At 35.2% G+C, this 72,089-nt stretch overlaps 2 protein-coding genes and 2 long non-coding RNA genes across 6 annotated transcripts; 2 read left to right on the plus strand and 2 right to left on the minus strand.

The window, feature by feature from the left end:
- Positions 1 to 6,743: 6,743 nt before the first annotated feature.
- Positions 6,744 to 7,848, plus strand: LOC103030954 (C-C motif chemokine 8-like). Its single transcript, XM_007241079.4, has 3 exons — positions 6,744 to 6,845; positions 7,037 to 7,154; positions 7,292 to 7,848. The coding sequence occupies exons 1-3, from the start codon at positions 6,770 to 6,772 to the stop codon at positions 7,497 to 7,499; spliced, it is 402 nt and encodes a 133-aa protein (XP_007241141.3). The 5' UTR covers positions 6,744 to 6,769; the 3' UTR covers positions 7,500 to 7,848.
- Positions 7,849 to 21,480: 13,632 nt separating this feature from the next.
- LOC103030729 (uncharacterized) lies at positions 21,481 to 26,360 on the minus strand. Of its 3 annotated transcripts, none has more exons than XR_453904.3 (3): positions 26,255 to 26,360; positions 21,889 to 22,009; positions 21,481 to 21,799 (listed from the first exon to the last, which is right to left on the minus strand). It is a non-coding gene; the product is annotated as an uncharacterized LOC103030729 (long non-coding RNA). The 3 variants fall into 3 exon arrangements; XR_007440163.1 differs by lacking the exon at positions 21,889 to 22,009 and adding an exon at positions 25,951 to 26,071; XR_007440162.1 differs by lacking the exon at positions 26,255 to 26,360 and adding an exon at positions 22,193 to 22,298.
- A 3,492-nt stretch (positions 26,361 to 29,852) lies between these two features.
- Positions 29,853 to 30,421, minus strand: LOC125803798 (uncharacterized). The gene is made up of 2 exons (XR_007440164.1): positions 30,307 to 30,421; positions 29,853 to 30,207 (listed from the first exon to the last, which is right to left on the minus strand). It is a non-coding gene; the product is annotated as an uncharacterized LOC125803798 (long non-coding RNA).
- An 11,776-nt stretch (positions 30,422 to 42,197) lies between these two features.
- On the plus strand, positions 42,198 to 57,065 carry LOC125804033 (uncharacterized). Its single transcript, XM_049483140.1, has 5 exons — positions 42,198 to 42,361; positions 51,161 to 51,286; positions 52,149 to 52,237; positions 55,245 to 55,353; positions 56,575 to 57,065. The coding sequence occupies exons 1-5, from the start codon at positions 42,198 to 42,200 to the stop codon at positions 56,900 to 56,902; spliced, it is 816 nt and encodes a 271-aa protein (XP_049339097.1). The 3' UTR covers positions 56,903 to 57,065.
- Positions 57,066 to 72,089: the final 15,024 nt, after the last annotated feature.

Raw genomic sequence — 72,089 nt, forward strand, 5'->3', positions numbered from 1 at the left:
AAGCTTGAGCAAATAGAAATGTTTTGAGTCTAGATTTAAAGATTGAGAGTGTGTCTGAGTCCCGTATATTAATAGGGAGGCTATTCCAAAGTTGGGGAGCTTTGTAAAAGAACGCTCTTCCTCCTGTATAGTTTTTTCTAATACGCGGGACTAATAACAGGCCAGCGTCTTGGGAGCGGAGTGAACGCGGCGGATTGTAAGGAGTAAGGAGTTCCTGTAGATAATGCGGGGCCAGACCATTAAGGGATTTATACGTCAGGAGAAGTATTTTATAATCTATACGAAATCTAACAGGTAGCCAATGTAGGGATGAAAGAATAGGTGTAATGTGATCGAACTTTCTAGCTCTGGTAAGCACTCTTGCGGCTGCATTCTGAACTAGCTGGAGTTTATGGAGTAATTTATGTGGACTTCCAGCCAACAACGCGTTGCAGTAGTCCAGCCTGGAGGTTATGAATGCATGTACCAGCTTCTCAGCATCTTCGAGAGAGAGTATACTGCGGATTTTAGCTATATTTCTTAAGTGGAAGAATGCAGTTTTGACTATGCTACATATGTGAGCATCAAACGAAAGAATTGGGTCAAAGATGACCCCAAGGTTTCTCACAGTTTTACCAGGTATAATTAAGTGACCGTCTATGTCTACAGTATTAACATTTATGTTTTTATCAATATTAGGACCTAATAGAAGGACCTCAGTTTTATCAGAATTAAGTAAGAGAAAACAATTAAACAATCTGCATGAATGTTAAAAAAAACATGTAAAAAGCAGATAAAGCACAGCAATGGCAAGTTAAAATATAACATGACCTGTAAAAAGAAAAAAAACTGGATCATAGAAACCTGTGCCACTTGTTCTTGAAAATGTTTTATGGGGTGGTCTGAACAGATACTGCCTGAAAGGTTCAAATTATTATGTGGAATAATAGTTAAAAACTCTAATTACATCAAACAATTAACAGTAACTATGTAACTTTTACTCAAAGTACATTTTAAATCGAGTACTTTTTTACTTTTACTCAAGTAGATTTTTAGATGGGTACTTGTACTTTTACTTGAGTAGAATTTTAGCAAAGTAAAGGTACTTTTACTTAATTATAATTTTTCGGTTCTTTTTCCACCTCTGGTTCAGGGTGATGAGCAGTAATACTTTTCAGCCATACAAAGCACTTTGTATTTATGCCAAAAAGCTCAACTCTGGTCTCATCTGACCACAGAACCTTCTTTCATATGTTTGCTGTACAAACAGCACTTCTTATGTCATGTCTTTCTTTCAACAGTGGTTTTCTTCTTGACACTCTTCCATAAAGGCCAGATTTGTGGAGTGCACGACTTGTCCTGCCTAGTTGTCCTGTCGACAGATTCTTCCACCTCAGCTGTAGATCTCTGCAGTTCATCCAGAGTGATTATGGGCCTCTTGGCTGCATCTCTGATCAATCTGACTCTCCTTACATTTCAGTATGATCGCTTGCACAGTGCTCCTTGAGATGTTTAAAGCTTGAGTTGATTCTTTACAAAAATGTACAATTTCATATCTTTATGTTTGAATGAGCCATCTACTGTACCTAAACACTGAATGCAATTACATGTAGAATTATGATTTCTGATATGATATCTGATTATTCATGTAACCATGTAAACAGAGTAAAAAAAAAAAAAAACTAAAAGACTGAAACTGAAAGAGTTAAATCTATTTAGATCTTTATGTTTTGGATCATTGTCTTGTTGGAAGATAAATCTTTGTCCCAGTCTCAGGTCTTTTGCAAACTCCAACAGGTTTTCTTCCAGAATGGTCCTGTTTTTGGCTCCATCCATCTTTCCCATCGATTTTAACCATCTTTCCCTAACCACGTCCGAAGTCTGAAATGTGACAAAAGGTTGAAAAGTTCAGGGGGGGGGGGGGGGCGTAGTTCAAGGCACTGTATGTTTAACTATGAGCTATATATGTTGTCCAGAGATGGTTTGGATGGTGCTAGCTGGAGTTTTCAAGAAGATATTCATTGTATATTATCAACTCAGCAATATGATAGGCACATTATTGTCTTATCAACTCAATTAATCCATTAGTTGTACAACACAGAAACCTATTATTATTTCTGACCTTCCTATTTGTGATGTTTACCTTTCATGTGGTTAATCATTAATTGACCATTAAAATACACCTAAATAAATCATTTAGGGAGAAAATAAAATCCCTTGTTGGAGAGATAAATGATTCGGAAGTTGTTTCACATCATATCCTTGTGTCGTTGCTCGGCTTTTCACATACACCACAATGGTGTGTTGTTTGTTCTTGACCTTAACGTTTTGTGCTTTAGAGTTGTTGGTTGTTTTACAGTTTGCTAGATGCTTTTTGGTTGATTTCCGCGATAAGAGCAGAGAGATGACTAGAGTTTGATTAGAAAGGTCTTGTGAAGATTCTCATACAGTGTTTGAAATGAGAACTCTCACTCAGGATGATTGTGGTAAAGCGCACCCTTCTGCAGTCACTGCAGGCTTTTAGTAGGCCATACTCACAAAAAAAACGCCACAGCTGTTCAGTTCTAGTCCTTATCTTTATTTGCCATCAACCCATGGGTCCCTATTTTAGTTATCTTTAGGTGAGCCATCAACCATCCAGCTTGTAGCATGATTTAGAACATGTAAGTGTGTCTTTGCTATCATAACGACGGGAAAAGTATGCTTTCCATGGCACAAAATGCTCAGAATTCATACGCTAGTTCTCTTAATTAAGAGAATCATGGGTGTGTTTTGGGCGGAATGTGAAATAAACCAATCAGCATGCCACTTGCCATTTTCTTTTTTTTTAAATAAATTGCCAGGTGCACTCTGACTTTTGTCAGATTGCTATTTTAATGGCGCAGTGTTTCTGCGCTTCTTAGCAGAGGAAACGGACCTGCTCGTTCGTGCTGTAAAGGTGTGCAAGCACATCATTTATGGGAACAGCAAAGAATTCTGTTTATCGTTGATGTAAAAGTTGGGCTTGTGCACTGCTGCTTCTTTATATTTTTTTTAGTTTTGAGACAAACTTGTGTTGCTCAACAATGGTTCAATCTATGTAAGTTACCAATATATAGTAGTAGGACACACGCACTGTGATATTACAACACATCAAATATATAGGTCAGTTGCTTTCATTAGGAAAACAAAAAAAACTTAACTCAACAAAAAGTATTTTCGTTTCCCGCAGTACGAAAAGTTTGCAAGACCCAAATAACGAAACACAATCACATAAGCGTTCTTAAATTTTGTGACTGTACTACTGAAGTGACGGGCGACCCGATTGCGTCAACACCATTAGAAGAATGTACTGTATGCTGATCTTGTACATTTATGTCAAGACAATGGCTTTACATAATGTTCATAAAGTCTGTCTGAGAACTCAACGTGTTGACAGATACCCAGATTCACAGATTGCTGTACTTTCCCCTTTGCTACTGAACATTTTAACCACCAAGAGGGTATTTTTACTCACTTACGGATAGCTATCAGGGTCTTCAGGCTTTTTAATCTGTGGTTAGAAAAGGAGAGCAAGCCACCATGACCTAGAAAATAAGGAAACTGGTGAGTTTTGAAGATGCTCTGAAGTTGCTAAAAGCTTTTTTTTTTTTTTGAAGATACTGATCATGACTGTACTGTAGAACTGTTTGCAGTTTGCATCACAGTACAGTACGCGAACAGTTGGGTGGTTTTGATGGTTCTGGTGATAAAGTGAACCTAGTGTTGTTATTCACCAACTACAGTATTTGGAGTTGCATGATTATGCTTATGTGCTTATGTGCTTATGTGTGATGAAACAACATTGTTTAAATATTCTTCTTGTAGCTGCTTCCTGAGTCCTGTTTACACTGGCTGGGTCTCTGCAGGGCCTTAAAGAAAGAGTAATCTGGTGTAAAATGGACTTGGGGTGTAGTGAAACATGATAATGAGTACAAACTTTTGTCAGAAAGCCCACCTCCACTTACCAACAGCATCCTGAAAAACAGTGCTTTTAGCTGATGCTCCCAATAGGATTATAATGCTAGTGATAGGGTCATAATGACTGAGGAAATCAAGACAAATAAAAAAAAACATCTTGGGTAATAGACAAGAGAGCAAAAAAAAAAAAAACGCTGTATGATAAGCACATATATAAAAGACACACAAAGGAAACGCAGAAAAACTGGGCTATAAATACACTAGGAGGTAAATGGAACAAATTGTTGGTGCACGTCTTGCTGGAGCATCTGTGACCAAGACAGCAAGTCTTTGTGATGCATAAAGAGCCACAGTATCCAGGGTAATGTCAGCATACCACCAAGAAGGACCAACCACATCCAACAGGATTAACTGTGGACTCTGTAAGAGGAAGCTGTAAGTCTGAAAGGGATGTTCGGGTGCTAACCCGGATTGTATCCAAAAAACATAAAACCACGGCTGATCAAATCACGGCAGAATTCAATGTGCACCTCAACTCTCCTGTTTCCACCAGAACTGTCTGTCGGGACAGTAAATTATTGTGGTCTAAAATCAGGTGTTTCTGTTTTATTGCTGTCCAACCCCTGTATTTAACAACAGATTTCTCCTTAAAAAAAGCCTGAAAATGTTTTACATTTGTTAATCTAAAAAAATGCCTTAATTTGTCTTAAAAGTTTGTTTTATTTTTATGCAATTCCTTATTCCTTCCATTCACTCTCTTTCAGTTTCATTCACACTGAAGTCACAGAGTTTCAGTCTCCTGATATCAATCAACAAATCAAACATCTTGTTCTCCCTCAGGGCAGGTTCCTCAGCTCTAATCCACAGCCAACCTCCCATTCAATCCGATTACCATGCGTAAACCACAGAGTTTCAGTTTCCTAACAGCAAAGAAACCTTATTTACTCCATCAGAGAAGGAATCTGATTTATAGTCTACAGCTATACTGGCCCACAATTATCTATTTGTTGTTTTTTCATTATATCAGTGTTCTTTTCTTCCAGCTCTAGCTGTGTTTCCAATGTTATAACAGTGTTATAACATCAGACTGAACTAAATAGAACCAATCACATTAATAATGGCTCAGATTGGCTTTATTTTACATACAGATACATTAATTTACCTGGTTTTAGTAGTACCTAGTTTATACTAGTAAGAATATAATAATAACTAGTAAGTCAACCTAATGTTGCTATTACAAAAGTGGTCTTAATTGTATCCTAATAAAAAGTTATATTTAATTTCTCCACAGATATTCTTCTTCTCTACCAATCAGCAGAGGTGTCCATTATAATTGCTGGCAGTAGTATGTACTTTCATTTCTCATATTGAAAATCAATCCATAAATGAGGATTAGTTTGGAAATTTTTTAAGGTAAGCATTTTATTTTCAGCGTATTATAGTCAAGAATTTTTTATGAAATACCATATGTCATTTTAGGCAACCTAAACTTTATAATTTAGCAATAATACATGAGAGGGAGTGCTATAATGTGTAATATTGGCACTTGTGCCGAAGATCAGCACAGCAGTGCCAATATTACACATTATAGCACGAACCTGCAGTTCCATTATCACTGTTTATTAAAAGATTTTGAGTTAAAGAAGACGAGAAAATACGATCTGTTTGGTTATAAAAACTCTGACAGTTAAAATAGTCCCATTACTGCTCTGCTTTATTGGCCATTATCGGCCATCAAAACTGTGGAAATCTAAGCATACTGTAAATAAACAATAGTGCTTTACTCACCCAAATAAATGTTTTTTTAAGAAAGTAATATGTGTAGGTTAAATTTCAGTGCTTGTTTGACTGAAAGAAAAGTTTTTTTTTTTTTTTAAGAATGAAAGTTTTTATTACTTCAGCTCCCCCTAGCGGTAAGATTTCTGATACTGGTGGCTGATAATGTGTGTAATAACGTGCATTTTTGAATCGCTAAGCTTGTTTTTTTATGGGACCGCGTCTTTGCCTCCACCGCTTATTGGAGACATGGAGTTTCCACAGCGGCTCCCAGTGGTGTATAATGACATCGCATTTGCTTTGTATTTGGCTTGTAAGCACTGCATTGTTGCTAGGTTGCCTCTTAATAAAGTGTTTGAGAGCATCAGTTGTAAAGTTGTGAAGAGGTACAGGTTACAGGTATACAGTGAATAGCTCAATTTGAGTAATGATCTAATCCATACTATGGCAAAAACTATTTAACAAAGTACTGAAGTACTGAGAAATGAAGGTCAGCCAGTCAGAAAAATGTCAAGAATTTTGAAAGACCATTGAAAAACTGTCTCTCATCAGGATGAAACTGGCTCTCTTCAGGACTGCCCTTGAAAGTGAAGACCAAGAGTTACCTCAGTTAATAAATTCCTCAGAGTTACCAGCATCAGAAATGTAAATACTTTACATTTTGACATTTTGGTTTGTTTTACTTGGTTTTAAGTTACTGCATGATTCCTTAAAAGATAAAAAACCCTACAAATATTAAAATATTCCATTGAAATGTACTGTATCTACAATCCAGTTTTATTCGCTCCACTTTGCCCTATTTAAACTGTTTCTAATACAGAATGGAACCCCAACACTCTTCCATCTGTGGTTTTGGAAGACCTTTCACACCTACAGTTCAACCGAACACTGTAATTAAATGTGGTAGCACGGCCACCACTGGGTACGTATTCACCAGTCCCACACCAGTGGGAGGAAACTTGACTTGTGTTTGTTCCGGTGAAGCTGGAGGGGTGGGCTTAAATAGGCCACATTTCAGTGTTAAAGAAGTGGAGACCACTAGAGCTAGAGCTAGAGTGAAGAGTAGGGTAAAAAGATGAAGATGCCACTCGTTCTTCACTGCTCAGCTGCTGTTCTGCTGTTAGTGATGTTTTATTCGCCTGAAAAACAAGGTAAGTTTGAGATCTCCTTAATTTTATTTTTAGAAGAATATTTTTAACTTCTTAAGTGTTTTTTTGTTTGTTTTTTTGGTTTTGCCAACCAAAAAATTTACATGTTTTTGAGACTATCAAGTCTGATGAATACCTGACTCTTCTTCTTTTATTTTTATGTATTTTTTTTTTTGTTGTTTTTTTTTTTGCAGGTAGCGAAGCTCGTGCCGTGACTTGCTGTCTGGAAACATCGAAAACCATGTTACGTCTTGATTTGCTGAAAGGATACAAGGAACAGAAGACCTTCTTATGTCCTGTGCATGCTATAATGTAAGAGTCATGGACATGGACGTGTCTTTTTAACCAATTTGAAGACATTCCAACAGTTAGGGACGTTCAACAAATGTATGCCACCAGATAAAACTGACCAAAAAATAATTTTGCTTGTATTTATTGGTTTCTTTTAGATTTACCACCAAGAAGAACATCAACATCTGCTCTGATCCCACCGCACCATGGACCATCAGAGCCAAGAAGTTCTTGGACAAGAAGAAACAGCCTCCAGTGAAGCCCAAAGATCTTCCACACCATAATCCCACCAGAGCTCTGAAACCTGAAGCACAGGCGCAGAGTAACAGCACGACCACCGTTAACGAAACATCAGTGTTTGTGTGATATGATTCGATTTGACTTGATATGAACATTGATTTTGAACCATTTTCTCTTTACATATTATATGACAAAAGGATTTGTAAATACGCTCTTTATTAAAGCAGATATTTGAGGTAATATTTTACTTTTAACTTTTAATTCAATTGTATTTAATAGACATGCAGTTGAACATTAGTTGAATGTCGGTTGAGCATTAATGTTGAAGCCAGCAAATGGACCTTTCAAGTAAAGTGTTGCCAATTTTTTGTGTTATTATTATTATAATGTATTTTTGTTAATTAACTTTTGTACAGTGAAAGGAATGAAATATTATTTTATCTAAAAACAAATAATAAAGGACACATTTTTTTTATATCTGGTTTCTTTCGTTATTTCTGGGAAGTAAAAAAAATAGAGTTTAATGAATGGAATCACAATTAATAAATGGTTAATAAATGATTTGTACATATTTATAAGTGTACAACAATTCAGTTCTTTAACTATAACAGGTGCAGGGATGAAAAAACGACCTAAAATTCCATATAGCCTAATACAAAATAGATTAACCTTACATTTATTCATATATTGCCTAGTGTGCTCTGAGGCAACAAAGACAATTTTGGGGTAATTACATATGTCCATGCTATACCCTATTTATTTATTTATTTATTTATTTAACTTAAAACACTTAAAAATGATGAGTTTCTTTGATTTTACTAAATTGGAAACCTCTGGAATATATTCAAGAGGAAGATGGATGATCACAAGCCATCAAACCAAGAGTGGACCAGGAGTGAAGCAGCGTAACGTTTTCCAAAAGCAGTGTGTAAGACTGGTGGAGGAGAAGAACATGATGCCAAGAAGCATGAAAACTGTGATGAAAAAACAATCAGGGTTATTCCACCAAATATTGATTTCTGAACTCTTAAAACTTTATGAATATGAACTTGTTTTCATTGCATTATTTGAGGTCTGAAAACTCTGAAACCATTTCTCATTTAAAATGTTTTAACATTTTCAATATTTTCTTATTTATAAATAAAAGAATGAATGTGAGAAATGTAAAATGCATTTATATTTATATCAGTGATGTCAATTAAAATACTAGTATTTACCCCCCTTATGTTTGTACAGTTAGACAACTTTTATTAGATAGATCATGATGAAGCTGTGACTTTTTTCTCTAGTTCTGGAGATTGTTCATCCCTCCCTGCATATTTTAGGGGCTTCGTTGCTCCAAAAATAAAAATAAAAAATACTTGATTTAAATTATCAGCTTGTTATCAAAATCAAAAATAATAAAAAAAAGTTTGAAAATATATAAATTTTTTTTATCATGCCTTTGATGGTTAATTAAAGTGTAAACATTCTACATAACATTAGTTTTCCAAAAGGGGTAGGCAACATGACCCTAAAATAATATTACAATATTTCAGTATATTTATTTTATTTTTTTTTTTTTGCATGAATTTAAGGCAATGTTTTTATTTTAAGAATATTCAACTGCAAAAGTCAGCAGGAATAAAAACATGCTAAAATTCTGCTGTATTATAAACAACAAAAAAAAAATACCAATAGTCTGACTGTGTATAAGTTAATAATAATGTAATTAATTAAACATTAGAAAGATTTTTTTTTTCTGTATGCTGTTTTGGAGGAACATGTTTTTTTTATTAGACAGAAACGAGATGCACTAGACTTGATAACATAATAAGAAGTGGGATAAGTTAATACACTATAAATATATGTATTTTGATTAATGAAAATGTTGATCACAGATGGCTGGGACACTCTGGACGTTGGCATTATGATAAGAGGTCATCCGTCAGTCTTCTAGGCCATTTATTTCCCTCCTGTGTTCTATTCAGTTTCTCTGGTAGCGGCAAACGTCCTATTTTCTCTCGTGTGGTTACACCGACATGACCAGCTTTTCTTTGTAACTGAGGGGGTGTACAGACTTGGAAATGTTGATGTAAGACTTTCAAGATGAACGACAGAGTTGAATAAATATCTGAATTTATTAAAGGAGAAATCTGGTGTGAAATGGACTTGGGTTGTAGTGAAACATGATGATGATGAGTTGATGATGTGTATCAACTTTTGTCAAATAGCCCAAATCCATTTACCCCTAGCATTCTTAAACAAGGCACTTTTAGCCGATGCTCCCAACAGGCTTACAATGGTAGTAATAGGGGCATAGAGTTGCCAATGCAAAGAAATCGCTATGTTTGCATCATTAACAGGCTTAAATTAGCTCAAAACTTCATTGGTATAATTCTGAGGGCTATTACCTTTAAAACAAGACACTAAGAACTTAGTTAGTTTATTAAAAACAGTTTTTATACACACAATAACTTCAGGTAGTTCTCTGATTAAAGTCACTGACTAGTAAATACTTTATTTTTGAGCTAAGTTTATACATTTATGCCATTTATGCCATTTTCATGAATTAATTGAGTTAATTTTCCAATGTGTTCCCTTATCCTACATACGCGTCAGATTTCTGTGACTTAATTTCAAGATGGCAGCACCCAGGGAACTCCCTGTATGTACTGAATATATAAACATTGTTTTTAATATAAACTATTTGTGCACTTTTGAAGTTCTTAGTGCCTCGTTTAAATGTGAAGACCCCCAGAATTCAACCAACGAAATCTAAAGCTACTTTGAGTTTGCTAATCATGTAAAAATAACGATTTCTTTGCATTTAGGCAGCACTATGCCCCTATCACTAGCATTGGAAGCCTGGTGGGAGCATCGGCTATAATCACTGTATTTTGGAAAGAAGGGAGTAAATGAAGGTTGGCTATTTGACAAAGGTTTGTACTCGTTATCATGTTTTACTACAACCCAAATTTATTTCACACAGGACTTCTCCTTTAACCTCCTGAGACCCAGATTTTAGCTTGGAACGTATTTTTAATTTTTAAATAGAATTATTTAGACATAAACTTCTTTGGACGTCTTACAGGAAATCGTTTTTTTTTTTATTTTTATTTTTATTTTTTTTTTTTTCGCCACAAACAATGTTCTCATATGGGCACTATTGCTTATTTTACTGTTAAAAATATATTTATATATATATTCTTGCCATTTGGGATCAGAAGGACCCAAATGGTCCCAAAACATAATATTTGCTTTCTCTCAGTAGTTGAAAAAAAAAATAGTTTTAACATAAAAATTGGCTAAAAATATAAGCCTGGCCCATGTTTCTGTCTGGACTGGCTGTAGAAACTTTTGACTGGGATTCCCGCCATCTTGTTTTCTTAATCATTTAAGTGTAATGGTGTCAATGTTTAAAAAAATTAAGTATTACATATCATTATGCAGGTTAATAATAAAAAGAGCAAATAGAGTTTGATCTAATTGTCTTACTTTCTCCTTGCCACATTATTATATACACAATTCAGGGGAAGTGTGGAGTCCACGATGGTTCTAGTACACAGAAACAGTTGGTTTGTTAGTTTGTTTGTTTGTTTGTTGCTACCAGCTGTCAGACGCTGGTATTACGTGGGTTCTGATTGGTTAGAGATGTGCGTGTATTGTAGTACTCATTGGTTTCATCACTGGGTTTTCCCCTTTCGCTTAAAGGTTTCTTAACTTAACTTAACAGCCCCGGGGGAAGTTTTATTTGATACATCACAATATCAATATTTTGTCCAAACTACTAAATACTAAACTTCTCAATCATTAAATGAACAACTGCATTATTAAGCTGTTATGTGATCATAAATATGATATAAATAGTATATAATAGTCATTAATAAATTAGAATTACTTCTTGAAACACAATATTGTCTAAAACATGCCGTCCAATAAAAAAAAAGAAAAAGTAGCACAAGAGGTTAAAAGCAAACAAATATATTTATTTTTTAAATATTGTTGCTTAGATTTTGAGTACTTTTGTCTAAAATGACATATAAGGGATACATATTATATTTCAGTAAAATACAACTTCAAACACATGTTTAAAAAAAAGGATAGAAATATATTTATAGGTGCACCATTGACTAAAAAAACACAACCACATTAATTAAGAGAATTAGTACATGACTTTTGCACTTTTCGAGATGCTCAAGGTGTACTTTTCCCGTCATTATGATAGCAAAGACACACTAACATGCCACAAAGCAAGCTGTGTGGTTCGCCTTTAAGTCAATTTTACAGCAATAGCAAACATGGATTATTATTCAGTCAGATTTCAAGACTACACTGTACATTTTCAGAGAAAATGAATCATCATGTACAGGTTTCTGTAATGTGGTGTTGATAGAAATCAGAGGTCACCATATCTCTAACATAGATATACAGTCTAGCCACATGTTCACTATCCAAAACCACCAGTGATCCTATCTAGAACTTTTGTATGTAATATTAATAACAGTAAAAAAGTGCTGAGAAATTGCATCACCCTGTATGAAGCTCTCAGATGTGAATGGAAGGAAACCGGCAATGTAAGCATAACCATTTCATGGGTTTCACTTCCTGTCATGTAGCTCTTAGAGACAACTCCTTTCTATCACCAGCACTATGTACAAATTTGACAAGCAGAGCTTCACAAAAACGACTGTAAATTACTAAATATTTATACGTCGATGGACGTGGTGGTCTGGAAATTAGGTGTGTTTTTAGATCATTTTCTGGTGTATTGCTATCTTGCCAATGGAAAACACAGGTGCTCCACTGACTGAATAGTTTATTTATTATTTTTTTATTTTTTTTTTTTTGGGTGCCAGAATGATGCAACATTGTAGCTATGCTACAGTATTTGCGAAATCATATTTGTGAAAGTTTTAAGAGTCCAGCAGGTGAAGACAAGGAAGGGGAATGTTTGTGTGAGATGAAATGTGTAGATCGTAGGTGTGTGGTTTTGTGACTGTCTGAGATAAGCATTTTTTCCTCATGTGGTTTCACACCCACAATTCCACATTTTACTCAGGTCCTAGCAGTCAGTCTCTAATAGTGAATGTATTACAAAACATTGACCAAATGACACATTTACTCATTGCGTTCTGATTAAGAATTCATTCACTCAGTCTCTTTAGCTAAATATATATATTTAGCTAATATATCAAAAAAATCCATCCACCCTGTCTCCAGATTCCAGAGTTTGGTGTCAGGAATCATATACTTCTATAAACAGTTTGGAAGGCTCCCAAAGGCTCTGAGTGTGAATGTACATAGAACCACCCTGGCACCTCCACTCTGTCATCAACCCCAGTAGACTTCTTCTGAAGGAGGAATCTGTACCAACTGTCTATGGTATGTCAATAGATGAGGGAGATGTAAGTACTTTCAAATAATGAGTATTTTGCTTCTGTCTCAGTCAAACATGAACTACCTTGTTTGTGTTTTGCCATTTACAGTAGCACAAGCTAACACTAAGGTCCGTATTTACTTAATAATGTAAACATGACATTGCCAGAAACAGCTTATTTGCATAAAAGTGACCTTAAAGCCCTTAAACGGCTCATTTTGAATGGGACTGAAACTGACAAGAATAGAGCTGAGATCTTTTTCTTTATGTAAGAGTAACTTTGTGCAAAGAACTTTATAAACTTGTTTTGTACAGAATATAGACCCTATATATCCTCTTTTAGGTGAATTAGGTTTCATTTAAGTTCTCTAATTTGAATTGCATGCAGTGTCTGGAGAAGATCAGAACCAGAACCAGAATTAGAACTGATTTTCTTTTATCAGTTTTCTTCTAGCCAACTTTTGAATAACCTCATACAGACAAACAAGACATCCACAACTGATGAGCTCCTATAGAATCAAAAGAGACTAGACCTTTTATCTGTATTAGTATTCAAATTTAGAAAAACTAAGATAACCACTTGAGTTCTTTATGGAATCATATGCTTCTATTAACCATTTGGAAGGCTAATTTATTGTAAATATACATAGAACCACCCTGGCACCTCCTTTCATCCACCCGTCAACCCCAGTGGACTTCTTCTGAAGGAGGAATCTGTACCTACTCTTTATGGCAAGTGAGTAGATTAGGAACATGTAAGTACTTTAAAGTAACTTTCAAGTTTTGTGCTTCTGTCTCAGTAAAACATGAACTCACTTGTTTGTGTTTTGTCATTTAAAGTATCACAAGCTAAAACTAAGTTGGTAATCACTTAATAATCAAAAAATAACATGACTAGTAACATCTTTAGGACTATTTTATCAATGCCTAAGTACATCCTTTTGTTAGTAAAAATTCAGAATTTGTATAATGATATTGATTACAACACATTTATACATTTTTCGGGTGTAATCGTTAATAAATACTCTATATTTGCCACTGTTGAATCAATGTTTGTGGTTCAACTAAGCGTTCTGTTTCGGGGGAAGAGTCAACAAATACGTTCTTTAAACTTGTTCCTTAATTTTTACTTTGCGAAGCTCTTTGGGAAACATTTGCAGAACTGGCTTGTTCTTTTCTCATGTCATTCCTTGGTTTGTTTGTTATTTGCTAAGATTGATAGTTTTTCGGGAAACCCACACCAGACCTAGAACCAGAACCAGAACCAGAACCAGAACCAGAACCAATTTTCTTTTATCTGTTTTCTTCTAACCAACTTTTAAAAAACCTTATACAGACAAACAAGACATACTCAACATACTCAACTAATGGGCTCCCATAGAAATAAAAGAGGGAAGACCTTTATCTGTATCAGTATTTAAATTTAAGTTTTTAAAAAAGTTAAGAAACCACTGGATTTCTTTATGACCTGCCCATAACCTCTTGTTCCATTTAAAAATTTAGAGCACCTGAAGGTGGAATAACCGATTTCCGTTCCGTGTCTTTAACCTAAGATCTCATATTTTCCATATTTCGTGTGAATGAAGGTGCTTCAAGGTCCCACCCCCTACCCACCACATAATAAGACCACAGTGGTCCAGGGGCTCTCGGTGCAGTCACTGCAGCTGACTTTGTTCTCCACTTCAATACAAGATGAAGATGCATCTGGGTGTCGGGGTCTTCTTCTTTGCTGTGTTCTCCAGCACCTTTGCTCGTAAGTTCCATTTCTGTGAATGCATAGCGTAGCATAGCACTCGTAGGTTTTGTGGTATGGCCTAGATTATGACAGCAAAAGCTGTAGTACAGTTTTTAGCTTGTGCAAAAAAAGGGGTTTGATGGGTTTAGTAAATGATTGTAGATTATACTATACAGCTCTGGAAAAAAAAATGATGAGTATTATTTCTTTGATTTTACCAAATTGAAAACTTCTGGAATATAATCAAGAGGAAGATGGATGATCACAAGCCATCAAACCAAACTGAACTGCTTGAATTTTTGCGCCAGGAGTGTAAAGCAAAAAGTTATCCAAAAGCAGTGTGTAAGACTGGTGGAGGAGAACATGATGCCAAGATGCATGGAAACTTTGATTAAAAACCAGGGTTATTCCACCAAATATTGATTTCTGAACTCTTAAAACTTTATGAATATGAACTTGTTTTCTTTGAATTATTTGAGGTCTGAAAGCTCTGCATCTTTTTAATTATTTTAGCCATTTTGCAATATTTTTTATTTGGAATTTGTAAGAAATGTTGTACATAGTTTATAGAATGAATCAACAATGTTCATTTTACTGAAACATAAACCTATAAATAGCAAAATCAGAGAAACTGATTCAGAAACTAAAGTAGTCTCTTATTTTTATTTTTTTATTTTTCCAGAGCTGTATTTGGGAACATTTGAATAGCTTTTAATTGAGCTTTTTTAATAAAGTAACCTATATCCACAATTTCTGCATTTACAGTACCAGTCAACAGTTTGGACACACCTTAAATTAAAAAAAGTGTTCTTTTAATTATTTAAACTGTTCTTCATTGTACATTAAGGCTAAAGTCATGCAAACTATGAAGAAAAACATATGGAATTATTTAGTAATAATGTAATATAATATGTTTTACATTTTATATTTTTAAAAAGTAGGTTTTGCACATCTTGGCTAGATTTTCTCAGTCAGCTTTTTAAGGTAGAGTCACCTGGAATTTCAGGCTTTCAGTTAACAGCTGTGCTTAATGTCTTTGAGAGCATCAGTTGTAAAGTAGTGAAGAGGTAGAGTTACAGGTATACAGTGAATAACTCTATGTGAGTAAGGTTCTAATCCAGATTATAATAAGCAAAAACTACTCAACTAAGTAAAGAAAAAAAAAATGCGATTCAAGGTCAATGCGACAAATGTCAAGAACTTTGAAAGTATCCTCAAGTGCAGTTTAAACGAGCATCAAAGATGTTATGAAGAAACTGGCTCTCATCAGGAGCACCCCAGGAAAAAAGGAGCAAGAGTTATCTATGTTAGTAGCACAGTATTTTGGTTGGTTGTACTCTTATAAGTTACTACATGATTCCTTATGTGCTTTCTCCTAGTCCTGTAATGAGGAAATGTGTACAAACTTTTGATTGGTACTCTCTATAATATATATATATATATATATATATATATATATATATATATATATATATATATATATATATATATATATATATATATATATATATATATATATATATATATATTATTTTATATTATAAGAAAAAATTAAGTTAAAGTAAAGACAATTTATTTATTTATCTATTTACAGATATATCTTACCTTGTATAGTATGTTTTTTAATAGCCTTATATATTTTTCTATTCTTCTGTGTTTTAATTTATGTTTGAATCTGTTTATCTATCTATCTATCTATCTATCTATCTATCTATCTATCTATCTATCTATCTATCTATCTATCTATCCATCCATCCATCCATCCATCCATCCATCCATCCATCCATCCATCCATCCATCCATCCATCCATCCATCCATCCATTGTAAAAATACAGTGTTTTTTTTTCCCAAAACTGGAAGGGATTAGTTAAATAATTACAGGTAAAACTAATGATTGTAGGCTGTGGACAAACCCAATTTTTTCTATTTTTACTGACAGAAAATGGTCCTCCACCAATCTGCTGCCTCAGTTTAAGCACTCAACTGCACAAGGTCAGCGTGAACAATGTTGTTGACTACACGTGGCAGATTAAAGGAGTGTGTCCAGTCACTGCAGTCATGTAAGTATTCATATACACAAGATCCTACAGATCAATGCTTTTCTGCTCCAATCTGATCCAAACATCCTTAGCCCTAGCCCACCCAGAGCTCTAGCCCATAGAATGTAGTTTCAAGAATGATTCTGTGCTGGTTTAGTTCTGACCCGCCGACCTACGTATATTTACCACATATATTTATATTAGAAATACATATTCTCTGTCTTGACTTAGTTATATGAGCTTAACCCTTGTGTGGTGTTCGGGTCTGTGGGACCCGTTTTAATTTTTCATCAAATGCTACTAAAAAAATATTTTGTCTAACTCAAACTCATTGGCATTGGCTCATTTTTTGTGAAAAACATATATCAAAACACATTTTCAATAAACACACACTGTACACCCCCCGCCACACACACATTTATATTGCATACAGTACGTTTGGCCAAGCGCTAATAAACATTGCTTCATTTGTAAATTTGAAACTAAACACATTTTCTACTCATATCTTGAGTTTAATTCATTTTCTTTTACATTTTATTAAAAAAACTAATAAAAAAAGAGTAGCACTTTTTAAAAGAAATGTAACATAAGAAAGGTAAAGGGCAAATATTAACCATGTAAGCTGTGTTTATATTGTTTGCAATTTAGGTGGAGCAAGCATGTGTAAAGCATTTTAATGTAAAATTGCTTAATTTTGCTGAATTAAATACAAGTAACAAAGTAAACGAGTAACAAAAATATGAACAGCACACAAGGGTTAATGCACATTAACAGCCCAAAAATACAACTACAAACCACAAAATCAGTGCTTAATTTTCCTACAAGTACAGCCGGCCAACGAATATCACTCATTTGTATGCATACAGGACGCCAGGTCAACCAAAACATTAAGTACACACAAAAACTCACCAGTCAGACGACCTATTATTGTGAATTAGTTTCACATTGAAGGAAAGCCTTTAAAAAGGCTTTTTAATATGATGTGACACAATATTTGTCTCATTTACCGTCGCAATTCCATTGTAGTTTGCTAACTATTAAACTATTAAACTAATCCAGCATACAGCTCTGGGAAAAAATAAAAGAGCACTTAAAAATGATGAGTTTCTTTGATGTTATCAATTAAAAACCTCTGGCATGTAATTAAAAGGAATATGGATGATCCCAAGCCATCAAACCAAGCTGAACTGCATGAATTTTTGCACCAGGAGTGTTAAAACATGAAGTTATCCAAAAGCAGTGTGTAAGACTGGTGGAGGAGAACATAATGCCAAGATGCATAACAAACTGTGATTAAAAACCAGAGTTATTGCACCAAATATTGATTTCTGAACCCTTAAAACTGGATATGAAGAGTTATCCAAAAACAGTGTGTAAGACTGGTGAAGGAGAACATGATGCCAAAATGCATAAAAAACTGTGATTAAAAAAATCAGGGTTATTCCACCAAATATTGATTTCTAAACTCATAAAACTTTATGAATATGAACTTGTTTTCTTTGCATTATCTTCAAACATTTACCTAAAAAAATAGCAAAATCAGATAAACATATTTTTTTCCCAGAGCTGTATATTAAAGCCCAGTCGTGCAATAAAACTATAAACAAATAATTAAAGAAATATACTGTATTTTTACAGAGTAACGACTTGGAGGGGAAAGCAGCTCTGTGCTGATCCTGATGCAGACTGGACTAAACGAGTCATGAGCAAAATAAATAAGAGAAGATCTGCTGCACTGATACCCAACCCACCAGCAGAGGGGAACAGAGAGGAGGCACCAGCACCCACAGCACCTTCAGCACCCACAGCACCACCCACTGATACACCACTCAACAGCCGGCATCCAGAGTCACCCGGTCCAGCAGCAGCTCCCACAGATCAGCTTAAAACATCCAGCAAATCAGTGAAACCAGTAAAAACTGCCCAGAATTCTCGGAGAAAAGGGAAAGTAGGGAAGAAGAGGAAGATAATAAGGAAAGTCGTGAAGAAAAAAGCTAAAAAGACCAGCCAATAAGAGATAAAAGAGGCTGTCACAGTCAAAGATTTGGACACACTTTGCATTATAAAACACACTTTTCTTTTCTTTTTTTTCATTTTATATATTTTAACATTTCTTTATTTTCTTTTTTATAAAAAAAGTTAAATTTTGAAATAAATAATGAAAGAAATAAAAATGATATCTCTTTAAGGTTTGGTTTAATTTGAATTCAACAAGTGCTAATCTAATTATATTACAGTTTGGTGCATAAATTAAAAAAAAAAAAAACTTTGACAATTAGTGTAAAATTGCATATTAAGCTCATTTTCAAGCGTTTCTGACAATCAATTCTTGAAAAAAAAACAAAAAAAAAAACAGTGTTGACGCTCTAAAAATACACTGTCAATCTCATTGATACCAACAATGTAGAAAGTTTAGTAGTTAATTGAGTAATTAAGTTTAAAATATTTTGAATAATAAGCTCAAACTAAACTCACACAACAATTATTAATACAGGAACATTTGTATATATGTTTTTTTATAAATAAAATGATGAAATTAATAAACAAACAATATATGAAACAATGATCAGTGTTTTATTCACTTTCACAGAAATAATAACAGGAAACTCACAATCCAAATGAAACAAAGTCATATTTTCAATCAATCAATCAATCAATCAATCAATCAATCAATCAATCAATCAATCAATCAATCAATCATTCAATCAATCAACCTTAATTTTGATTTGTACATTGATGGCAACCCTCATTTTCAATGTAGCCAAGCCTTTACAAATAACATTAAATACGATATAAAATAGTAGAACTAGAATAAAAAATAAGAATAATAATGATAAAACTTGATTTAATTGATAAGAAATTAAGATGAAAAGAAAATAAGATTAATACAATAAAAACAGTTAAAATTAAGCTAAAACTAACTTTTACATAATGCAATAAAATAAAAATAATGAATGAACTAAAAAAAATAATAATAATAATAATAATAATAATAATAATAATTAAAAACAGTAGTACAAAACTATTAAAAAACAAAAAATAAAATGAGGAAAAAATAAAAAGGAAATTAAGAACTAAGAGAAGATATAAAATAAATTATAAATAAAAGTATTTATATGATTCTATGGTGGCAAATCTGTAAATGAAAAATGTACAAAATTGTAATCAAGCAAATGCAATAAATTTACTCTTAAAATCAATTTCTGATGTTTGATTGGACTGCTTTCCTGTTGGTTGTGTTTATGGAACCTTCAGCTGTCGGAGTTCAGGTGCTCTGTCTCCTGAAAATACAACATCTAAAGACAAGCAAGATTGATAATGATGAAATACACTATAAATACACTCGCAGCTGTATGACAACAGTGATATCTTAGTTTAATTTGTGACTTACACTTTGGAACCACACTCTCGCGCTGGAACATAGGGCTTCCTAATTCTCTGGCACGCAAAGGGTTTCCCACACAGACCTGTTTTAAAATGACATAGCTGTCCCTCCACCACACCGTCCTCACCTGGAGACATAAAGTGAACATTTCACAGCACAAACAATGAATGTTTCTTTCAACCAAAAGAAGAAAAGCACAAGTTCAAAAGTAAATGTTCAAATATAGAACTAAAAAAAATAAATAAATACAAAATCTGACTTACAGTGTAAAGACAAGACCAGCAGCAGCACAACAACAGCTACAGACAGAGATTTCATCTTTGCTTCAGTCGTCTTCTTTTCTTTCTCCTGATCTGGCTGGTGGGTCGATGTGTTGTTAAGAATAAAACCTGCTGGACTTTATTTATAACACGATGTTTAGGTCCCTCCCACCTCCTGATTTAGCCAATATTGTATTTTCCCATATTAAGTAACTAAGTTATTACTTAAACACTTCCTTGTGAAGTCCAAAGTTGAGGTTTAATCACAGTGTGGAGAAGGGAGCATATATGGCAGGGGTGTCCAAACTAAAAGCGGAGAGGGTGCGCATTTCTAGCGCAGAATAACGGGGCAAAGACTCTAAAAGCGGAGAGAGTGTTCAGTTGTAGCACAGAAAAACGGGCCAAAGAGTGTAAAAGCGGAGAGAGTGCGCATTTCTAGCGCAGAAAAACGGGGCAAAGACTCTAAAAGCGGAGAGAGTGTTCAGTTGTAGCACAGAAAAACGTGCCAAAGAGTCTAAAAGCGGAGAGAGTGCGCATTTCTAGCGCAGAAAATCGGGGCAAAAGAGTCTAAAAGCGGAGGGGGTGCGCATTTCTAGCGCAGAAAATCGGGGCAAAAGAGTCTAAAAGCGGAGAGAGTGCGCATTTCTAGCGCAGAAAATCGGGGCAAAGAGTCTAAAAGCGGAGAGAATGTGCATTTCTAGCGCAGAAAAAGGGGCCAAAGAGTCTAAAACTGGAAAGGGTGCACAGTTGTAGCGCAGAAAAACAGGCCAAAGAGTCTAAAAGCGGAGAGAGTGCGCATTTCTAGCGCAGAAAAACGGGGCAAAAGAGTCTAAAAGCGGAGAGAGTGCGCATTTCTAGCGCTGAAAAACGGGCCAAGAAGTCTAAAAGCAGAGAGGGTGCGCATTTCTAGCGCAGAAAAACGGGGCAAAGAGTCTAAAAGCAGAGAGGGTGCGCATTTCTAGCGCAGAAAAACGGGCCAAAGAGTCTAAAAGCGGAGAGGGTGCGCATTTCTAGCACAGAAAAACGGGCCAAAGAGTCTAAAAGCGGAGAGAGTGCGCATTTAACTATTTTAACTATTTTAACCATTTTAACTATTAATTTTAAAGTTTGAGATGAACACAGTGATGTAAAAGCATGACATGTTGTATGAATACTGTTTGTATTAATTCTAAAATGACTGTTTTACTAAGTAAATAAACTCTTACTGCACAAATAGGAAGCTTTTGAACTTAAAAGTGGTCAAAGATGTCTAACTTTTTTGGTTTTTGTAAAAAATCTTTACAAATAAAAAGGAAACATTGTTAAAACAAACAATCAGCAGAGTTTTATTTGCTTTTACATATCAGAAAACATATTAGGCAACATAGAGTGCAAATGAATCAAAATCATTATTTTACATTATTGTATTTACAGCAAAACCTTGAACTTGCCATGGTGACAAATCTTTCACATTGTGTAAACAAGCAAATAGAGTACATTTTTAATACACATTTTATGATTTACTGAGCATTATTATTTATCTTCTGCACCTGGAGTGTTCAAAAACCCATCCCTCATTCTTGATTCCATAGGCGTTCCTATTGGTTGGGGTTATGGAACACTCAGCTGTGGATGTTCACGGTGCTTCTTCTTTTGAAAAGACAACACCTAAAGACAAGATACAGCAGATAGTGAGGAAATAAACTATAAAAAACACTCACAGCTTCGTATAACAAGGATATCTTAGCGTAACTTACACTTCGAAACCACATGATCGTGTTAGAACGTGGAATCTTTTAAGTCTTCGGCATGAAAAGGCATCCAAACAATGACCTCTTCCAAAATTACATAATTGTCCCTCCACCACACTGTCCTCACCTGGGGACACAAAGTATACATGATCACATATTTAGAAATGAGCATCAGTCTCCATAATTTCACATTTCCAGCTCAAACAATGGATATTTCTTACAACCAAAAATACTTCATAATAAATAAAATCATTCCCAAGTAAACATTTAATCATAGAACTGAAGAAAAACCAAAACAATCCTGACTTACAGTGTAAAGACAAGACCAGCAGCAGCACAACAACAGCTACAGATAGAGATTTCATCTTTGCTTCAGTCGTCTTCTTTTCTTTCTCCTGATCCAGCTGGTGGTTCGATGTGTTGCTCAGGATCAAATCTGCTGCATTTTATTTCTAACAAGATGTTTAGGTCCCTCCCACCTCTCAACACACCTGACCAATAGAGATTTAGCATTTACTATGTGTTTTTTTTTTCATATTAAAAAGCTGTTACTTCCTTATTACTATATTACCAAAGTACAAAAGAGTCTAAAGTTGAAGTTTGATCACGCTGTGGAGGAGGGAGGAGGGAGGTGACCATGTGGAATTGTTTGGGTTATAATATGAAAGGAACAACTTGGGGAAAAATTGGGCATTTTAGGAATTAGTAAATTTAAGGGATTTTCAATTTTTTTTTTGAGATTAACCCCTTAACAGGCCAGCATTTTTGTTAATTATATTGCATGCCAAAATCTTAAGGAATTCTATTCTATTCAAGCATCACGTTATTTTTTTATGTTTGTTATGAAACTTTACTAAAAAGTAAAAATATTATGCAAAAAAAAAAAAAACTAAAAAATCATTTTAAAATCCATGTTTTTATCAGTACAAATTAAACAGTTAATGTCCTCCAAACATTTAGTTTCATTATGGTTGTCTCATTTTTTATGTCTATTTTTAAATATAAGAATTTTGGGTTGATTCCTGTTGCTAATCTAGAATTATTAAAGTTATTTTACTGCAGATAAAAAACACTTATCTCCATTTTTGTCTATTTTTAGTTTACTACATGATTTGAACAGACAAACTCTCCCTTACACTGTGCCAAAATTAATTGAGGAATGGACCAATAGAAACTCTTCAAAATGACCTGAAATAAAGTCTTTTACATTGACTTCAATTGAAAGTTTTTTCTCTCTCCTTTAAAGTTGATGTTTTGGAGATACATGTTTTTCATTGGGTCAATGATATGACTATGGGTCAAGGCATTTTAAGGAGTTAAATAAACACTGATCATTTCAAGCAAGTTTCAGCAGTGGAAGCCAGTCGAAGATAAAACTAGAAACAATTAAATAAGTTTAAATATGTTTAAAATAATCAAAGGTTTGTATGGGGTTTAGTTAATTCTGCCCTTTAAATGTTTATTTAAATGCTTAGAGCGTTCAATCAAACTAGTAAGTAGTGCATATTTCAGTCTGGTAAATACATGTTTATTGTAATGATCATCTATTAAATGCAGCCTCAGCTAAAACTAAATCTAACCATAACAGTCATTAAAGATTTTTATATTTCATTTTTTTTTTTTACTAAGCTTCTGGTAAATCAATAAAACTCAAGTGATTTTTGATCCTGCTATCTTGATCGTCTACACATGTTGGACTACATTGTTTTAGACTACACTTAATTATGGGACTTCACGTGCCGTCTGTTGGAGTACTGAACTTGTTTACATCTATTAAGTCACCCAAGAGAGATAAATGAGTTTATAGACCTGAGTATTTCCTGAAGTCTTTTATCTCCAAAGTGAACTTTAGTTACTCAAAGCAAATCACAATACAGGGATCTGACATCTGTTTTTCACAATAAGTCAGAATATTGTGATGAATAGAATAGAGTAGAGTAGAAATGCTTTAAATGACCCATAATGCAATATTTACACTATATATCCTTCCTCCACAGCATGATTATACTTTTAAACTTCTACTTTAGACTCAGTAATATAGTAATAAAGGAAGTAAAAGCTGCTTAATATGATAAAATACAGTAATTGCTACATTTCTATTGTTCAGGTGTATTGAGAGGTGGGAGGGACTTAACATCCTTTAAGAAATAAAATCCAGCAGGTTTTATCCTGAACAACACATCAACTCATCAGCCAGGGGCGCGTTTCCCGTCCAACGACGGAGCCTAGCATTGAACTAACGTGGTACGATGCATCGTTAAACTAACTAACTAACATCTGAAGTACGACCGTTTCCCGAAACCATCATACTTTGTTGGTATCACAGAAGTCTGAACTATGTTGGTTTGAACCACCGTGGTCTTAACTAAGGTGTTTCCAGATGTGTTCGGCCAGACTTTCCCAGCAGAAAACGTACAAAACTCACAATCTTTAAAATATGATGCCAAAAATATGTTACTAATGTATCATTTAGTCTGTTTATATTGTAATTATCACCAGAACATGAACGGACAAAAATAAGTTACTATTAATAAAATAACAATGAACTGCAAGTCAAATTTATACAATAATTGCTATATATTAATTATTAATTGTAACACACGTACAATACGTCTTACACAAGTCAAAATTAACCTTAATACACATGTGTAATTACATAACCTGTACCTCTGTAGTTAATCTGTAACAATGTGTACTTCATCAGTAGTTACACTGTAGTTACATGGATTGTTACCATGTAACTACATAGTACTTAGGGCCACTTATTATAAAGTGGGACCTAACTGATATTCCATTTTTTGAGATGCACCTGTAAATTCCACTCCCCAGGAATGCAATAGTCCAATCATCTACAGTGTCTACATAGCAGACCATAGCATTAATAGGACAAAAATTTGAGCAGTTTCTTTTTTTTATTATTATTTAAACAAGAAATGTTATCTAACAGATGAATGAGGACTTGTAAAACATGTATGTTGTGAGCTTCAAAGTTAGATTACTATATTTTACAAATCATCTCTTGGCTAGATCACTATAATAAAAGAATGGAAAAATGCCGGGGCATTACATAAGCCAAAAGGCATTACAGTACACTCATAGTACCCAATATTAATAATAAAAAATAAAGTATTCCATTTATATCCATGTCTCATTCTAACCAGGTTTTACACAGCTCTGAAGTCAGGTTTACTGTACACTTAGTGGCACCATGTAGTTGCTAAAATACAACAGGGACTGATGGTTATGTTTAATGCTATATGAATGAAGTATAAAAAAATGTAACATTCAGCTTTTGATGTTCAGGTGCTGTGTCTACTGAAAAAGACAACACCAAAGCTTTAAATTAACCAAAGCATGTTTTGATTTCATGATAACTATTCATAATACTAGACTCCATGAGGAGCTTGTAAGAGCTTCAAAGATGGGTGTATAATATTGGTGTAAAAGCATGAAGTGTTGTATGGATGCTATTTGGATTTATTCTGAAAATATTGTTTTACTGATAAAAGAAAACCTCTTACTGCATAAGATAAGGAGCTTTTGAACTCTGGTGGTCAAAGATGCCTAAAACTTTTTGTTTTTAAGAAAGGCTTCATAGTTACATGTGAAAAATCTTTACAAATAAAAAGGAAACATTGTTTAAACAAACAATCAGTAGTGTTTTATTTGCTTTTACATATCAAAAAACATATTAGGCAACACAGATTGCAAACGAATCAAAATCATATTTTACATTATTGTATTTACAGCAAAACCTTGAACTTGCCATGGTTACAAATCTTTCAAATTGTGTAAACAAGCAAATAGAGTACATTTTTAATACACATTTTATGATTTACTGAGCATTATTATCTTCGGCACCTGTAGTGTTCAAAAACCCATCCCTCATTCTTGATTCCATAGGCGTTCCTATTGGTTGGGCTTATGGAACACTCAGCTGTGGATGTTCACGGTGCTTCTTCTTTTGAAAAGACAACACCTAAAGACAAGATACAGCAGATAGTGATGAAATAAACTATAAAAAACACTCACAGCTTCGTATAACAAGGATATCTTAGCGTAACTTACACTTCGAAACCACATGATCGTGTTAGAACGTGGAATCTTTTAAGTCTTCGGCATGAAAAGGCATCCAAACAATGACCTCTTCCAAAATTACATAATTGTCCCTCCACCACACTGTCCTCACCTGGGGACATAAAGTATACATGATCACATATTTAGAAATGAGCATCAGTCTCCATAATTTCACATTTCCAGCTCAAACAATAGATATTTCTTACAACCAAAAATACTTCATAATAAATAAAATCATTCCCAAGTAAACATTTAATCATAGAACTGAAGAAAAACCAAAACAATCATGACTTACAGTGTAAAGACAAGACCAGCAGCAGCACAACAACAGCTACAGATAGAGATTTCATCTTTGCTTCAGTCGTCTTCTTTTCTTTCTCCTGATCCGGCTGGTGGGTCGATGTGTTGCTCAGGATCAAATCTGCTGCATGTTATTTCTAACAAGATGTTTAGGTCCCTCCCACTTCTCAACACACCTGACCAATAGAGATTTAGCATTTACTATGTGTTTTTTTTTTTCATATTAAAAAGCTGTTACTTCCTTATTACTATATTACCAAAGTACCAAAGAGTCTAAAGTTGAAGTTTGATCACGCTGTGGAGGAGGGAGGAGGGAGGTGACCATGTGGAATTGTTTGGGTTATAATATGAAAGGAACAACTTGGGGAAAAATTGGGCATTTTAGGAATTAGTAAATTTAAGTGGTTTTCTCTTTTTTTTTTCTTAGATTAACCCCTTAACATGCCAGCATTTTTGTTAATTATATTGCATGCCAAAATCTTAAGGAATTCTATTCTATTCAAGCATCACTTATTTTTTTATGTTTGTTATGAAATTTTACTAAAAAGTATAAATATAATGCATTAAAAATGTTTTTTTTTACTATTTTAAAATCCATGTTTTTATCAGTACAAATTAAACAGTTCATGTCCTCCAAACCATTCGTTTCATTATGGTTGTCTCATTTTTTTGTCTATTTTTAGGTTGATTCCTGTTGATAATCTAGAATTATAAAAGTTATTTTACTGCAGATAAAAAAAAAAACACTTATCTCCATTTTTGTCGATTTTTGGTTTACTACATAATTTGAAATGTAGTTGCTAAAATACAACAGAGACTGATGGTAATGGTTAAGTATAGATTTGAGTCCTCTGATTAAGCCCTCAATAGTTGACACATGGTTTAAGACCACTGTTCTTATTTTTCATGTAAAAGGTGGCAAGTGCAAGATTTTAAACCTTGTGTGGTGTTCGGGTCTGTGGGACACGTTTTCATTTTTCATCAAATGATACTCAAAAAATATTTTTTTTCTAACTCAAACTCATTGGCATTGGCTCATTTTTTGTGAAAAACATATATCAAAACACATTTTCGATTAAAACACACTGTACACCCCCCCCCCCCTCCCTTCACACATTTATATTACATACAGTATGTTTGGCCTTATATTACATACAGTAATTCTGCCCTTGAAATGTTTATTTAAATGCTTAGAGCGTTCAAATAAACTAGAAAGTAGTGCATATTTCAGTCTGGTAAATACATCTTTATTGTAATGATCATCTATTAAATGCAGCCTCAGCTAAAACTAAATCTAATCACAACAGTCATTAAAGATTTTTGTATTTAATTTTTTTCTTACTAAGCTTCTGGTAAATCAATAAAACTCAAGTGATTTTTGATCCTGCTATCTTGATCGTCTACACATGTTGGACTACATTGTTTTAGACTACACTTAATTATGGGAATTCATGTGCCGTCTGTTGGAGTACTGAACTTGTTTACATCTATGAAGTCACACGAGGAAGTGCGAAACCCAAGAGAGATAAACGAATTTATAGACCTGAGTATTTCCTGAAGTCTTTTATCTCAAAAGTGAACTTTAGTTACTCAAAGCAAATCACAATACAGGGATCTGACATCTGTTCTTCACAATAAATCAGACTGTTACGATGAATGAACCAATAGAAATGCTCCAAATGACACAAAATGCGATATTTACACTATATTGTTAGATTATGTTAACACTTTCTATGAATGTACTCAAAACTCAAAACATGTTATAATGCATTTGTACGGCATTATAAACATGGCACCAGGTGTGGCATAAAGTTATCCAAAAGCAGTGTGTAAGAATGGTGGAGGAGATCATGCCAAGATGCATTAAAACTGTGATTAAAAAACACCAGGGAAATAATTGAGAAACACAAGAAATGAGCGCCACCTAGGGGTGTAAAAGTCTTTATTGCTGCAAACACATGTAAAGTTTCTATTTTAGATACTGTTTTAGGTCTTTGCATGAAAGTGATAGCAAAGCCTTAAAACATTGAGCCTGTGACTCATGATTATGTTATGTGTCATGCATACCGAAGTGTTATCTTGTGGGGAAGTGCCATATTGTGAACAAAAGCGTCATCTACAATGCCAGTCCAGATTTGGACACAATCCCATTTCACCCCTTGGCCCTACCACTTACCCCTACCCCTTCGTTTCAAGTGTAACCCTTTCCCTAGGAACAGCGTCTCATATCCCCCTAAAATTGGGACAACCCTTCATGCACACAATACATCATCAGGAGCGCTAAAGTTCAGTTAACTAGCTGCTGCTGCTAGTTAACTAGTTAATTTTAGGGCGCATTTTATTGTATGTCTTCAGAAAGAGGGGGAGATGGTGCAGAAATTGATTATTATAGGTCATTCCTCAATTCCTCTGTGATATAAGGCTGAAATTAGCTTCGACTTGCTTTTATTTTATTTTATTTTATTTTATTTTCGAGTTCTGCCTTAAATGCTGCAGCTCCTGCTGTCTGTTACACCATTTAAGGTGGAACGGGAAAGTTTGCTAGTTAGACAAACTTAATGTTATAAAGAATTTAACCAATAAAACACTGAAACTACACATTAAACTATGGTGATATATTGCTAATTTAACAAGGACAATTCTTACATTTGTGGGTTTCTTTGGTCGCTTGTTCCGCCATCTTACCAGTGATTCTCATACCCCTCTGTTTGAAATGTGCCTCCAAAAATCTTCTTATGAAGGGCTAACAAGCCCTATCTCTTCCCCTACCCTACCCCTCTAGCCTAACAAGAATCAGGTCACCTCTACCCCTTTGACATGCACACGTAAACCATAGAGGTAGGGGTAAGTAGTAGGGTCAAGGGGTGAAATGGGATTGGTCCTTGGTCTTCATTGCAGGTGTTTTAACCGCCCAAAAAACACTTAAATGAGGTCCTGCCAAAACTGGAAAGGTATCCCTTTTCTAAATAATTATCTGTTGTGCTGTTTCAAAAAGGACAATGATCATCTTCACATTGTTGCTGTCTCTAGAGCGTGCCTTGAAAATAATGCTATGCAGATGCTATGCAATGACCAGCTACATCACCCAAATTAAACGCATTTATCCAGGATTAAAAATGTGTAGGATGTTACTGGACACCTATTTGGTTGTCTATATAGACGCTCTGACACCCCTTTCTTTTTTGGTTCAAATTTAAAACATCTTATTTAACAAGAAGCTGATATTCATCCATTGTCAAGTCATGTTCTGAATTTTAATTTTAACTATTTTATTTAAGCCCATTTAATAAGAGCCCCTGAACTTAACTCTTTACCAATTGGCAGAAGTTAGACTTATAAAGTATCTTAGAAATACCAGTGTTTTTCTGTGGTCTGACAAATCTGTAAGAATTTCAGAAATTCTTATTAACACACTTAAATTGACACACTTATGTTGAACCATTATGTTATCTGTTAAAGTTATTTTTGTTTATTCATTTTTAAATTAAATAATTAATTAAATTATTTTTTTGTGTTTTTGTGTTTTTCTTTTTTTGTGTTTTTGAGTTTTATGTGGGAAATATGTTTATAGTTGAAAAAAAGACATTGCATTAAACAATCATCCATGTTTTATTTGTACACAAGTAATACAGAGTTCAGACAAATCAAAATCATAATTTTACATGATCTTTGTTACAGCAAAGCATTCAAACTGCCATTGTTGCAAATACAGAAAAGAAAACATATACAAATATACAAAATATAGAAAAGAACAATAATAATTACAATAACTGTTTTATTACATACTAGGTACAATCATCATCTTCTGCATCTGCACTATCCAAAAAAAAAAAAACCTTCCTCATTTTTGATTGAAGTCGATCTTTCATTTCTTTTCACTTCTTGCCCTCCTGTAGGACTTCCCACTGTTGTTCAGGTCATTTGTTGATCATTTGCTAAAGACAACATCTACAGACAGAAACAAATGATTGATAGTGATTGAATAAACTAAAAACACATTTTTATAGTTTAGTTTTATGAAAGCAGAGATATTAAAGTGTGACTTACATCTTGAAACCGCACACTAGTGTTCCAGCTGGGCGTCCTCCAAGGTTTCTGCAGTTACGGTAGGATGTACAGAAGCCTTGACCAAAGTGGCATCTCTTCCCCTCCACCACACTTTCCTCACCTGGGGGCATAAAGTGAAGATGTTAATGTATTTATAAATTATCACATTTTTCAGATTTACTGAAATTTCGGACTCTATTACACTTTTATTAATAAAGCTTGAGCTTGACACCATTTTCCTTGCTATTAACCGACCATTCATGAAGCTCTATCTTGATTTTTTTGGTCTTATTTGCACAATCAACAACAGACTGTGAGTTGTTGGAGTTAACAGAACAAAGTCATTCCCTACAATTCTCTTCTGCCTGTGGTGTTCCACAGGGTTCTGTACTAAGACCACTTTTGTTTAGTATTATTTGCTTTCAGTGTTGAAACTGATGATGATTGTTTTTTTTGTTTTTTTTTTTTTACCAAATTGAAAATCTCTGGAATATAATCAAGAGGATGGATGAAGATGGATGATCACAAGCCATCAAATCAATCTGAACTGCTTGAATTAAAATTTGCACCAGGAGTAAAGCAGCATAAAGTTGTCCAAAAGCAGTGTGTAAGACTGGTGGAGGAGAACATGATGCCAAGATGCATGAAAACTGTGATTAAAAAACAGGGTTATTCCACCAAATATTTCTCATTTTCTGCAAACAAATGATCTAAATGACGATATTTTTATTTGGAATTTGGGAGAAATGTTGTCTGTAGTTTATAGAATAAAACAACAATGTTCATTTTAGTCAAACATAAACCTATGAATAGCAAAATCAGAGAAACTGATTCAGAAACTGAGGTGGTCTCCATAGCCATCTTTTGGGAAGCTTGATTGATATATCAATCAAAAACTTTGAGAACCAATGCTTGTGCATGGCTCCCGTAAGATCTTAATGCATAATGTTACTTTGAGGCAACACATTTAAAAATACCTGAAAACACAATAGTCAGAATCGGCTTTAAAATATGAATTTAAACATCCTTTTTCCTTTTTTTTTTACATATAAACACATTATGGGAAAGTGTAATCATCGAAAACATATGATTTTTGACACCATGCCATAGAGGGTTAAACTGTATGCAAAAATCATCCTCAAAATCTGTGGATTAGAGATGGATTTCCAAATTAAACACACATTATTTATTTTGACCCAAAGTACAAAAACATGAATTCACAATTAAACTCTCAGAAAAAAAAACAAACAAAAGAAAACAACAGAAAGTCTGACTTACAGTGTAAAGACAAGACCAGCAGCAGCACAACAACAGCTACAGATAGAGATTTCATCTTTGCTTCAGTTGTCTTCTTTTATTTTCTCTTGAACCGGCTGGTGAGTCGATTTGTTTTTTGAGATCAAACCTGCTGCATTTTATTTGTAAAATGATGTTCAGGCCCCTCCCACCTCTTAGCAAGCCTGACCAATAGAGATCAAGCAATTATTGCAAAGCAAAGCACATTTTCCCTTATTTCCTTTATTATACTACAATAAATCCAAAGATGAAGTTGGGTAACTCTGTGAAAGAGGGTGACCATGTGAATATAGAGCTCTGGAAAAAAAAGTTTCTCTGATTTTGCTGTTTATAGGTAAATGTTTGAGTAAAATGAACATTATTATTTTATTCTATAAACTACGAACAACATTTTTCCCAAATTCTAAATAAAAATATTGTCATTTAGAGCATTTATTTGCAGATAACTTTCTGCAAATAAATGTTCTAAATGACAATATTTTTATTTGGAATTTGGAAGAAATGTATAAGGCTTAAATAATAAAAAAGTTATTTTAAAATGGCTAAAATAAAAAAAAAGATGTTGAGCTTTTAGATTTCAAATAACGCAAAGAAAGTTTTCTTAAGTTTTTCAGAAATCAATACGTTGTGGAACAACCCTGGTTTTTAATCACAGTTTTCATGCATCTTGGCATCATGTTCTCCTCCACCAGTCTTACACACTGCTTTTGGATAAATTTATGCCTTTACTCATTTTGTCTCTTATTTTCTTTCTAGAGCTGTATGAGTGGTTAATAAAAAAATACCAAAATGCAATACAGGCATGTCAAACAATCAGAATCAGAACATATTTCAACATATAGACATTTCATCTACATTTCAGCAACATGTAGAGATGTATTGGTGACCTATAGCATTTTCCTCGAAAGGCCAATGACATTCCTTATAATGATAAATGATTTTTGAAATAAAGCTCAATTTTTTTAGATACATAGTGTGTCGGTCAAAGGTTTAAACACGCCATCTCATTCAGGGCTTTTATGTACTGTATTTTGCTACATTGTCTTTGTGTTTTTGGTAAAGTGAGGCTCTAAAAGTACGCCTTGCATGGCTCCAAACACGCAAAAGGCATGAACTAATTCCCTTAATTAATCATGGGTGTGTTTTGGTTGTAACAAGAAATAACCAAATCAGTGTGCCAGTTGCCATTCCCTTTAAGAGCCAGATGTGCTCTGACTTTGGCACATTGGTATCTTATCAGTGTGGCGCTTTTCTGCAGAGGATACTGGCCTGCTCGTTCCTGCTGTGAAGGTATGCCAGCAGGTAATTTACAGAAATAGCAAGGTTTTATTCTTTATTATGCTTATTGTTGATTTAAAAGAATTTGCACTGCCATATGTGGGTTTAAATCGGTCAGTGGCGCACCTGTATTTTGCAATACAGAAAGATAGAAACACGGCAGAAATATTCCTGAAGACACATCACGTCCAGAACACCACGTATATCAGTGTAGATTTGTGCGTATGTTAAGAGCATGTAAGGTAGCAAAGAGCATTGTGACACGCATTGCGCAGGAAATACGATAGGGTTAATTTATGCCAAAATTTTAATTAATTAAAGCACTTGTTCCTACTGTGCAATGGGCAATCCCAGATTATTAACATGATGATTCTTTTTTAACAGTAAAGTTGCAAGTAGTGTTTGTGAATATACTGTAACTTTTTATTTTAGTGAATTACAAAGGTTTTCTAAACTAGTCCCAGGTGGTTCTATCAGCTATAATGTTTAATGATGGTTCTTGTTGCAGTACCATGTATAAGAATGGAGATCAGCTTGGGCTGTTTCCTTTGCCTTGCAAGCAATAAAATTCCTTGAATGGTTTAATGATATTATGCCCTAAAAATGGAGAATCAAATCAAAATGCGAATCCCTTTCTTTAACAAATATTCGGTTTCATCACTGTTCCTCAAAGTTGCAGCATTTCCTGGATATTGCTTTATTACAAAACCCTGATGTAGGCTTGTGTTCATTTCTTACAAAACATCTCATAAATCAATAAAACACTAGCAATTTTTAATCCTGGTGTCTTCATCATCCACACATGTTGAACTTCTTGCACTACAATAAATGAAGGGATTTCACGTGCCGTCTGCTGGAGTATTAGACCTGTTTATGTCTATTATCACATGAGGAAGTGTTAAATCCAACACAGCTGAATAAGTTTAAAGTCCTGAATGTTTCTAATATTCTTTTATCTTGACACCGAACTTCCTTTTCCTAAAGCAAATCATTATACACACATCTGGCTGGTGATCAAAATGTTTTAAACTTTCTAGATTTGGAATAAAAGCTTTTACTACTACTACTACTACTACTGACTTCCATTAAAGATGTCAAGATGTATTTCCTGCTTGGGGAAAGATGCTATTTTGAAGATCTTATGTCACAATAATTGCCTGAACATAAAAACATAATTGGCTAGATACATGTCCGTAACTAGGTTCTTAGAATGGGTGAAATTACTGTTTAAATGTGTGGAAAATCTATCTTGTCCAGTAAAGATGATCCGTTTTTGCTTATTTTCCATTTCAAGTAAAAAAATATATGTTTTTGTTGATCTGTGGTAGAGCTAGTAGAAGTTTTTAGCCCATTGATCTCAAGACTGGACATGTTGGGAGCAGTGGTGAGTCAGTTGTTAGAGCACTGGGTTGGTCTTGTCAGCGTTGTGGATTCGATACCCGGGTTTAGTGAGCTGCCACATAAATTATTTACAATTAAAATTATATTGTGCCTCTCTGCCACTTAAGGTACTCAATGCAAAAATAAAGGAAACTCATTGTAGAAAAAACTATCTCACTAAATTTCATACTCAGCCATAAACAAAGGGAACTGAGGGGTATATATATGTACTACACAGACCAGGTGTGAGCAATCAGAAGCAGGGGGAGCGGGAACGCTGTAGAATCACATGATTATCACACTCAGGAAAGTCTGGTTTAAGAGCATGCTGGGAATTGTAGTCCTTGTGTGAACCAGAGTCACACTGACGGTGAGTTATTGCAGTTATTGAGTTATGGTACATTATTGTAAAATAATTACGAATAAATAACTAACAAACAATTGCAATAGGGGAGCTCAGAGTGGTTAAGAGGGCTAAGTTATGATCGAGAGTTTGAATCCTGTTCCTGTAGCTTGCCATCGGCTACCGAAGCCCTGAGAGAGCACAATTTGCCTTGCTCTCTCTGGGTGGGTGGAAAGATGACGCTCTTTCCCCACATTATCTCTTCTAGGGTGATGTAGATCAGAACAAGGCTGCATCTGTGAGCTGATGTATCAGAACCGAGTCGCTGCGCTTTCCTCTAAATGCACTGTGATGCTACTCCGCAATATTTTATGTTGGTGTTGGGGCATTACTAGTGATAGGAGGAGTCCTAATGAGTGTTTTAGGTAATTAGATGTGTAAACTAGTAAGAAAATGGGAAAATAATATAAAATAATTGTGGCATACAAAGTGAGTTATTGGAAAATAAGAATACAATTCTGGGACGGAATACAAGACCACACGCTGATGGTGTGAAATGAGACTGACCATATATTTTTTTTGGTAACACTTTACTTGGATGGTCCATTTTATGGCCTTGTTGATGCTCAACTGACATTCAACTGACATTCAACCAACACTGAATTGAATGTCCATTAAATGTAACTTAACCCTATGTTAAATGTAAATGATTTAAAACAGAACCTAACCGTACACCTAACCCTAACCTTAACCATGAATTAACCCTGAAATCTAACTTTACACTTAACCCTAACCTTAACCTAAGCTTAAAATCTAACCCTAAAACTAACCCTAACCTTAACCATGAATTAACCCTGAAATCTAACTTTACACTTAACCCTAACCTTAACCTAAGCTTAAAATCTAACCCTAAAACTAACCCTAACCTTAACCATGAATTAACCCTGAAATCTAACTTTACACTTAACCCTAACCTTAACCTAAGCTTAAAATCTAACCGTAAAACTAATCCTAACCTTAACCATGAATTAACCCTGAAATCTAACTTTACACTTAACCCTAACCTTAACCTAAGCTTAAAATCTAACCGTAAAACTAATCCTAACCTTAACCATGAATTAACCCTGAAATCTAACTTTACACTTAACCCTAACCTTAACCTAAGCTTAAAATCTAACCGTAAAACTAATCCTAACCTTAACCATGAATTAACCCTGAAATCTAACTTTACACTTAACCCTAACCTTAACCTACGCTTAAAATCTAACCGTAAAACTAACCCTAACCTTAACCATGAATTAACCCTGAAATCTAACTTTACACTTAACCCTAACCTTAACCTAAGCTTAAAATCTAACCCTAAAACTAATCCTAACCTTAACCATGAATTAACCCTGAAATCTAACTTTACACTTAACCCTAACCTTAACCTACGCTTAAAATCTAACCGTAAAACTAACCCTAACCTTAACCATGAATTAACCCTGAAATCTAACTTTACACTTAACCCTAACCTTAACCTAAGCTTAAAATCTAACCCTAAAACTAACCCTAACCTTAACCATGAATTAACCCTGAAATCTAACTTTACACTTAACCCTAACCTTAACCTAAGCTTAAAATCTAACCGTAAAACTAATCCTAACCTTAACCATGAATTAACCCTGAAATCTAACTTTACACTTAACCCTAACCTTAACCTAAGCTTAAAATCTAACCCTAAAACTAACCCTAACCTTAACCATGAATTAACCCTGAAATCTAACCCTTCACTTAACCCTAACCCTAACCTTAACCTAAGCTTAAAATCTAACCCTAAACCCAATCCTAAAATATTAAGATTAGAGTTTGGGTTAGAGTTGGATGCAAAGTTACATTCAATAGAGTATCATTTACTTTTAGCTTTCAGTTCAATTTCATTTAATAGACATTCAGTTAAATGTTAGTTGAATATCAGTTGAGCATCAACGATGAGGCCATCAAATGGACCATCCAAGTAAAGTGTTACCATTTTTTTTATATATATAAATTATCAACAACAGCATTTTTTATTGACATCTTCTAAGGCGAGGGAGGTTGAATATTTCTGATATCTGCATAACAACAATAAAAACTGTAGGCAAGTTATCACAGCATATTAATCATAACAAGTTCAAGTTCAAGGCTGCAAGTTCAATCCAAGGGTGATTAAAAAAATATATATCGTAAGTTTAGAGAAAGGTTGCCCTTCATTACCTCTAGTGTTGTTTCTTCACGTTTATATGTTGATAAGATCTTGCACATTTCGGGCTTTTGGCAGCTCTTAAACTCACGTTTGTTCAGATAAAGGTTACTGCTGTCTGTGATAGCACCTATAATCTATAATCCATAATCTATAATATCAGATCTCCTAAACTTTATTGAACTTTGTTGTTATAAGACATATTACACACGGTTTAGTTTATGATTTACTGGCAGACGCTCTACTACAGCCTCACTCTTGCCCTAAGAGCTAAGAGCCCTAAGATGGCATTGTGCCAACACTGTGCTTCCTGGTATTCATGTCTCTTTTCCTGACGAGGATGGTGCCACATTGTAGACCGCAGATTGAGTTTTATTGGGACATCAATATAGTCTGAGCATGGTAATGCAGCAGCTGGTTGGCAGACAGCTTGTTTTTTTTATTTTTTATTTTTATAGTGTTCCAGACTAATGCAGTGAAAAGGATGCCGATACTGAACACAGAGCTGCTGACATTTGATAAGCTTGTGAGATAAGTGGATAAGAACAGTATTAAATTGTATTAAGCTTTATTTACAGTTACTTAATGAAGTATCTTTATTGAATCTTCCCTGTGGAATGAATCTTTTATTTCAATGCTTTCATTGGATCAGTGGTTTAGTGACACATGCACTTAAAAAAAAAAAAAAAAAATAATAATAATAATAATAATGACTCAAATAAATGAGCAAACAAAGAAAATAAAAACAAAGAAAAATGATTGTATTGTACGTGGTGCACTTTGCCTATGATTTTTGCAAACCTAAAGGGCACTTTAGTGAGGCTTTTTGAACCATTGGACCACTGGAGGGGGTGTTTGCCCCCCACTTCCCTGACCTGATGCATATGCTTTATGCTGGGTTTGTATGCAGTGAATTTTGGGCTGAAAGTTTTGTGCCGAAAAAAAATAAAAGCTGCAATTTAAATTTTAAGAATCAAAAGGAAAGAAGTGTATGTTCCAAATTAAAAAGATACAAAATACAGAAAAAAATATAACCTAAATATACTTGGTTACTTGGTTATTATTCTTTGTAGTTGTTTAAAAAAATGATTTCAGTTTGGATTTTGCCTTCATTTTTGTGTTTTTGTGGATTTTCTGTGGATTTTTGTTAACTTTGCTGTTAAAGACTTTTGCTTCTAAAATCTCTCTTTTGTTTCTGCTTCATTTTTTTGCACAGTTTTCACAAGTGCAAGAGATGTTGAGCTATTTAAAAAAAAAATACTTTTTTAAAGATTTATTGCAATTTTTTCTCCCTAGGTCAATTGTCCGACCCATTTAGCTGCTAGTCAGCTGTATATTCTCCATTACTAGTGATTCCACAACACAAGGAGGGTAAGTAGACCTCATGACCGGGATTCAAACCAGCAATCTCCCAAACGTAGTGGTAGCGCTTAACCCGCTGGACCACTCGGAACCTGAATACCAACTTACTTAAAAGTGTTTGAGCAATATATTTAAGCTGTTAAGTTTAAATCTGAAACATGATTCAAATAACCCAGATAATATGTCCATACAATGCATGGCTATCTTCAGCGGGTGCCAAAAGGTTTTGTCCATGGGTTCAATGTTGGCCCCATATATGATGGTCAGTCATGGACTGCATTAGGGTCAGTAATGGGACCAAGAAAAGTTAAAGTTAAAGACAGGTGCTAGCTGGGTTGTACACTAATCTCACATGTGTGAGATTACAATGGGAACCATGTGAGAATAAGATGGGAATATTTTGGGTACCACTTTAAATTAAGACCCCCATTTAACAAAGGATTAGTAAATGGTTTACAAATAGTTTATTAATGGTTACAAATTAAGACTAATTTTTAAGGTATTTACAAGCTAATTAGTAACCATTAATAAACTAATTGTAAACAATTTATAAACCCTTTATAAAGGTAGTGGTATATATTTGAAAAACCCAACTTGGTCCAATGCCCAGCTAGAACCCAGCTGGAACCAACCTAACCAACTGGTTCCACCCATCTGAGCCTCATATGAATATGCTGGTTGGGTATTTCCATATATGCCCACAATACAATACCCACATATATATCATAAACAATTCAGGCTTTTTAGATTTGAGTATTAGTCTGGAGTCATTTTGCCCGTCTGAGTGAAATGAGACACTCTCCCACTGAGTGGCGCCACAAGCCTTTGGTCCCACCCTCCTGACCTCTTTACAACGTCTCACGTGACCTGAGACTGAGCCACCGCTGGTGTCGAGCGCAGTGTGTGGGTAATCTGCAGATGTTGAGTGGTAGCAACTGCATGCTCCTTTCTGACCACACTGCGAGGAGGAGTGAGTACTACAGTGCTCAGTGGTAACTTAACCCTTCATGGGTTTTCCCCTCCGCTGTCATCAGACTACAGCGACGTTCTTTCCAAGTCACCTACAGTATCATGGGAAATCTCATGCTGTTACATTTTAACCATCGTAGCTCTTGATTTCGGAGACACTTTTGCTATTTTAGAGCATCTTTGAACTAAACAAATTCTCATGCTCTCCACCAGCCTTTCACACTGATTTTGGGCGACCTTATGCCACTTCTGGCAGAATAGTTCAAGCAGTTCAGGGCAAGACAGGGTCTTGATCTGGTGTTCCTTCATTCATATCTTGATTGACCTAGTTATAGCTCTGGAAAAAAATAAGAAACCACTAAAAAATGATGAGTTTCTTTGATTTTACCAAAATATAAACCCCTGGAATATAATCAAGAGGAAGATGGATGATCACAAACCATTAAACCAAGCTGAACTACTTGAATTTTAGCACCAGGAGTAAAGGCATACAGTTATCCAAAAGCAGTGTGTAAGACTGGTGGAGGAGAACATGCCAAGATGCATGAAAACTGTTAAAAATATTGATTTCTGAACTTTTAAAACTTTATTAATATGAACTTGTTTTCTTTGCATTATGTGAGGGTTCAGCCATTTCTCAGTAATGCCCCAAATGACAATATTTTTATTTGGAATTTGGGAGAAATGTTGTCTGCAGTTTATAGAATAAAACAACAATATTATTTAGACTCAAACATTTACCTATAAATAGTGTAATAAAAGAAACTGATAAGGAGCCTGTTTCCAACTGTTCTTTCCATACACTTCACACCAGCTGCCATTTGCCATTATTTTTGTAGGTCACTTGATGTCATCCTGCGATTGCTGTCTGACATTTAATAAAGTTAATGGTCAATTTCCAGACCTGAAGGCCATTAAAAACCTCTGAAATGTAATCAAGAGGAAGATGGATGGTTCACAAGCCATCAAACAAAGCTGATTTTTTGAAATCTTTGCTTCAGAAGTGGCATAAGGTCACCCAAAAGCAGTGTGTAAGACTGGTGGAGGAGAATATGCCAAGAGGCATGGAAGCTGTGATTAAAAACCAGGGTTTTTCCACTAAATTTTGATTTCTGAACTTTTCAAATGTTGTCAGTAGTAAACAGAATAAAACAATGTTTTTAGATTTTATTTTTAAGAGGTCTCTTAACATTTGTTTTCTGGAGCTGTATGTATTATGTTATTATGTCTAATTCTCTGTTGTGCTTCTAGATAAATGAACAAATTTGATTTGATTTCATGATTTGCTTAATACTCACAACATTTTACATTCTGTTTTTCCTGTTTATTCAATTTAGACAAATTTTTTTAATGTCAGTAAAGTAATTCCATAGATTTCATAGACCAGAATACAGTATAGAAGCTGTAAACAGCTAGAAATCCTGCAGCCAGTATTTTACAGTATTTTATTATTATTATTTTTTTACTCTAAAGGTCATATTAGTGCAGGTTTTGCTGCATAGTAGAACAGTGCACCCACACTCCAGAATCTGGTTGGGCTTTCTGAAAGTCTTTTACACTCAAACAGGGGTTTTGATTTCAGTTTTTAGACATTCCACCAGAAGTTTTTTTTTTTTTTGTTCTTCCAGACCTCATCTTGTCCTTCACTGTTGGCTGCATTTTCCTAATTACATAACAAACTGTGGACACAGCTACAGGTAGAAGCTGGTTTGTATGTTTTTGTAGTTTTAATTGTTTAAATATTCACAGTGTAATGCAGCTGCTGATCGTTTGGAAACAGAAAGTACAGTACGTGCAGATGAAAGAAAGGAAGAGTAGTTTCGGATCATTTCAAGTCATGTGAGGTGTTGAAAATGCATGAAGGAGGTGTTGCTTTGTCGCTCAAAGGCTAATCGGTTTCTCTATCTTTAGCATGTGGTTTGTGTTTCAAACCCCCAACGCACTGTTCCACTCCCGCTTATACAGTCTGCTAAATACAGACGTTACTATGCATGACACTGAATCTTTAATGTATTGGTGTATGAACCTGAGGGAGACATCAGAAACAGGTTTTATACTTACATTACCAAACATTTACAGTAGAAAAAGCAGAAACTGTTTAAAAACTTTTATTTTGAAAGTGCTATGGTTTGTAATTTATGCACTGTATTTGTTGTTATCTGGCTTTTGGGTCTTTCTTTCATTTTGAAAAGACTTATTGTGTTTAGCTTTTACCTCGTTAATGCATCTCGTCAGAGCATGTGGTCTTCCTTACTATTTCCTTACTATGTTCCTCACAGTGGAAACTGACAGGTTAAATCTCTGAGACAACTTTTTGTATCCTTCCCCTGAACAACTATGTTGAACAATCTTTGTTTTTAGATCATTTGAGAGTTGTTTTGATGAGGCCATGATGCCACTCTTCAGAGGAGATTCAAATAGGAGAACAACTTGCAATTGAACACCTTAAATACCTTTTCTCATGATTGGACACACCTGGCTATGAAGTTCAAAGCTCAATGAGGCTACCAAACCAATTTTGTGCTTCAGTAAGTCAGTAAAAAGTAGTTAGGAGTGTTCAAATCAATAAAATGATAAGGGGGCCCATAGTTTTGCACCGTCAAATTTTGGTTTAGTGCATATTGCACATTTTCTGTTAGTACAATAAACCTCATTTCAATCCTGAAATATTACTGCGTCCATCAGTTATTAGATATATCAAACTGAAATGACTGTTGCAAACACCCAAATATTTAGAACTAAAAATGATAAAGATTGATAGGGGTGCCCAAACTTTTTCATATGACTGTATATTGATCCACTCGACAGAGAGTAAAAAAAAAATTACACTGATAGCAGTGTTAAAAGTTAAATGTGTAGTGTACCATGCTAACCATTACTCATGCTAGTGTTGTTCATTAGTGTTGTAGCAACACCTAAAGAGTTCATTTTACACTGTTTGGAGTATATATGGTCCCACAAGATGAAAAAAAGTGTTAAATTTAGCGTTAATGTACTGCTGTACTGCTCTTGCTGACCGCAGCCGTATCTCAAACAAGCCAAATGAGTGACGTCAGTGTGCAGTTGTGGTGCATTCTGGGCAATGAAGTCCAGCGCTCGGAGATTACTGGTAGACACAAGTGCATGAGGAAACAGAAGCTCCATCATGTTACAGCAGTGCTGAGAATGACCTACTACCCTACTGATGCCTTCTCTGTGGTGGTCCTGTGGGGTCCTGTGCATGAAAAAATAGATACTAGATGTAGAAACAAGCAAACGGTCGTAATGTTATGCTTGATCTGTGTATATTAGAGCATGGCGTGACTCTGTATGATCATGTATGACCTGTCTTTTATGCATGTGAGACACACCTACAGCACTAGCACTAGTATTTGTCAGAATGACACACTCAGCATCTGAGCTGCTTCCTCTTTAATAAAAGAGGTGAAGTGTGGTTGAGTATGTATGAACTCTCCCAGAGAGCACAGAGCGTGTGTAGCATGCTGAGAGGAAATGCATATAAAGATTAGATCTACCGTGTCTAGAATTTCTTGACTCTTTCTCAGAACGTCAGTCTGAGAATCTGATCACATAGTGCATCTTAAACCTTGCAGACCTGAATTATCTTCAGTAATCGATTAAAATGTAAGAATGCTGTTTTCTGTCTGTATTGCACAGAAAATAAGACTTTAATGTTCTACTATTAAATCCATATAGCAAATAAATCGAATAAACTAAAATATTTTATAGATTTTTTTTTTAGTTTTTATTTCCATTGCATTGGAAGCCTGTGTGTAACATTTTATATTTCATATTGACCTTTTTTATTTCATAATCCATTCCTAAATAGTAAAAAAAAATGATTAAAAGTGTTTTAAATCACATTAAATTAGTAAAATTAGCTCTAACTTTGCCTCCCTGGCTCTGGTACTAGTATTTTTTCAGTGCAGTGGGCGGGGCCTAGCTCTACAGTTTCATTGGTTAATAAACTTGCAAATTGTGCAACAAAACCTTTAAAAAAAAAATGAAGACAATACATGATGTCCATTGTAATGGATGCAGGGTCTGAAAGGGTTAATAAAGTTGTATCATATTGTGATAAAGACAATAGTTATATTCATCACCAGCGTTGATACTTACCTGTATTACTTACTTTTTTATACCTATTGATACTCACCTGTTATACTTACCTTTTTATACCTTTTTTTTTGTCTCTGGGGCAAGCTGAAGGGCCCTCGGCTACCTCAGGGAGGGGTAAGGGGTAGAGAAATCCCTAAAAGGTAACATCAAAAAGTAATGTTAGCATTCATGTCGACATTTGTAATATCGTTCTTTTTAAGGCCTTATGTAAATATTATAATTTCATGTCTGTTATGTCTGGAACCTCTGAAGCCTAGCCATTTTGCCCCTGTAAATCTAGAAATGGTGTGACCCATTAAATTAGGGGCGGGGCTAATTGATTGAGAGGGACTGGGTAAGCTTTGCTTGGGGAGGCTGGCTCAGTCATGGCTGACCTGATGCTGAGAGGGGGCACAGGTGTGGGTCGAGCTGGTACCGAGTTTTGAACCTATGGCCTTGCGGCCTTGGTTTATTTACCTGTACTGAAACTAGTCAGGAATTTTAACTGCGTTTATTTTCCGTTTTTGTTCGTATTTTTTTCACTCGCACTGTAAATAAAAGCTCACCATTTGAACTGCTGGATTCACTGCATTTTTTCCCCCCCTTGGTCACTACCTACCCGCTGACTTCGTGTCCCTGAGCTCGGGGTTCGGCGAGGCAGCGTCACACATATATTTATTTGATATTACTTTTAAAATTTGTTTTCTTGTTTGTGTTTTTATGCTTTAAAAGGCCAAACATTTGGGTTCGGATGTGTTTTTCTTGTGATTTCTGATCATAAACATAAAATAAAAATACTAAAGTCAATAACAAAGAGCATTAGGGGGTCCCATAGCAGCACGTTTTTTCATTAACTAAGTTTAATTTATTTTTATTTCATATTTGTATGCCAATTTTACCTTATTTACTATCTTTTTCTCCTGGCTATTGAACTTTTTCCAGTGCTGGTGCAGTAATCTACATTTACATTTACATTTAAGGTTTTTATTAGCAGATGCCCTTATCCAGAGCGACCTACGAAATTGGTTTGTTGTGTAATATCCATCCAAAATATCCATAAATAGCTTGTAGAGATTAGGATAAAGAGATAAACCAATCATTGATTATGTTTCATTTAAGCCAACGAGTGACTGGTGAGGGGATTTAGAATTTGCTGTGTAATTTGACTTGTCAGTGTTAAAGTTTTAAAATAATGTTTCTCAGCTGTCTCTTTTACTTACCTTTTAATTGAAAAAAATCCATTAATAATTAATTTAATTAATATTTTGTATTAATACATATTAATAATGCATAGTCATTTCTCACAAGTAGAACAAATACATATAGTATATTGAAGTATATCAAGTATATTAAAAATTAAGGACCATTAAGTAAATTCAAATCTACAATAAATTTGGTATAAGCTAAATTTACATCACACACAATTTAAATAAGTAGTAATATCAAGTTCCTAACTTTACTTTAAGTATTCTAAAGCTAAGAATAACTTGTAAAATATTGCCATATCTGGTTATCAGACAAGTCATAAAAAAATCAGAATTTGCTGTTAAATTTTCTGTCAAATCTGTTAAACGTCAGTTACTACACTAAAACAAAAATCATGAAAAAAAGCAGATTCAATTCTTATCAATAAACAAATCAATAAAATTACTTTCATTTTTTTGTCTGTGAAAACTATGGCTTTTATAATTGTGCTTAGTTCAACAAACAATGCAGAAAATTTATTTCAAGGAATAATGAAGATGATTTAACTTATTTGAGAAAACAAACAGATTTTGTCATGTATGTTTAGAAATAATGCATTTCAGAATATAAGGTAGATTTAATTTAATTAAAAAAAGCTGAATTTTTAACTTTTTCCAGATTTTTTGCACAAAGAAAACATAATAATAAATGTTTTTTTTTTACAGAATACAATGATTTGCTGCCATTTTATTTAGCAGAATATATCTTTAAAAGAGTAAAAAAAAAAAAAACACTTTAAAAAAATGTGCCATTTTTTTTTTTTTTTTTTTTAACCCAGACTGAGTTTTCAGGTAGTTTTAAGGGGAGGGGTGTTGGGCTGTTTATACTGTGGGCAGAGATATCTCCTGGGTTTTACCACCAACTGTGACCATTTTGTCAGATAAAGTTCAGTAGATACCGTCTACACTGGAGGACCAGACAAGACAAGATGAGTTCTAATCAGTTTTCTCTGGTTGTTTTTGCGGTGCTGTTGGTTTTAAGCTGGAGTACGGGTAAGTCTTCCTGAAAAAATCATGGATCCTTGTTTTAACATCTGAAATACTTAAACTCTTTTAGGAACAGAAGAGAATTGAGATAGAAATTAGGAGGTTTCTTACAGTGACAAGCTTGCCTTATAGTGTTAATATGGAATGTAGATAATGGAACTTTATTTTAATCAATGATAATTTTTTCCTTCATCAGGTGATTTTGATGATTGCTGCCTATCGACTTCAAATCAAAGGATTCCTGATAGACTGATTAAGGGTTACAGTTGTCAGTGTACTCCGCTTTGCCACATCACAGCTGTGAGGTAAGTTAGGCTTATCGGTCTTCTTTTAGTACTGCTAAGATGAAAATAGCACTGCTGAAGTAAGTTTTTTACTAGAGTAGTATTGCTGAGATAAATGTATGATTAGAACATCACTCCTGAAACAAGTGTATGATTAGAACAGCACTGCTAAGATAAATATATGTTTAGAATAGCACTGGTAAGATGAAGTTATGATTATAATAACACTGCTGAGATAAAGTCATTATAAGGATAGCACTATTGAAATAAATGTATCTCATTATTAGACTACCACAGCTGAGATAAATGTATGACTAGAATATAACTGCTGAGATAAATGTTTGACTTTAGTAGTACTGCTAAGATGGATGTGTGAGTACATCACTTCTGAAGTAAATGTATGATTAGAATAGCACTAATGAGATAAATGTGTCACTAGAATAGAACTGCTGAGGTACATTTATGACTAGAGTAGTACTGCGTAGGTAAATATATGATTAGCATACCACTGCTAAAATATTTAATTTTTGTTATTAAAAAAATTTAATGGCATTTTTGTTGAAAAAGAGGCAAATTTTATTTAATTTGGTTATGGACACCTTTTTTAATTTTGGTGCATAGATTAATATAGAGTGTATAAAATGCAATCATTAATTAACAAAATATCAATTCACAGGTTTATTACAAGGAAGGATAAAGTACTTTGTGCTAATCCAGAGAGCAGATGGGTCAGACAGGCTCTGTGTAAATTACAAAAACACCCATGCCCAGACTGCAGCTGTACAAGACAGACCGATCCCTTCAAACCCATCAATAAACCAGAAACCACTGCAAAACCAGCGCACACCAAAACAACAACCTCTCTAAATGTAGAGGAGTCTTCAAAAGAGGAAGAGAGTGAAAATGACACCATCAGCGAGATATTTCCAGACCAACTACAGAACCATGAATTATCAGTAAAGAACGAAGAATCATTTACACCACTTTACACCACTATCACTGAGCTCCAGATAAGAAGCTCACCACGATCCAACCAGGTGGATGAAGAGGAGCATCTGACAAGTAATATAATACAGGAAATTGACAAATCCTGCACCTAACAGCTGGGGTTATGCATAGGGCTCAGCCAGGATCTACTACTCACTCAACTACCAACAATAGCAAAACCACCACAATCTGATACTGGCTCGACAAGAATCCAGAAGCACAGCCTAACACTATGTTCATGGTCCATTGCCTCAACTGCCAAGTAACAGACCTACCAAAAAATAACCTATGAACACACAGAATCCCTCCTTAATCTAAGCTCACTTCCTTTAACTATGGCAACAACACACTTACCTAAGCACAATCACACACAATAAGTCACATTATAAGTTGCGTGAGCAGAACACAGCAACCACTACCATCTGATACTGGCTCGACAAGAATCCAGAAGCATAGCGAACTATGTTCATGGTCCGTGCCTCAACTGCCAAGTACTCAGACGTCTACAAAAACTCATGAGACAAATTATTACAAGAGCAGGACCACACCAATCCCCTTCATCCAAACTCTAACACAAACTTCAGTGCAAGCTCTTCTCAGGGGTCATCAGGCAGGCACCTTCCTTCGTCAGTGTTTCGCTGAATTAGGCCCACGACACCTCCAGAAGGCTCAACAGTGAAGTCTGGCGTCCCAGACCCACCCCCCTCCAAGCCTGCTGTAGAAGCACAAACTCACTCCCTTCCCCACACAGCCTCAGCCCTTCTGAACCACAACCACTGACTAGATCTTTCAGCTACATCTAACAACTCCAACACAAACTTCAGTGCAAGCTCTTCTCAGGGGTCATCAGGTAGGCACCTTCCTTCGTCAGTGTTTCGCTGAATTAGGCCCACGACACCTCCAGAAGGCTCAACAGTGAAGTCTGGCGTCCCAGACCCACCCCCCTCCAAGCTTGCTGTAGAAGCACAAACTCACTCCCTTCCCCACACAGCCTCAGCCCTTCTGAACCACAACCACTGACTAGATCTTTCAGCTACATCTGACAACTCCTTCACTACAGTCCTTAGCACACGACCTCTAATTCCGAATCCAGACAGCAGTCTTGTGGCAGACTTCGCAACAAAGCCTCTAGTACCTACCTCTACCGGTCTAATATACGCTTGCCACCCACGCTCTCTCACCTCAGCCACCAAGTCTGTATACTTCAGCCTTTTCCTTTCATAAGCTCCATCTACCTCGTCTTCAAACGGAACAGTCAGCTCTATAAAATACACTATCCGCTTACTTTCAGAGTACAACACTACATCCGGCCTCAAGGTTGTAACCAGAATGCACTCTGGGATCTGCAGTTTACTACCTACATCCACTAGTAACTTCCAATCTCGTGCATTGGCCCACTTACCAGCAGTTTTCAAGCACTGTGCTGTTTCTCCACTATGCTGCCCCTCACGCACAAACGTGATTACCCTACTGCAACCTACAACGGGCATGTTATTAACTTCTAACCGTTTCTTATCAAGTGCACCTGCAAGAGATCTAAGTACCTGATTATGCCTCCATGTGTAGCGCCCCTGGGATAGACTCACCTTACATGCCGACAAAATGTGCTTCAGCGTGCCACTTCCTGCACATAGCTTACAACTTGGATCCTCACCCACCCACTGAGCAAGGTTTTGTGGCGTTGGCAGAACATCATATGTAGCTCCCAAAAGAAACTTTATACGGCCTGTATCCAATCCCCATAACTCTCGCCAGGTGATTTTCCGCTTCTCTACACTTTCCCATCTCATCCACTGCCCCTGTTTACTCTGCCCTGCTGCTTTTGCCCTCCTTGCTTCCTCCTCCTGCTCACGAATAAACCCTGTAACCATTCACCTTTTCTCAGGTGATGTGGCCTTGCCGAATGCTTTCCAAGAATCACCTAAACCTAATCCTGCCCTCCCATTTTGCACCTTTGACAGAAGAGAGGAATGAAAGAACTGATTCACCTTATACATCACTGAATGAACTACATACAAGAACGCCATGTTCTGTATGAAGATGCCACTGGCCGAATGAATTTAAATAATCCAGAATGCTTTTTGTGTATGTAAATGCAGTCAGATTTTTCACATTTTAGATTTAAAATCACATAATATATGTTTACCATATACTATTATATATATATATATATATATATATATATATATATATATATATATATATATATATATATATATATATATATATATATATGAAATTATATGATATTTACAATATATCCTTGAGATTGTCATATCACAAAAACCCTTTTTGTTTAATTAATATATTGTCCCAGTAATAACTGTGATTATTGTAAACTTCAGGACTATTTTTGCTGCTGATATAATGATGATAGCATAATAAAATTGTGTTATTACATCAAGAGCAATATTGTCTTTTTTTTAAACAAAGCACACATTTCAACTAATTTACATTAATGGACACTCTCTATTATGAAAAAAATATATATAATAATATTAGTATTGTACTATTAGTCAATGGTGTAATTATCATGACAGCTCTACCTATATTTGGTGAAAACGTCAGGAAAAAATCAAGTAACATTAAAAAGTGTATGTCTCTAACCTCAGTAACTGGGTTCTGTTCAGACATAACAAACAAATATTTACCTATGTTTGAGAGACACATTTTAGAGCAACTCCCCCCAATCTGTCAGTCAAACCTGCAGCCCTGAGTTTGGTTAACCATCACTGTTAACTGGCATGAATGGGCCTGCATAGCTATGCAGCGTCAAAACCACAAACAAGCAACTGCAGCTACTCTTCTTATATATATATATATATATATATATATATATATATACTATATATATATATATATATATATATATATATATATATATACCTATACCTATAAACCCATACAGGTTCAATATCCTCTGAAGTCCGAAGCAGTGGGAGGAATCAAGGCAGTAGCCTACACTGTAAACCCGGATAAGTTGAATTTATTTTAAAAAATTGAGGAAACGGGTTGCCTTAAAAAAGATAAGTAATGGGTTATGAAAACTTAAGTTAGCATAACTTAGAACATGCAACTGGATGAGGCATTTTCGCTCTATCAGGACATGAAAAGGAACCATTGCTGAATGCTGATCTATAACTGTATACAGATGGCTCAGCATTAAGGGGATGAAACAGGAACTAACCGAGTGGGCTATGCTGTAGTCTCATAATATGACAGCTTGGGATCAGGCACATTGCTCACTTCATACTCAGCAAAAGCAGCTGAACTAGTAAAAAAAGGCTAAACTAGTCTAGACTAGTGACTAAAAAATACAAATATTAAACGCCATAAGCTAAATTGCAGACCTGTTAAAGACAATGCTCCTAGACAAAGAGATTGTTGCTGTAGATGCACAGGTTACACACACAGATCTGACTATGTCAGCACCATTTACAAGAAGGCTGCTGCTCAGAAAAAGAGGAAGTGTTAGCTGCTATCACTGACACAGCAACATATGATCCTTACCAACTACTGTCATAGAGAAATCAGCATGGAGGACAGACAACTGCTCCATATAGCATGGAGTTTGGTACCACATTCACAGAGGTAAACCATGGCAGCCAAAAGCATTCATTCTAGGGCTAATTAAGATTGTACATGACCATGGAAGTTACATGTCCAAAGGGGGGAATTATTGACAGTATCAGGAAGCATTGATATGAACAAAAAAAAAGCCTAAAAGAACCACCAAAAAGGTGACTCCCAGCTGGATACCCCCCAACAACTGAAACCTTCCAGTATTGGCAGACTGATTTAATCTAATTGACAACCGCAGTAGGGAAACAGTATATATTGGTATGCGTGTATATGTTTTCCAAATAAGTAGAAGCATTTCCAACAGGGAAGCAAGACACACAAAAGTTTGATAAAGCTTTATCAACTGAAATTAAAAAAAGTGGCACACCATTTGTTCAACGGGCCCTGAACCAAATGACTACAGTAACATTGTAGCTATAACCCAGCCAGCATAGGGGTGATCAAACATACTAACGGCACAGTTAAGGGGGGTTGGCAAAAATTACCTGGCCGAAGGTACTCTCCTTGGATCTGTGGCAAACCAGAACCATACCACTAAAAAGAACTGGACACACACAGAGGTCAAGATTGAGGGAAGAGCAACATGGGTACACCACAACAACTGCAAGGGAGCTCCAGCAGAAAACTCCACCAAACCCCCAAACTAACAACCCTAGTGATAGATTGGAACTGTGAGACAAGTGCGTTACTGGTATACCCAGCACTCTGAGCACAGGTACGGCAAAAAATCTAAACTATGGGAAGCTGGTGGTGGTGCGGGCTACTCTGCCTTGCTCATGTGGGAAATCCATAGTCTCAAACTGTGAACTTTCAACTTGAACAGGACTAAGAGCCCAGATCCTATGGGAGAGAATAACCATGCCTGGTGCAGGCAAAGCCTGGCCATGCACTGGCACGATGGCTACAAGCCCATGGACTCATGGACCAGCCCATTGGAAATAGTAGGGCTGTCAGTGTTCCTAGGATTAGACAAGCTGTACAAGCTTTAATGCAGCTATGCAGCTAAATGACGATGTTGACCCAGAAGTCCCCGATATTCCTGAGTGAATGACTACTAGTGAGTGATCCCAGGATCAATGGTTGGAATTGTGAAGGCAAAATGAATGCTTAGCTTAACATTTTGAATAAATGTCCGGCCTTGGGATATCCTGTAATCACTAATAGTGAAGGAGGAAGTGTGAGACAGGAAACCAGCTAAAACTGCAGCACTTATAGCCGACTGCACGTGAATGTAGGACTACTTCCTTTATCTATATTAAAAGACCTTCTGTCTAAATCATCTCTCCACCGTTTCACTTCAGCAGGGGCTGGTTGACTCGTGTTCGGCTCAGAGATCTCCCTTCAGTTCATTCAGATCAGTCTCAGTTACAGTCCAGTCTACAGTGGTCTACACAACAATACAATGCTAAATTTGTTTGCTCTCTTTCTGTGTGCTATGCAGTGGAGGACCACCGTGTTAGTGGGTGAGTTTTTAAGCTAAGTTTAGTAGTGATGATGGTTGTCCAGCTTCAGTTTCATTCGCTTTGTGTTTCATTGTAAATATAATTTGCAAAAGCATGAATACACAAAGAAAATCAATGATTTTCTTTTTCAGACTATGGAGCTTTAAAATCGTGCTGCCGATTAATATCGCAAAAAACCATTCCAGTCACATATATTTTGAATTATGTTTATGAAAATAGGGAAAATGGATGCCCCTTAAATGCTATTAGGTAAGTAAGACTCCTTAAAAAATATTTTTGTACATTTTATTTTGCAAGATTTCCTGACCTGAATTGCACTGTAAAACAACTGAAAATATAATTCCACAGGTTTATTACCCGAAAGGGCAAATACTTATGTGCTGATCCAGAGAGTGCTTGGGCCAAAGAGACCATTGAGGAGTTGGATTCAAGAAAAGGTAAATTTCAGTTTTGTCTTTTTATCAAAAATTTTTAATATACGCTATTGACTAGCCACAATTCCTTTTGCTTAGTGAGACGTACAGTACCAGGTTTTGCATCTCCGTCAATACCTCCTTCAACAAATTCTTCAAAACCTCCTAAACCAACTACTGGAGAACCAAGAATCATAAAACATCAGACCCAGAATACTCCAAGCTTTAACAAGGTGGATGTAGAGGAGTCTTTGGTAGAAGAGACAGACAGAGCATCATCATCAGTGAATAAACCATCTCCAATCAAGTACACCAGGTTCTGTCTGAAGGATGCACCAGCTGAAAGTACCAGTACTTACTTTTGTATAAATCATACTGTCTGATTAGAAAAGAAAAAACAAGCAAATGAGCTCATGTAATAAAACATCAAATTACTGCAGTTATTTTTCTCTCTCTGTAGGATATTACTGTACAGAATAAGAACATTATTTGTCATGTCAGGTTAGAATAAAGTAGCATTAAATAAGTCACAGAGATGTGTTCCTTATTTTAAATTTGCATAATATATCTACATTCCACATTTTTGTTCAAATATTACAGTATTGTCTTTATTTACAGGTTTATTGTGTTAGTAATACAGCAATAAATTATAATATGTTTACATACAGTATGTGATCTCTTGTTTGTTTGTGGAAATAATGGAGGACCAAGAAGGATATTTAGTTTAGGTTAGGGTTACAGAAGGGTAAGCGGTAGTTTCAGATTTAGATTCATATATTGATTTAATATGTTGGTATGTTCATTAATGTGTTCCATAGCAAGGGTGTCAAAAACATTCACATTCATTACTTAGGTGGAAGTATTGAAATTTGGGTTTAAAATTTTCAACTCAAGTTTTTTACTTAAGTAAAAGTGTAGAAGTACTGATTTTAAAACTACTTAAAATAGTGAATGTACTTGTTGGATGCTGTCTGAACTGTGTTCTTTTACAACGTTCTGCACATTAGTACAGTTAAAACCAACACCCCAACCCTTCATGTTTAACTGAAGCATTAGCTGTGAAGTAGATGTTCCATCATTAAAGTGAAAAACCACAGTTTTTGGAAAGTTTTGTTCTTCTTTTGTAGTAAAAACTTCAAAACTGAACGTTTTTTGTCAACTGCTGTAGTAATAATGTGTATCTTAACTGTCTGTTGGAATAAAAAAATGCTGTTCGTTAATAAACAAATGACTTTGTAGCTATGCTGAAAGAACTTCCGTCTACCGCACTCTTCCACACGATCCTCCCATTCGGCACTTCAACAATTACAGTCTGGCGGGCTTTTATTCGGTTCAGAAACCTCATTCTCAAACTCAATCTCAACTCTTCTTTTGTTAAGACGTTACAGTTTGTTTAGTCTACAGTGTTCAAGAAGACAAGATGATGCTGAGTCTGGTTGCTGTGTTTCTGTTTGCAATGCAATGGAGAACCTCCATGTTAATGGGTACGTATTAACATGGTTCATTTTAAGCTGAAATTAAATGAACTGTACTTTTAGCCTAAAAACTGGTTCTCAATCTTATTTGACAACCTGTGTACCACCTATGATCAAACTAATGCATACACTTACCAAATGCTAAATCTAGTGTATTGGCTTTGCTTACTTTTGCGAACTTTATAATAAGTGTCTATAATAACTGTGTAGTTACACATTAACAACCTATGTAATAACAGTGTAACTACTGATGAAGCATGCATTGTTTCAGATTTATTACAGCTGCACAGGCTACTACACCTAGCGGAATATTTTATCCATATTTCCATCATAAAATCTGAATAATCATTTTTAGTATTCAAAAACAATTCCTTACATAATTATATTTCAGGCACCCAAATAAACTTCCCAGAAAGCCAAAATAGTGTATAATAACTGAACCTGTTCAACTGTAATAAATCTGTAATTATGTGTACTTCACAAGAAGTATATTTACTAGTGTTTTAATATACTTCTGTAGAAGTTGAAGCATCAACTCAAGCTTTTTACTCTTTAAGTGTAAAAGTACTGGTTTTAAAACTACTTAAAGTATAAAAGTAAAAGTAATGAAAGGACTAAAGCGTAGGGTCCTATAGTGCACTACTTCCCCTTCCTCTCCTCAAAACATTTTTTTTCTAAAAGCCATAATGACTATTATATTTAATTAGTAGTTACACTGTTATTACACGATGATTAATGTGCAATTACACAGTTAATAAATGCACTTATTGTAGCATGAGAACATTACTTCTAGTCAGTGAGGTATGTCTTCTGAGAAACCTCGGAAGAGAAACGCAAAGAAATTACAGGAGTATTAAATGATAGTAGTAGTGAAAGTAGTCAAAATAGACGTTGAAACTGATTGTTTGCAATTACTTAACCAGTACAACTGTAATAAATCTGGAAATATGCATACTTCACCAGAAGTATAGATACTAGTGTTTTATTTTTTTGGTAAAGGTTAAAGTAGCAAATCAAGCTTTTTACTCTTTAAATAAAAGTGTAGAAGTACTGGTTTTAAAACTACTTAATATATAAAACTAAAAGTAGTGTAAGGGAAAAAAAAAATAAGCCATTGATAACAAAAGGTTGGGGTCCTATTGTGCACAACTTCCCCTCCCTGTCCCCAAATCACTTTTTTTTTCTAAAAGCCATAATGACTATTATATTTAATTAGTAGTTACACTGTTATTATGTGATAGTTACTATGTAATTACACAGTTATTAGATACACTTATTGTAGTGTGAGAACGTTATTTCTTGTCACTTTATTTAAGTGTAAATTAAGTAAGCAAATAAACATCTAAAGTATAAAACAATAGATGAATATATACATAAATATATACATCAATTCTCTCTCTTTATTTTTGTTTTGTTTTTGGTGCTGGATATTTAGTGCTTTCTTAGTATGCAGTAATATGATAAATATAGCAATATAGTAATATGGTGTGTTTCAGTCTAGATAAATTCTATAAATACTTAAAAAGGCTAAAAAAGATTTTTTTCTTTTTTTTCAGGACCTCCATTATCCTGCTGTCCTGTAATATCAGGCAATAAAATTCCTGTGAAAAATATCGTGGACTACGCTCTTCAGGAATCTCCGCCATGTCCCGTCAAAGCTGTAAGGTAAGTAAAGTCTGTTAGACACTGGATGCTCTGTTAAATGAAGTTTTAAAGGTAAAGTGTCATAAAAATTTAGATAATTTGTTTATATTAAAGAGAATTTTTGATTAATTATCTAATATGTTTTAGTTTGTTAATTATCTTCAAAGAAAAAAATATTTCAAAATATTGGAAAAATAAAACAAAATATATATATCTTAAAATTCTTGTACATTTTAAGTCACATGTCACATATTACCAATTTTTGTAGTATTTTAATTTCAATTTAATGTACTAATAAAACAATCCTTCATGGTGCACTGTGACACACTTACGTGGGATGCGCTGATATCTGTGCTTATGTGTGTGCCGTTATAAAAAAACAATGGTTGATTTTTTTTTTCATTCCAGGTTCTAACTGTTAACATCATACCTTACATAAGTACAAATACAGATCTCTGTATTGTCTTTAATGGCATATATATATATATACAATCAGAATGGACATAGACAAACATGTGTAATTACATAACAGTGTAATTCACCCATAACAATGTGTATTTAACCAGTAGTTAAACTGTTATTACATGATTGTTAATGTGTAACTACACAGTTATTATAATTTTGATGACTTATTATAAAACAGAACAATTTAACACATCAGATAAATAAATCAATAAGACTCTGACAGACTGTCAGCTTGCTTTACTTTAACTCTACTTCAGTATATACAAATGACTCATTATGGTACTTTTGCTTCAGTGCTTTATTTTGCACAATGCGTCTGTGGTGCAATGTTTTTTTTTTAATGAAGGTTTAGTAATATGATTTTATAAAATGATTTGATCAATGTGTTTTTACTTTTTTTTTAGTTTTTACCTAGACTAGTTATATGTTACCATTGATCTGTATATGAATTTTACTCTATAATTGTAATTTACTAGCAAAAAAATCCAGATATGGATGAATAATTGCTTTTTTGTTAGAAATTTTTGTCCTAGACATCTACACTGTAATTCTGACTGCTAAAAAATCCACATTGCATATTTATGAATGAAATCTGACTAGTACAAACATCCATCTAATATGTCTAATATGTAACCTCAGACTTTAGAGCTGTAATTTGAGTTAGGATTGGTGAGACTGGTGTTATTTTAGGTTACAACAGCTTTTTATACTCTATCCTATAAACAGAAAAGCACACTATAAAATCAATAAAAATAAAAAATGTATATCATTTCATAGGTTCACTACCATAAAAGGCAAATCGATATGCTCTGATCCTGAGAGCACTTGGTCCAAACAGGTCATAAAGGAGCTGGATTCAAAGAAACGAAGCACCACCACCATCAAGCCTTTACAGGGGGATGGACCTGTTACTGTCATGGAACCAACGACCAAGAAGTATCATCAGACCAAGAACACGCCAAGCTTCACCAAGCTGAACGAAGAAGAGTCTTCAGTAAAAGAGACAGAAAGTCCGTCTTCATCAGTGAACGAACTGCCTACAATCAAGTACACCAGTTTCTGTCTGGAGGAAGAGCCAGCTGAAAGTACCAATGCTTACTTTTAGTAATTAGAGGTGGAGGAACACCCACACCAACGTTTTTTCTCTTTATTCACCTTTGGTTATTAATAGTACAACAGTCTACCATGTAAACATGCTTATGTTGGTCAATTTTTGTGTTTGAACTTTTTTTTTTTATTTTAAAGGTAAGATGTTGGGAACTCTGTACTTCAAGATTAACTGTAAAAAAAATACATTAAAAGTTAAGACTTTGTAGTGTTGATGAATATGTTTGTTTATAATTTTTGTATGCTCTCTGTTTCCTCAAATTGACCCCTCCCATGTAATTTGCTTTAATTGACAACTCAATAAGATGTTAATAAAAGACAATTTAAAAAATATGTATAAATTAAAAAAAATAATATACACATACAATTTCCCACAGTGCAAAACAGTTCAAATTATTTAGTAAACAAAAACTTGACACAAGTGAGAAATTGAGAGTTTTTGCGGGGTAAAAGATCAACTTATTGCAGCATTCATTTACTGTGCTGGATATTACTGTAAAGAATAATACAAATTTTTATACCATGCTGTCAGTTTTAATTAAAAGAGCTTTAAATACAGTATCAAACAAAAGTTTGGACACACCTTAAATTCATTAGTTTTTCATTACTTTAAGATGTTCTACATTGTAGAGCAATAGTAAATTCATCCAGGTTTGATAACAGATGTATGGCACTGTGCTGAATAGATTAGTTATTAAATTATGGGGTTTAATTTGCTATGTGTATTATAGCTATAGTTCACTCAAATCTTTAGATATTGTTACCCCAAGAGTGCAGTGACGATTCATCCAAGAGGTCAAAAAAGACCCCCGTCCTCACTTGCTTCAGTTAAGGTGAGTGTTCATGACTAGACATTAAGAAAGAAGCTAGGCAAAAATAGCCTGCATTAAGGCTCGTCTCAATTTTGACTGACACCAATTAGCTTGAGGTTAGCTTAGCGTGGCATGCTGCCGACTTGCTTATATTGCATTCTTCAGACTTTGCACAAAGGTTATCGTGTTTTTTTCTGTTTTTTTTTTTTTTTCATGAGACTGCATGAGCAGATACATAACATTTATAGAGTGTTGGTTAGATAAATATATGCATAACGGTACACTCTAAAACCAATAACTTTAAGCACCAGCATTGCACTATTGAATAGATTAGCTTTAGTTTATATTAGTTTTAAAATCTAAAGTTGTACAGACTTTAGATTAATATTAAAAAAGATAATCCTTAATAAGAGAAGAATCCCAGTATGAGTCACTTTCGTTCAGTGGCAAAGCAACACCTTTTACCAACTTGTGGGGGAGGAAGTGGGTGTATGTTCATGCCTGCAGGTCTGCGTTTGCTGCAAACTGGCTTAAAGGTGACTGGCAGCAATACCAGAGACATGTGTTATATCCAGACATGTATAAAGTACTAGAGATCCAGACTTAAGTAAAAGTACAAGTAGTCGGTCAAAAAAAAGTGACTTGAGTAGAAGTTGAAGTGTTCTTTAAGCATCATACTTAAGTAGACGTATCAAAGTATTCAATTTCTTTTTGTACCTAAGTATCGCAAGTCGTTTATTCGGAAAAAATGTTCTACTCAAGTAGTTAAAGTAAAAGTACAAGTATTGTGTTGTGTAGTTTTTACAGAAATAAGTAAAAAGTTTAAATATATTATACTGATTATATTATTTCAGATGTTTAGGCTAAATGATGCCCACAGTTCCTTTAGCTGTAGCAACGAGATAATGAACATTTACATGTCTCTCTAAACACATTTAACCTAATGACAAGCTAAACAGCAAGCTGTTATATGCTTTATATATGTTTTACCAAAATCAGCATAAAAAGTCACTAGTTGGTCTATCACTATTGTAAAACCAACTAAAGCTGTCGAAGGCCAAGAGATTAGAGCAGCTTCATCAAACCTGGTGACATTACAGAGCATCTACCGCTCTGGCTTTAGTGATAATGTGGGTTTGAAATGATTCCTAACTTTTTTTTAAATCATTTTAACGATCAGGGGGGATTCTAGGATCAGAGGTTTAGCAGGGGGTGTTGAGCCACAGGTCAAATCAAATCAGACACACAAACTATGATGTTGTCACGTATGACCCAGGCAGGGAGACGAGGAGGCGGACACAGGTGCAGGTAAGGGCGATATAAATAAATTTATTAAATAAATAACAAAGAAAGACAAAGAAACAAGTAAACATGTAACAAAGATAATAAACCAAAATACTAACAAACAAGGAACTAAAACAAGACAGGATTAACTAAACTGGGCAAGGGAAATATATACAATGGAATAAACTAATAAACTTCAAGCAGGGGTATATACAAGGAACTAGGGAACACGTAAGTAAACAAGAAACTAGAAACATTAAACAAGATATAAACGAGAAACACGGGACTAAGGCTTAGGAGACAAGAAAACACTGAGAGAGACTATTAAACGGAGAGAAAGACAAAACGACATGGGAAGGTGCAAAGACCGACGGAGACAAAGTGGTAGACGAGGGCTATTTAAAGAAACAAGAAACACTCTAGAATTGGAAACACCTGGGGAAGGGGCGGAGCTACAAATGAGACACAGGTGGAAATCTACTAAGACGGGAGACACAGGGGAGCCCAGGTCACGTGGGGAAGACACACAGAGACACGAGACAGGGCTAAGACCTGACAGATGTACAGTGGTGCAGGTGTGTTACTTTTTTAACATCTTTTCAGCAGGTTAGGAATATTTTATAATATTTCTATCAAAAAAAATAGCGCCCGGAGCTTCGTTATCTGGTCTAATTTAAACAGCTACAAAAAAACTCAGGATGGATTTTTCAGGGCACTGGCCTAAGTTTTAAGAGGACTCAATTTAGGCACTATAGGTCATTACATCATACTGGTTATTCCCCCTGTCTCCTAGAGTAGTTATTCACTATTATTACATTACTGTTAGTGGAGTTATTGAATCACTCTTAGTGGAAATATTATACCACTGTTAGTGGAGTTATTGTATCACTCTTAAAGGAAATATTATACCACTGTTAGTGGAGGTATTGTATCACTCTTAAAGGAAATATTATTGCACTCCTAGTGAAGATATTGTATCACTTCTAGTGGATTTATAGTTATTCCAGCACTCCTACTAAAGTTATTCTAGAACGTCTATTGGAGTTATTTTATCACTTCTACTGGAGTTATTCTAGCACCCCTAGTGGAATTATTCTAGTACTTCTAGTGGAGTTATTTGATCACTTCTAGTGATGTAATTCTTGCACTCCTAGAGAAATTATTGCATCACTCCTAGTGGAATGGTTCTAGCATTCCTATGCAGCACATAAAACATGTATCATATATTATGGAAAATATGTAGTAAAGTAAAAGTGTAAGAAGAAGAAAGAAACAATACTTCAGGTTCAGGTTCCTAGAGGTATACACTTGAGAAGGAATTAAGCAGTACCATATTGACTTTTCTTCTTGTCTCCTTGTTTTTTTTTTTATATAGGGTAGAACTATGAGACAAAAATGGTCTCTTCATTAAATTAAAAGTGTTCTTTTTCTATAGAATCAGTCTGGGTTATTTTAGCAGGGAGAACATTTAGTAATGCAACTTAATTCTTGATAAATACTGAGACAGTAGGTAAGACTTCAGGCAGCACTTGTTTGATAGTGTGAATTGTAGTAAGGGTCTGCAGGGGCTTTACAGCAGCATGTGACCTCAGTACCACTTCCTTTCTGAAAAGAACACCCAAAAAAAAAAAAAAATTCTGAAGCTTAGCTTGTTTACTGTGGTTGACTTTCTCTTGATCAGCTGAGGTTTAAAAACACAGAACTTAATATTTCTCTCAAGAACCAAAATAAAACATGTTTTTAGGGCATTTTCACGCTTGCCCTACAGAAATTAGTCTGCAACCAAGACTCATTCTGGGCTTGTTGGGGGGAGGGGCTTATTATGAATGGTTTGTTTTCACACAAAACTCCATACATAATTTTTCTATGTGTAATTTAAAAAAAAAAGTTTCGGCCATCGATCTACTGGGCACCCCTGAATAATAGGATAAGGTGAACTAGTCACAATACAAATTGAACCAATCACATGACCTCACACATGGCACCAGGAGAGGATAGCTTCCTCACCTGCAGCCGACCACACCAGGGTCTGTTTAAAGAACATTTCAGACCACTGATTTTTCAGAGGATTTGAACCCTACTAAACTACCAAATATTTCGAAACTGTGTCTTCAATCCCTTGAAAATAAAACAGTATGAAGCTTGTGATGTCACTGATAAAATATATACGTTACCCAAAAATCCAAAATAACGACAGAGAAAGTGGACAGGGATTTAATAGACAAGTTTAAAAAGCTTAATATTTTTTTATGAAAAAAGCTAAATGAATTATTGAGATGGATAAATTATGAAAACAAAATTTTAGGCAACATGATTTTAAGAAAATCTACATAAAATGGCAAAAAAAAACATGGCAAAAATTCACCCACATCAAAGAAAACTGTGTAAAATGTAGAAAAACATATTTAAGTAATAATGTGATCGTGAAGAGTAAATTAGAAATGATAAACAGTATTGTTGCCTAGTGTTTGTATCTAATTTGAACAACTACAGTTTCTGAATCAGTTTCTCTGATTTTGCTATTTATAAGTATATGTTAAAATTAACATTGTTGTTTTTTTTTTTTCCATAATCTACGGACAACATTTCTCCCAAATTCCAAATAAAAATATTGGCATTTAGAGCATTTATTTGCAGAAAATGATGAATGAAATGTCTGAAATAAGAAAAAAGATGCAGAGCTTTTAGACCTCAAACAATGTAAAGCAAAAAGGATCATCTTCATAAAGTTTTGGTGGAATAACTCTGGTTTTAAATCATAGTTTTCATGCATCTTGGCATCTTCTCCTCCACCAGTCTTCCACACTAATTTTGGATAACTTTATTCAGCTTGGTTTGATGGCTTGTGATTACCCATCTTCCTCTTAATTATATTCTTAATTATATTATACATGTTATAATATTATTGATCCAAACAACACAAAATTGACATTTATTTGGCACACATTTATTTGGCACACATTGTGTGATATGATAAGAGTAGTGGTAGAAAGTGGGCTGATTTTAGGTTTTCAATTGTACTAAATATTGCAAAGGGTTAACATGCAGCTCTCTGATGTCATTATAATTCATGCCGTACTGATCCTGAGCTCTGCAGAGCAAACCCACGTCTTCTGGAAGAGAGGAGGTATTATTCTCTGCTATTACTCTCTGCTATTATTCTGCATGAGCAAACAAATGGTTATCTGCTATTAATATGAATATTTCACTAGATGCATTGCTGCAGTTTGTACTATATGCATGCATTGTTTTTGGACGAGATGTTTTGAGATGAGCTTCTATGCTTTCGATCTTATCATTGGGCTGCATAATGTAACTAATGCATTGGTCTACTCAGCTCTGGCTAATGGTCCTCTTTGCCTAGAGCAAGCGGTCATTTACACTTTTAAAAATAAGAAGAGATGTTACATAGGTTTTTTTATAGATGTTGTGGACGAACTGATTTTAAAAAAGATTTTTCCAAGAAATGTGAGTGTGAAAAACCTCTAGAAGAACCTCTGCATAGACAAAAACATGTGATCTACTATTAATATTAATATTTTATCATCATGCATTACTATAATCTATACTACACTTATCATCATAACAATTATTGCACCCAGAATAAATCAACTATCTGAATGTTTACTTGGTGGATAGTCATTCCAGGCTGCCGTAGAGGGTTATTATTATCCTTGTGTGGGAGGCAACTTTGTACAATCTCAGGGCACCTTTGGTGCCCAATCTTACACCCTGTGAAAGACACATAACGCAATTTCATCAAGGAAAATCATAGGAAATTGCAGATTTACTTGGCTGATCTCCATAATCATGTTATCAAGATAACACTCCAGAACTACATGCACTCAAGAACTCGAAATGCAACGTCAGAAAATCTCTAGAGAGGAGAATACGCACTTGCAGTGAGTCCAAAATGAGTGGGTTCATATTCATATTAAGCAATTGAGTGTATAAATTGACTCAACTTATAAATGTCTGATCAATTTTATACTGAAACAAGCATTTAAACTCCAGATATAAACCCCTTTAAATTTGCTCTAGCTGTAACCTCAGCATCAGCACACCAACCAATCAGCTCACAGTATGAAAGATGCTCCAATTTCCCACTATTCATAAAGGACTCGCTCATGTGCTCCCTCTAGAGTTTTAATAAGAGGAATTTGACAAGGAAACAGGAAGTGGCTAGACTCTCTGTAAATGGCTCTGGTTGTGCAGAATATATTTTTCTATTTCTTTCTATGTGATTTCATTGCCTTTAGTTAGCCGCTGCAATGGCTCTCAGTTGCTGACTGGATCAGATATCTAGCATGCCAAATGTTGGCTGGGTAAAAAAACAAAAAAAAAAAACACTGGTATACCAAAACAGCGCTGCTAGACCAGAACCATTGGTAGCCCAAAAAACAGAACCACTGGTAGTTTTTCTCAAAAGCAGAAACTTAAACAATTTTTCAATGTTTTCATACCCTGACCAGTGGTAGACCAGAACCACTGGTAGAACAGACCCACTGGTAGAACAGAACCACTGGTAGACCAGAACCACTGGTAGACCAGAACCATTGGTAGCCCAAAAGTGGCGACTTTGAATATTTTTAACAATTTTCTCATCTACTACTGGTAGACCAGAACCACTAGCACACCAAAATTAGGGACTTGGAAAAAAAATCAATGTTTTCACATCCTGACCACTGGCAGATCAGGACCACTGGTAGACCAGACCCACTGGTAGACCAAAAGCAGGGACTTTGAATATTTTTAAACAATTTTCTCAAGCAGAAGCAGAAACTTAAACAATTTTTCAATGTTTTCATACCCTGACCAGTGGTAGACCTGAACCAGTAGTAGACCAAAAGTGGGGACTTAGAAAAAAAACATCAATGTTTCCACACCTTAACCATTGGTACACCAGAACCACTGGTAGACCAAAAGTGGGGACTTAGAAGATGTTAACAATTTTCTAACCTATCACTTTTAGACCACAACCACTAGGATACCAAAAGTGGGGGCTACACCAAAAGAATTTTCACCACTTTTCACCTTTGGCCAAATGAAAAACTTTGCTAAACTTGTGTAGGGTGAACCTGGCACAATGTGTTCCACTGCCGGTATTACTAATCGGGGGGTCTTTCAGCTGGCAACTAAGCGATGCCATTACGTAAAGGACCACTCACCTTGACCACAACTTCGTCCATGTCATTTCTTTCACCGCCATGTATGATTAACTCTGAGACAGTGGGTAAGAGTTCAGACAGTACTCATATGATTTGTAATAGAAGTCTGCAGGAGCTTTTTGTGCTTTAGCATGCAACCTCAGTACCGCTTCCTTTCTGAAAAGAGCACACAATAAAAAAATGCTGAAGCTGTTGATTGTGGTCAGCTGTCTCTGAACTCGATCAGAGAGTAAAAATAGCATGACTACTGAAAGTCTGCGATGCTTGTTGAGATGAAAACAATGCAGATAATAATCTACACTTGGTGGATATCTGTATTCTTATTTGATTTTCCCAGACATAATCGCCTACTTATTGAGTTTCACTGCACTGTGATTTGCTTTAACTCTGCATTAATGCTTATAATTAATTAATTTATTCATTTTAGTTTAGATATATTTATGGTCGTATCGTCTTTGTTTCAGTTAGTATTTTTCCGAGTTGCACATCAGGTCGTGGCAGGTGGGCTTCTTCTCATTAGGAGGTGGAATGTGCTGTTAGCACTGTGGGTGTGAACTCATGGGCTCAAAACCAACAACTGGAGTTTCCACACTTGAAAATCTGCATACTACTCATTCTGCTACTCACAAAACGTCCAGCTCTGAGAAGAATAGACTCATGTTTTAATACAATTAGACGTCCAATAGCATTCCAAAGATTTTCAATACTGTCCAAAAAGGGTCTGGATATTTATTATTCAGGTAAAAATATAGATGCTAAAAGTTAAAAGCACTTTATGTAGAGGTTGATGTATCAACTTAAGCTTTTAACTCTTTAAGTAAAAGTGTAAAAGTAGTGGTTTCAAAACTATTTGAAGTATAAAACTTAAAGTAATATAAATGGGGAAAAAATAAAGCTTTGAAAAAATAAAGCTTTAAATGACAAAAGCTTTGACCATGCCATAGAGTCCTATAGTGCATTACCCCTTCAAAAAACACATTCTTCTAAAAGCCATAATGACTATAATGTTCTATTAAAATGTTTGGAAACTCTTACAGCGTCCACAGTTAATCCTGTTGGATGTGGTTGGTCCTTCTCGGTGGTATGTTGACATTACCCTGGATACTGTGGCTCTTGATGCATCACAAAGACTTGCTGTCTTGGTCACAGATGCTCCAGCAAGACGTGCACCAACAAAAAGCCTTAGTGCTGGAGCAGCATTAGCATTAGCCACTAATCGCAGTGCTAACTTTTTCATTGTTCCGAGGAGAGTATATCGGACTGTAGTCTGTGTGATTACCATATTAAAACAAGCTACGTGGGACGAATTGCTAGCTGATAGGGCCTTGGTTTACCGGAAAACAGTCGCAGTTCATTAGTTTACCACTATCGGGCAGAATTTACTAGCACTAACCTCGGCTAGCTAGCACCCTTGGAAAAAAATACTGGAATTCTAAGCTTACTGTAAGTAAACGGAAGCTCTTTACTTACCCAAATAAATAGCATTTAGAAGAGAAATCTGAGTAGATTAACATCCATGACTAATTTTACTTTGAAAGAAAAGTTTTTTTTTAAATAATTACAGTTTTGTTTACTTAGGCGTTTCCCCCTAAAGTAAACAAGACCTGCTGAATTAGATGGGAAACATGGCGACACCCTTGTTTACTTCTAATGTGCATTCTTACTAGTGTCCCTTAATGCTCCTTAAAATTCATGGCACCCTATGTATTAAAATAGACCACAAAACATACGTTCTTGATAGGGCTCCTTATAGTCTGGTGCATCTTAAAGTCTGAAAAATATTCCAGTAGAGTATAAATAACCAACATTTCTACTTAAATAAGGTAACAAAGTTTTTGTACTTCATTCTTTGACACCTCTTTCACCTTTTGGAAATGAGTGCACCAGTGTGAGAAGTGTGTTCAGAAAACAATCGGTCACAGTGGTTACAGGACCTTATTATTTAAGAGCTAGAATGTACTGTTAGCACTGTGGGTGTGAACTCCTGCTCTCAAAACCAACAACCATTGGTTTTCACACTTTTGCATCTGCATACAATCATTCTGTTACTCACAAAATGGCCTTTTCTGAGCAGAAAACACTGCTCAGGGAGTGTGTGCAAAGTCTGCGCAAACACTAATGCCCATGCTGAAACTGCTTTTAATACAATTAGGAAGCTCCAATGCTGAAGATAAGAACAGAAAGTACAAGGAGGCTCTGCAGTATTGAAAATGAAAGTGATACAGCCGAGCCAAAGCATCCATCTTATCCCTGAATGAAATCTCTGGGATATAATGACAATGCAGTGGGGAAGTCTTGGATGATTTTTTTTTTTTTTGCCTTTTTTGCCAAGCTGTTTTGATACAGACGACACTCGGTGGGTAGAGAAACGTTTTTTTTATATATATATATATATATATATATATTGTTGGTGGAAAATAAATATATAATGATTGCAGTAAATTGCCAGTATAGCAGCATGCATTAACCAGTATCAGGCTCCTTGGTTAAAAGCTTCTGCATGATTTGAGATATATACTTATAGATAGAATAGTAATTTAGTAATATTTACTTTAAATAACCATAATGTATAGACAATAATATGCTTATATGTAGAATAGAATATATAAAGCATTGTAAAGCCTGCAACATGGCTTGAGCTAAGAGTTATTAATTACATGTGTGATTTATTGTTATGAAAGTCAGAGAAACATTGAAACAGTGTCCTGTGGCTAGTGTCCTGTGTGCAGAGTCCTGTGGACAGAGTCCTGTGGTCAAGATCCGAAAGGGCGGTATCCTGTGAAGGTAGCATCCTCTGGGCAGGATCCATTGGGAGGAGTCCTGTGGACCGCGTCCTGTAGTTAGCGTACTGTCGGCAGCGTCCCGTAAGCAACGTTCTTTTTTATATGTTTACAAAAATGTGTGAGGGGTTCTCACTTTTGCATACTAGTTCTTCTCAAAAAAGTAACTTTATTTCAGTAATTTAGTTCAAAATGTGAAACTTATGTATTATATAGATGTATTACACACAAAGTGATACATTACAAGCATGTTTTATTGTATTGTTAATATATATATATATATATATATATATATATATATATATATATATATATATATATATATATATATATATAATTATGAATGAAAACCCAAAAATCAGTATCTCAGAAAATTAGATAATTTTATAAGACCAATTGGTGTGCCAAGTCCTGCTGGAAAATGAAATCCGCATCTCCAAAAGTTGTCAGCGGAGGGAAGCATGAAGGAAAACACTGCGCTGACTTTGGACTTGATAATAAAACATAATATGTATAATATAAATTATTTTCTGACAGATTTTTGGGCCATAATCATCACCAATAAAATAAATAAATGCTTAAAATAGATCACTCTGTGTGGAATACATCTATATAAACTACTTGAATTACTGAAAAAGTAACTTTTCAATAATATTCCAATTTTTTGGAGGTGCACTAGTACATTTTTAATCAAAAATGTAATGTACTTTTTTGTAAATTAGCATTCTTCCTTGTTGGTCATGATGAAACTACCTTGTGTCTCGCATCCCCCTTCATGTTCCACTCGAAGGCTAAGGTCGCCCCCCTCTTAGGTTTTCTCTCTGCAGAGGTGTGAGAGCTGAGTTTGCTCATATCTTCCACCTCAGACTCATCTTTTCCTGCCCTGGGCTGAGGTGTTAGTGGGCCCTAGGTGACGAGGAGAGGGTTGGGGGTCGGCAGTGGCTGGGTCGGTTTGTGGGCTAAGAGACCTCCCTCCAACTGAGACCAAGTTTCTTCTTTCAGACTACAGAGAGTACAGAACACAGGAGGACAAGATGCTGCACACTCTGCTCCTTTACCTGCTCTTCGCCATGAAATGGATGACCGTCGAGTCAGTGGGTGAGTTTTAAAGTTTTTATCCTCTTATAGGGCAGCTGATCTTAGCTTAGTTAAACTCAGCTCAGCTTAGTTCAGTTCAGCAGTGAGCAGCAGTGTGGTCTAGCCTTGGTTTCCTTTGCTCAGTGTGAAGTAGCGAGAGTGTGGTGGTGACGGGGTATAGGTTTGAGAGAAAGTGTATAATTTGGGTCACTGGTAACTTTATGTCGTACATTTTAATTGTTGGAATAAATAGTTTGTTACATGGTTATAGTTTACATTAGATGAGTAAATAGATGAGTAAAATCAGTATTTTTTTCTTTCTCAGGCAATGCACCTTTAGCAAATTGTTGCCGATCAATATCACAGAAAACCGTTCCTGCTCATTATATTAAGGACTATATAGTTGAGCATTCTCCGCCCTGTCCCCTCTACGCTATCCGGTAAGTAGTACTATTTAAAACATCTTTATTATAGAGTTTTTTGTAATCTATAACAACATCTAGGAGACTTTCACATCTAATGTGTTTGGACCAGACCTTCAGACGTTTAATTTTGATCTAAACCAAGGTCCTATTGTTCACTGTCTTGATCAAAGTACTAAAATTAGGTCTTACCAAACAAGGTGGTCTCAATTTGAGTCAACTTAACCATGGTCCAGTTTATCTGCAGTGTAAAGCTAAAGACGGCTAAAAGAACCAGTGTTGTGCCAACTTCCAACTCCCCTTCATTTACACTCCTAACAAGTAGGGGTGTTACACTGTTACTGCTTGATGCACCTGTACACAAAACACTAAAAGACAAAATGAGTACCAAATATAGGGAGGCTCAGCCCATGTAGGTGATGAAAACAGGTTCAAATTATATAGTACATTCACTAACTGGACCAAAGGTATACAATGCAACAAACACATTTTCCTCTGGTCAGACTCTGTTACAGACTTTCAAGTGTGAAAATCCCCTAAGAATGTGACCTCAATCACTAATATCTGAAAATATAATTTCACAGGTTTATTACAATAAAGGGCTATTATATATGCTCTGATCCAGATAGTATGTGGGCCAAAGAGACTATTCAAGCTATAGAGGACAAAAAATGGAAACCCAAACCTCAAATTACTTGGACCAAACCCTGCACAACACCACCGCCACCACCAACTGAAAAGCTGCCGAAATCAACGGAAAATCAAATGCCAAAAGGACCACCAACGATTACAATCAATCAAACCACCAAATCAACCCAAGACCTGACACTTCCAACTACAAGAACAACATCCATCACTCAATCACCATCAACTACAGAAGAACCTACACCAAAAACAACCACCCCCCCACAGCAACAGACGACAACGCCAAGTACCACAAAGATGACGTCTTCTGAGGCACCAGTGACCACCCAACCACTGCAGTTTGAAAGTACTGCTAGCACAGACATCACGACTACTACCCTCACCATGAGCACTGTAACAACTGCAGGACCTCAACAGACCACCAGTCCACCCGTCCAGCAGACAGACTCAACTGCGGTCAACATACCAACAACCCATCCTCATCCAACAAGGACGTTGACTAAAGAGCAGCAGAATCCAATCTTCCACAAGAAGCCGTGGACAGACAGACGATTGAAGAAGAAAAAAAGGTCTGGACTAAGGAAAGCACAGAGGAAATTGAGTGGCTAGACCAGAACCAATAGAAGACTTTGACTTTCAATTCTCTGGACACTATCTAAAGTCAGCCACCTACTCTTCTCTTTCACAACTGTAACCAGTGCTGCACCAGAGAAAAGCGCTGGATCCTTCACTCCAGTTCATCTGCCAAGAGATGCATGTGCTATCCATCAACACAGTGGAGGTAACAAGGGGAAGAGAGCGCCATCTACCCACCAAGAGAGTGCAAAGCCATTTACTGTAAGTCTGCTCTCTCTGGCGCTGGCCGCTGATGCCGAAACTGCTTGAGCCAGGATTCGAACTAGAGAGCCTCAGGCCAGGTCTTAATTTGTTATGTCATAATTGATAATAAGTTGTAACAATACTGTAAGTTATTACATATAAATAACTAATAATAATTTCTTTAGTAGTGCTATTAAACAATTAGTTGCAACATTCTATCCTAAGTATAGTTAATTAATGTACTCTTATTATAAAGTCTTTCTGTGCCGTCGTTTTTAATGCCTTAAAAATGTAATGTATTTGTAAATCTAAAGTAGTGTTTTCAAAAGCTGATCCTTGTTATCCTATTTTAACCACACCCCCTTTAACCACACTTCTCACTTCTGAAAGGGGCTGTTAACCAGATCTTTGGTTTATAGTTTAACCCTTTCAATCCTGAGTTATGTTAAATGCACTCAAATAAAATGCACTCAAAAGAACAAAGTAATATAACTCTAATATAAAACCCAGTTGAATCCAATTAACTATTTCATAAATAATAAATTAATTGAGACCCCATCAGATTAGCGCATGAATCAACCAATAAATATCTTTACAAAGCCAATAAAACAGTAGATTAGCCCCACCCACTTCATTGAGAAAAAAAAGAAACGACAACTCTGAAGGCAAAATAATATGAATATTTTTTTTTACTAGTTTTATGTGATTTAGACACTTTAATTATGTATATTTTACTCTGTAGGGCCACAGTGGCCTGTGACATAAAAAAGGTCAATATTACATAGAAATGTTAAACACAGGATGGATGGGCAATGAAAAAAAAAAAATATATATATATATATATATATATATATATATATATATATATATATATATATATATATATATATATATATATATATATATTATTTTTTTTTTTATTATTATTATTATTTTTTTTTCATTGCCCATTGGAAGCTGGTGTTTAACATTTTTATTTTATACCTTTATATTTTACCGTTTTATATCACAGGCCTCTGTGGCCCTACAGAGTAAAGTATACATAATTAAAGTGTCTAAATCACATAAAATTAGTAAAAAAAAAATGCTCATATTAATTTGCCTTTAGAGTTGGATTTAGAGTGCTGCTACGCTCTAATGCCTGAGTTGCAATGAAGTGGGCGGGGCTAAGATACTGTTTCATTGGCTTGTAAAGTTATTCATTGGTTGATTCATGTCTCAATTGGTGTTATGTGCAACACAACATTTAAAAAAAAAAAGAAAAACATCATTTCCGCTGTAATGGACGCAGGGTTTGAAGGGGTTAATCAGCATATCTTAAGGTATTGGTGCAACAATGATGGAAGGAGTGTTTTAAAAAATCTGGATCCTTTACATCTAGAGGCCATTGCTATAGTTGTAGACCAGATAAAGCAAAACATCTTGTGGTTACCCATTTCCGCTGTTTTATTTGCCCCCTTGTGAGGTACCACAGTGGCACTTTCGCTGCATGCTGAATCTAATCTAATCTAGCACTGCTGAAACTTAGACACAGCTAGATGACAGTTTGCAGCTACAGTATAGGCCATAAGTTGTCACTGAAGCATCAAAACTATGAATGAACACATGTGGAGTTTTATGTACTTAACAAAAAAAAGGTGAAATAACTAAAAAAAAAAAATTATATTCTAGTTTCTTCAAAATCGCCACCCTTTGCTCTGATTACTGCTTTGCACACTTTTGGCATCATTCTCTCAATGAGCTTCATTAAGAGGTGCTCACCTGAAATCTGAAATGGTTTTCCAACAGTCTTGAAGGAAGGAAGGAGTTCCCAGAGGTGTTTATTAACACTGGTTGGCCCCCTTTGTCTCCTTCACTCTGTGCTCCAGCTCACCCCAAACCTCAAATCTGGATTGGGTTCAGGTCCGGTGACTGTGGAGGTTCAGCTCATTTTTTTGTTAAGTACATAAAAAACTCCACATGTGTTCATTCATAGCTTTGATGCCTTCAGTGAGAATCTACAATGTAAATAGTCATGAAAACAATACAAAAAACGCATTGAAAAAGAAAGAGGTGTGTCCAAACTTTTGGCCTGTACTGTACATGACCCAAAAAATTAAAAATGTGTAATGAAAAATGCAGGTTTGTAACTTACTCTATAAGTACTAAGTAAAAAAGGAACTACAATTATATTAACCA

This window comes from Astyanax mexicanus, chromosome 8, assembly GCF_023375975.1.
Source record: "Astyanax mexicanus isolate ESR-SI-001 chromosome 8, AstMex3_surface, whole genome shotgun sequence".
Taxonomy (NCBI): Eukaryota; Metazoa; Chordata; class Actinopteri; order Characiformes; family Acestrorhamphidae; genus Astyanax; species Astyanax mexicanus.

Bases quoted from the DNA above. Each gene is read 5' to 3' on its own strand.
- LOC103030954 (XM_007241079.4), top strand. From the start codon at position 6,770: ATGAAGATGCCACTCGTTCTTCACTGCTCAGCTGCTGTTCTGCTGTTA. The intron at 6,846-7,036 runs GTAAGTTTGAGA...TTTTTTTTGCAG, and splicing joins TTATTCGCCTGAAAAACAAG to GTAGCGAAGCTCGTGCCGTG. The intron at 7,155-7,291 runs GTAAGAGTCATG...GGTTTCTTTTAG, and splicing joins TGTCCTGTGCATGCTATAAT to ATTTACCACCAAGAAGAACA.
- LOC125804033 (XM_049483140.1), top strand. From the start codon at position 42,198: ATGAGTGACGTCAGTGTGCAGTTGTGGTGCATTCTGGGCAATGAAGTC. The intron at 42,362-51,160 runs GTGGGGTCCTGT...CAACTTGAACAG, and splicing joins GCCTTCTCTGTGGTGGTCCT to GACTAAGAGCCCAGATCCTA. The intron at 52,238-55,244 runs GTAAATTTCAGT...CTTTTTTTTCAG, and splicing joins GGAGTTGGATTCAAGAAAAG to GACCTCCATTATCCTGCTGT.